General features: G+C 46.0%; 4 protein-coding genes across 5 annotated transcripts in view; 2 read left to right on the top strand and 2 right to left on the bottom strand.

Annotated features, from left to right (window-relative positions):
- The first annotated feature begins 16747 nt into the window (after positions 1-16747).
- Positions 16748-22098, top strand: LOC126506979 (defensin beta 118-like). Its single transcript, XM_050151013.1, has 2 exons — positions 16748-16817; positions 21848-22098. The coding sequence occupies exons 1-2, from the start codon at positions 16760-16762 to the stop codon at positions 22096-22098; spliced, it is 309 nt and encodes a 102-aa protein (XP_050006970.1). The 5' UTR covers positions 16748-16759.
- A 1487-nt stretch (positions 22099-23585) lies between these two features.
- LOC126507126 (beta-defensin 19) lies at positions 23586-30197 on the bottom strand. 2 transcript variants are annotated; one of them, XM_050151310.1, is made up of 2 exons: positions 30065-30197; positions 23586-23821 (listed from the first exon to the last, which is right to left on the bottom strand). In XM_050151310.1, exons 1-2 carry the CDS (start codon positions 30120-30122, stop codon positions 23631-23633), a joined length of 249 nt encoding a protein of 82 aa, XP_050007267.1. In that variant the 5' UTR covers positions 30123-30197; the 3' UTR covers positions 23586-23630. The 2 variants fall into 2 exon arrangements, with proteins under 2 accessions (XP_050007267.1, XP_050007266.1); XM_050151309.1 differs by lacking the exon at positions 23586-23821 and adding an exon at positions 28196-28459 and having other exon boundaries at positions 30065-30183.
- Positions 30198-43196: 12999 nt separating this feature from the next.
- LOC126507125 (beta-defensin 122-like) lies at positions 43197-47239 on the bottom strand. The gene is made up of 2 exons (XM_050151307.1): positions 46981-47239; positions 43197-43436 (listed from the first exon to the last, which is right to left on the bottom strand). The coding sequence occupies exons 1-2, from the start codon at positions 47033-47035 to the stop codon at positions 43291-43293; spliced, it is 201 nt and encodes a 66-aa protein (XP_050007264.1). The 5' UTR covers positions 47036-47239; the 3' UTR covers positions 43197-43290.
- Positions 47240-55635: 8396 nt separating this feature from the next.
- Defb123 (defensin beta 123) overlaps positions 55636-62336 on the top strand; it is a 9716-nt gene continuing 3015 nt past the window's right edge. The window contains exon 1 of the mRNA XM_050151243.1: positions 55636-56555. Coding sequence (XP_050007200.1) covers positions 56273-56555 — 283 coding nt within the window. The 5' untranslated portion in view covers positions 55636-56272. The remainder of the gene's footprint in view (positions 56556-62336) is intronic.

Here is a 62336-nt window from a genome sequence, read left to right as displayed (position 1 = left end):
CTAAGAATACGACCTGGCACAAATCATTCAAGAAGAAGATCTCAGGAAAATTTTGAAGCTGAAAAACTATAACTGAATCATTAGGTTTTTGTGTTTTGCCTCAGAAACACGGAAATAGCACGGACAGGAAAAGATTATTGATTATAAAATTAATGACAGGCCTTGGTACCCTCCTGGAGGTAAAGTAAGAAGATTTAGGAATCTTGACGTTTGTTTACCTTTTGCAGGATTATAATACATTGGCTCAGTTCTAGCCTTCGGTGAGGGGCCCTTAACAGCAAGGAATTCAAACATTAGATGTGTCAAAGACACGGGCAAGAGCTGTGCAGCAAATTCCACCAAGGGCAGTGGAGGGTCAAGTCCAAGTTGCTTGAGCACTGTGATCTCTGTCAAGCCATGCCTGTTCATAACAATAATTTGGCAGAGCAAAAAAGGACACCATAAAACTGCACTCGGAGCTGGCATGTGGCTCACGTATGGAATCAGCACTCAGCAGGTACAATGAGGATAACAGATGCAAACTCAAGGACAGCTGGGGCTGCAGAGCAAGAAAAAAGAGAGAAAAACAAAACTCAACAGAGAAACAATGAGACAGCCTACCTCTACCCAGTGGCATAAATACTCAAATTAATAATGTGCGTATAGATGAAATACTGCCTGCGGGTTATGAGAACCAAGTTCATAAATGCCATATACTGAAATCATGATGCAGTGTACTCAAAGACCCGTTTATGTTTGTATTTATATTCCTATACTCTGATAATTTATTATAACGGACAAAACCCTGTCCGATCTACAAGCCAACTGTGAGGAATCTGGGAATTTACTTCAACCAGTTTGCAAAATGATAAACAACCTAAAGGTCTCTGGCAAAGTGAAAATCTCTTATTTGCATTTCTCTTTCCCACGAGACAAATTCAAAGGGAATAAATATAGACTTCTTTTAACCCACACTTCATCAAACAATAAAAGTAAAAACACTTCCCCTGCTTGGGAGGATTAATGGGAACTCACTATCGCTCTAACGATCTCTCAGCCGTGTATTCTCACAAGGGATATCGTGATGGCATTTCCAGTTACTCATAAACCTAGCCATGGCTCGTCTGTGTTCCTCGTGCCCCCTCAGAGGAACACAGTGAGGTTATTAACTAATATTAGAGTTTTCTCTCTCATCTGAAATCTCTTTCAAGTAGACGCCATTAAAATGGTTGTGAAGATCTTGGAGATTTTGATCAGGTCGGCACTTGTTCGTTATTTATATATTTGCTATTTTACTTCTGAAAGATCATAAAATGTCTTCATTTCTAGCAGAAGAAAGCTCTCCATGAAAAATAAAATTGAATCATTTTTTCCGACCTTTTGTGGTGTCAGTTTAGCCTACCACATCCTCTTTTTCTTTTTCTTTTTTTTTTAAAGCACTTTGGGTTTTACATATATATATATTTAAGGACTGGAGACACGCTCGGCCATTAGGAGCGCTGGCTGCTCTTGTAGAGGCTGGACTCCCAGCGCCCACATGACGGTCACAACCATTTGTAACTCTTACTCCAAGGGATATGACACTCTCTTCCGGCCTCCACAAGCACTAGGCATACTGTGGTACACAGACATACAGGCAAGCAAAACGCTTGTGCATACTAAACAAAGTTTTTATAATTTTATAAAGTGTTTATTTTAGTGCTGTGATGCTTTGATATAGTAAAGGATTATATGATTTTAAACAATTATTCGATTTCTTTACTTGCAAAGAGTTTTCCAAGCAGACACCTGACTGCCTCTGAAGACTTAGTTCTTTCATTGACTTGCTGTATTTGCGTGTTAAAAAGCTTATCTGGTCGCTCAACTCAATTGCTTACCACCGTCCTGGGCAGGAGAATTTTCCCATGAACTTATAACACCAGGAATGCGTTAGTGTGTTTTCTGAGTCAATCAAACCTTTATCCCCTTTCTGGTAACCCAGAGACAGTCTGGAAAGGAAGTTCTGGGCGCGGAGTTATCATTTCTGTGCAGCCGTCAAAGAGAAAAGGCTTCGGCGATGTCCGGTGCCCAGGCAGCCTCGAGGAGACAGAGACCTGGTTAACGTACTCCTCGCGTGTCCTCCATTCTGTCTTTCAATTCTCAGGTTTAAACACAGAGGAAAGCCTCACAGTCAAACAACAGAAGGAAACATAAACTCTCAGAGAAGTTCGAAATCGCATAGCAATTCCTTTCTGAGACCAAGGAGAACTCCAAAAGGCAGCACTTTAACCTGAGTGTCCGGTGATTCCGAAACCGACCTCCAGGGGGCAGCAGCTTCACACATTGGACGAGGCAGCGCACTTGAGGGTTTTGCACACTAACCCTAGACTAAGAGGACTACTCATTTACCTGGGAGCAGATAAAATCCCACCCCAACCATCACCCACACCTAGAGGGGTTACTGCAGGAAGACAAAAGACAGGGCTCCCTTCTGCCACTATGATGCTCAAATATAAACACCCCAGAACATACATCAGACCAAAGCGGTCAAACGACAACAGTCACAGCGTTTTAAAATCCCCAGTTTTAAATCTCCAGGAACTTCATAAGTTCCTGGAGAAAGTGCTCTGTTAGTGTTTTCAGATCCCCAGAGGAATTACTCTTTTTTTTTTTTTTTTTTTTTTTTTTTGGTTTTTCGAGACAGGGTTTCTCTGTGGTTTTGGAGCCTGTCCTGGAACTAGCTCTTGTAGACCAGGCTGGTCTCGAACTCACAGAGATCCTCCTGCCTCTGCCTCCCAAGTGCTTGGATTAAAGGCTTGCGCCACCACCGCCCGGCACTCTTGCCCTCTTTTGGCGACTCCCTGAGCTGACGACTCCCTGAGCTCAGCTCTGTATTGCTCGCCTGTTGAATGTCATCATTTGTTAGGTGGTTAGAAGCTCTCAAAACTTTGTTGGAAAGAAAGGGGGGGGTATTGTGTTTTCTGCATTCATGGAGAAAGTAAGAAAATACCAATCAATAACCACTTTTGAGTATAATGAAGACAAACCACCCTATTCATGATATTGATGAAGCAGAATTGTCACTTTAGATGGAACTTTCTAGAATATATGTGAGTCAGGGTAAATGGAAATAGGGAGCAGATTGAAAGGAATTGCTGTCCCAAGCAATCTGAGCATCACTTTGAGTTCAAATCAAAACAAGTTAAGCATCAAAAAGAACATTGTTGCCTCAAGTATCAATCACTGTGGCTTCTCTCTTCTGCGGGTTAAAATACTTGGCCCTCGACAAGAAGCAACTGTATGAGGAAGCTGAAGGGTTAAAACAGCCGGTGGGAGACTGGGACATGGCTCCACTGGCAAATACTTCCAACTCAAGCCTGAGACCCAAGTTCAGATCCATATCACCCACACAAGAAGCCTGGTGTGGCAGTGCACACTTCCAATCCTGGTGCTAGAGGGACTGAGGAGGATTCCCTGAAGCTCACTGGCCAGCCCGTCTAGCCGAATCAGTGTGCTCTAGGCTCAGTGGGAGACCCGGTGGAGGGCAGCAGATGAAGATCCCACCATGAACTCTGACATCCACATACATTTGCACACATGTAGATGTGTTCCATTTATATACATGCATGCACCTTCTATATGCCCTATAATCTCCCCTGCCAACTCATGTGGCTGCTGGCACTCCAACCCAGGTCCTCTGCAGGAGCAGTCAGTGCTCTTAACCACGTGGCCATCTCTGCGCCCTCGTTTATTAATGTTTGAAGTTAGCCTGCATAATGACTGGGTCCGTTCTGTGTTTATTTGCTTTGTTCTAATTGATTGCCCCCCCACTGCCCTCCCGTGTGTCACCTGCCCCTCTAGCTGGCTCCCTTTCTCCCCATAGTGTCCTCTTCTACTTTGCTGTCACGAGCTTTTCACTACCTCTCATTCCCAACCCTTAAGGTGCTTTTTCCCCCACTCCCATGATTCCCTTTCTAGTTTCATATCTCTCTCTCTTTTCACACACACACACACACACACACACACACACACACACACTGGAGTGGGGGCTGGGTTCCTCAAGTGGTTTATATGTGAGCCTGGCTTGTTTCATTTAACATCATAATTTCCAGTACCACCTGCTTTCCTGTTATTTTTTATGTTTCCTGTGTATGTTATGATTTAACTTTTCTTTATGACAGAGTAATTCTCATGTAGCTCGGGTGGCCTGGAACTCACAATGCACCACCATGCCTGGCTATCATTCGATTTCCTGATCATGGCCATTCTGATTGGGCCAGATGGACTCTCAAAGCAGTCTTAATTTGCATTTGTCTGATGGAGCCAATGGAAGTCCACTCGGTTAAAAAGGAGATAGATATGGATAAAGTATCACTTACCTTTTCAAAACTCTGACCAAAATACCTGGCATGAACCCTTAAAGGAAGATAAGTTTAATCTGAGTCACAACTTCAGAGGGCTCAGTCCATGGTTTCTTGGCCCTAAGTACTCAGGAAGACACTCATGGTATTGGGCGATGGGGAAGAAAGGCTCTCACCTGTCGGGCAGGAAGCAGAGAGGAAGGGGGAAGGCTGGTACATCACTGGATTCTTCTATAGTCTCCTCTTATTACAGCCGGGTCTCCAACCCATGGGACCGTGCTGCCCACATTCAGGTTAGGTCTTCCTGCTCAATTAATCCTCTCTAGAAATGTCCTTGCAGAGACAAGCCTTACAAATCTGCTCGGTGATTTTTAGATCCATTCATGCGGACAAGATTACCCATCTCCTGTCGCTATCCACGCTCCCATCCCTGCAACCCATTAAAATCCCTCCCCATCCCAAAGTCTCTAAAGCTCTTCTCTCCCTGGAAATCTGTTACCTTATTCTCTGGTAGAGAGGAGAGGCCGACCACCAGCAGCCAACACAAATTTATGGTCCACATGAAAGAGCAATTTCCCGTTCCCCCAGAGGTTTAAGGTCACTGTTGCCCTGCTGATTTCTTAACTACAACCTCACGAAAGGCCACAGCCAGAAACACCGTCCCAATCATACCTCACCCTGAGCCGCAGATACTGGGAGAGATGTGTCCACTGCCACCTTCAGTCACTAAGATATGGTATTTGTTGCAAGACTACAGTAGAGAGGACAGGAAGATAGCTCAGTTGGGAAGGTGCTTGTGGTGCATGCGGGAGGGGGGGGGACCTGAGTTGGGTCTCCAGAACACACACAAAAAAAGCCAGATGTCATGGCATACATTTCTAATTCCAGTTCTGGAGAGGCCCTGGGGTACACTGGCCAGCTATGATAGCCAAATTGGTAAGCCCCAGACCAGTGAGAGACACGGTCTCAAAAAGCAAGGCAGATAGTAATCCTGAGAAATGACACCTGAGGTTGGCCTCTGGCACAACACACACACACACACACACACACACACACACACATGATAAAAAATAAGCTAAATGGTTAATTAAATTCAACAAAACAGCAGTAGATGCTCAATATGCTTGCTGCGTCCCAGGTATCAGAAGCCTCAGCTTGGTAAGACATCGCACAGGTGAAGGCACCACCTGGCTATTTACTCGCCTAACTGAGAGAGGAATTCAGCAAAGAGGAGCAATCTCTGGCGTCTCTGCACAAGATGGAGGTCCACTTCTGTGTTTGTGAACTTGCCACCGTGATCTGCTAGATAAGGAGTAGTAGTGTCTTGGGCCACTTGTGCGAACAACACAATAAGACCGTTATTTGGTTAACTGAAGAGGAAGCTAACGCTCATCAAGGATATTATTGAAACCTGTCACAAAGTGCTGAAGGGCACAAGAACTCTGGGCTCCCGAGATGAAGAGCAGAGAAGGGAACCTCCCCGAGAAAGGGAGAGAAACCATAGAGAGAAGCCGAAACGGGAAGGGGGGGGGGGAATGATTCATGATACAAGGGCCTGGGGCTGCTGGGGGGGACATGAGGCCCTGGAAGGGACTGGCATTCTCTTCTAAAAAGTGTGTGTCACAGAAAGTGTGTCAGTGTCCTAAACCTCTGATGGCAAATGGTGTGGGTCTGAATCCTAGCCCTTAGCCCAGGGGAAGTAGTGACGGTCATCTGTTTCAGATGCCCAATTCACCCTGATTTATATCAGAGTGATTATCATATGAGATGAAGAGGGAGACCAAAAACGAGGAGGCTGTAGCTCTGTCTCCCTGTCTCTCTAGGATGAGAGCATGCGACAGGATGCAAATTCCAGGATCAACTCACCCGTCACAATGCCTGAACCTGCCTGGTATTTTCAGAAGCTATCGTCCTGTGATTATCGGCTTCCCAGAGGGTCAGGGAGTGCCGACAAAGTCATTCACTCCTACTGTATCCTCGATGAAGCAAGACTAATAGAATAACCAATGAAAGTTTAGATGTTGGCACGACAATGACTTTGAAGAAAGTACAGGTAGAGCAGACGAAAGATCTTCTAGAACTCAAAACAGTACAGCCAGTTTAAACTCCCAGTGAGTGGAAGGACAAGGGGTGCTAACGATTACCAAACCGTTGATGGATAAAGCAAGTGGGAGAGAAGGCTCACGGTGGCCAGTGGAACTGATTTCCCCAACTGAAGAGAAGTGTCAATGTTTTTATGGCAAGGGTTCACCAAGTCCCAGGTATATGGAAGAAGCACGGATATGACACAAATTCTTTCTTAATAATTTATTTTTATTTTTATGTGCATCGGTGTTTTGCCTGTGTGCATGTCGGTGTGAGGCTGTCAGATCTTGGAGTTATAGATAGGTGTGAATTGCCACAAGGGTGCTAGGAATTGAACCCCGGTCCTCTGAAAAAGCAGTCAGTGCTCTTAACCTCTGAGCCATCTCTCCCCACCCCTCCTTTTTTAAAGTCTCCATCCAATAAGTTACAACCTCAGGATCTTCCACTCATTTAAACCGAAGAGGTAAAAGGTGCGGTTTTAGTCACTTTCCTGTTGTTGTGGTAAGATACCATAACCAAGGCAGTTTATGGAATGAAAGCTTTGTTTGGGGCTTGTGGTTCCGGGAAGACTGACTCCATCACTAGTATGGCAGGGAAGTGGAGCAGCAGGCAAACATGGTGGCCAGAGCTAGAAGCCGAGAGTTCACACCTTGATCCAAAAGATAGGGCAGAGATTGAACTGGAAATGTCGTCGTTTGACTTTAAACCTCACTGCCCCTCCCCAGTGATGCACTTCCTCTGGCAAGACCACACCTCCTAGGCCCACCCAAACAGCTCCAGCAACTAGCACCAAGTATTCAAACCCCCCAGACTATGTGGAGAAATTGGTCTCCAGCCAACTGTGATGGGAAGTGGCATGCAGAGTATAAGAAGCTGACCTCATGGCATGGAGAGCAGGCTAGTCTCCAGAAGTTATGAAGAGCAGGGGCAGGAGGGGCTGGAGAAGGGCTGGCCACAGGAGATTCAGCTACCATTACAGGAAGAGTGCACTCTGGGCTTCTGTAGCCCAACACTATACAAAAATACATTCATTCATGTCGATAAAATATTCTTTCATGAGGTACCTATATTGACATCTCTATCCCAAGAAACATAACAACAGAACAATTTCTGCCCACAAGGAATCTTCAGCTGGCCTCCCACATGTTGATGTACAATGACATGGCAACACATGCAAGGAAGACTTTCTATTGTGCATGGCCTCTCTGTGTATTCGTCCATGATGTTTTTGAACGTCTCTTCCCTTATCTGCCTTCCTTCCAAGTACTTCGAAAACTGTGTGGAGCAGTGAACAACCGCTTACTGCTGTTTGCCAAGAACCAGTGCTCTTAATACTTCTCTCTGCATCATTCATCACTCATGGCTCACCTTCTGGACTCCACCCCATGGAAGTAAATAAAACCCAAGTCCAGAGCCCCATCACAGAATGTTCTGGACTCTTGGATGTGTCACATCCTTCTCAAATATCATGAAATACTTGCTCCTGACTCTTATGGTATTTTTTATCCTGTTCCAGCTGTTTCCAGGTAAACAGAACCAAGGAAAAGGATGAGAGAGTTAGGCTGGCGGAGTTGCTGGTGGGATGTTTGCTATCCTTCCATCCATTGTAGGCATGGTTCTCTGGTGTGGCTGAAATCTGCTGGACTACTTGAGCTGGGAAGATGCTTGGGAGTGTGTCTGACCAGCATCTCTGGAGCTGTGGGATTGGGCAAAGTGTCTTTTAAGAAATCCCTTTCATATCTGGCTCTTTCCCCTGCTACTTTGTTTCAATCAATGTTCCGATGATCCAGCCAGAGGGCTGTCTTACTTCAGCAATTTTCCAGGTTTCCCCTGACAGCAAGCCCTGAAGCCTTCCTTAGATGCCGGATTCTGTTATTACTTCCCATGAAGCTCCCGTTCTGTTCTGGGATGAAAGCGTCCACAGAGCGGTCATGTGGAAGAGAATGTAGACCACACTCATCTTTTCAGCCACAGAAGTCTGATGTTTGGTAATGATTTACAATACAGCTTCATCAGGAAATGGTCAGAGTTTTGGAATTACTGTTTGTACAAGCTAGATGGTTTTTTGGAAAAGAGATGACACCCCTCTTCTCATATATGAAAGCCCATTCTCAGTGTGCACATAAATCCATATAAATATGCATGGGAATGGAGTTCCTTTTGGTAAGAATGTAAGTCCATTGCTTTAAAAATATTTACCTTGGCAATACATACTCAACATTTTGGTTGGCACATGCATATCTGCCTTAATGCTTCTAGAAGTCATATGTTATTCCCTCATGCGGATAACTGGAAGTGTATACATCTATTCCTTATTGTGGGTAAAATTAAGTATTTCCAGATCTTTCATAAAGCAAGCAAAAACTAACAATGAGTTATGCAAACTTGGATGAAATTTTCTAAATAATTCTCTAGAGGTCAACTTGCTAGGTCAAGAGTAACTTTATGATTTAAGGTTTTTTTTAACTTTATTTTATGTGCATTGGTGTGAAGGTATCAGATCTTGTGGAACTGCATTTTCAGACAGTTGTGAGCTGCCATGTGGGTGCTGGGAATTGAACCCAGGTCCTCTGGAAGAGCAGTCAGTGCTCTTAACCACCTCTCCAGCCCCTAATTTAAGTTTTTATGAGTACTTTTTCAGAGTCTCCTTTGAGCCCCACATATCTGGAAGAAGTCATTCCCTCCCTAGTGTTTTAGGCAATCTGAGAAGGTATTCATCATGCATATACAATTCTGGAAGTCTGTTATGCTTCCATTCAAAGTCAAATTCTGGTGATCCAGCCTGCTGCATTCCAAAGTGTAATAAACTATTATAATTTTAATCAGCTTTCAAAGCTCGATACAAATTTTATTTCTTTTTGCTTTGTTTTGTTTTTTCTCTCTTTTCCTCTCTTCCTCCCTCCCTCCCTTTCTCCCCCTTCCTCTGCCCTTCCTTCCTTCCTTTCTTCCTTTCTTTCTTTCTTTCTTTCTTTCTTTCTTTTTTTCTTTCTTTCTTCTTTCTTTCTTTCTATTCCTGAGACAGGGTTTCTCTATGAAGCCCAGGCTGGCCTCACCGAGGTCCATCTGCCTCTGCCTCCTAAATACTGGGGGAAAAGTATGTGGCTCCCCCTGGCACAGGTTCTTGTATCTGCTAATATACATAATTATATACTTAACATAATTATATAGATTTTTCTCTAGCTGCCCCCTTTCACCTATTTTCATCCTAACATTTAAATGACATTTTTAATTAAAATTATATGTTTCCTCTTAGATTACAAAAGGCAGTAAATTTGGAGGGAGGTAATTTTTTATTAGTTCCTCGAGGATTTTCATGGTCTATTTTGATCGCTTTCATTCCCCTTCCCCTAACTTCCCAGATCCCCTTTCCTTGCCTACCCAGCTCTGTGTCCTCCTTTTAAAAACAGCAGATGGGTGTAGCCCAGCAGGCTCATCCCAAGGTCTAAATGCCTCTGTTGTGGCCTTCTGAGTCTGGGATTAGAGGTGCTCACCACCATACCTGCTGATTAAGTACCTGGCTGATTAGAAGCCACTGCTGGTTAAGTACAGCTTTCTAAGAGGTCAGTTTTCTAAACCCTGTATATCCTTAGCCAGAAGGAAAACAAAACAGTCCAGGATTTCATCTCATCTTAGAATAGGACAACAGATAACAACCAGTGTCATAGGGATGTGGGGAGGGGACCATGTACACTGTTGGGAAGATGAGTTGGTGTGATGTTGTGGGGATTTGGGGGAAGGGACCATGTACACTGTTGGGAAGATGAGTTGTTGGGATGTTGTAGGGATGTGGGGAGGGGACCATGTACACTGTTGGGAAGATGAGTTGTTGCTGCCAGTATGGAAATCAATATGAGGGGCCCTCCAAACACTAAAGCCTGACCTAGCACATGGCCCAGCTGCACCACTTCTGGATACATACCTGCAGGACTCTAAAGCAGCACACCAAAGATATCCATACGCAGGTGTTTTAATGCAGCCGCTCAGAGCAGCCAGGTTGCAGGATCAGCTTGGATCTCTGTCAAAAGGTAAGTAAAGTGCAGCAGATATACCCATGGAGCTTTAGTCTACAACCATTACAAGGGATCAAATTACATCGTTTTCCAGAAAATGACTGGAATCTTGTGAAGTCATACACAAAATAGACCAGTATCACACGTTTTGTCCCATTTGTGGGTCTTAGAGGTTTTTACAATTGCATAAACTGTTTCTATCTGTTAGAGGCTATGAAAGCTGAAGGGAGACCAAGAGAAGGGAGGAGACCGTGGGGAGAGCGAAAGGAGGGGGGGAACTAAGGAGCGGGAATAAGGCTGCTAAACTCAGAGTCCATGATCACTGTGAAAGACGTCTCCTGTGCGAAGCCAGCACTTTGTGCAGTGGACAGACATTGATGAGAAACCTCTGTGACTCTGGGAAAACTTTGTGGCTGTGAATGTTTGAGGGTACAACATTCGGGTATTGCAAATGCACAGTGATGTTGGATGTGTTTTCTGATTCATTCATTTCATTTTTCTTAATTAAAATGTGTTTCATTTAAAAATCCATTTAGGTTCACTTGACAATCAACAGCCAGATTTTAATAAGAAAATTTTGATTTATTTTATTTTATTTTATGTAGATGGTTGTTCTGCCTGAGTGTGTGTATGGAAGGCCAGAAGAGGGTGTCAGATCCCCTGGAACTAGATTGATAGTCAGTCGTGAGTCACCACGTGGGTGCTGTGAACTAGTGCTTCTAACTGCTCAGTCATCTCTCCGGGGCAGCAACAGACAGATTTTTGACAGATGGGACGCTGATAACAATGTCCATGAGATCTGGGGGCACTTGGGACCACCCAGGTGTTTCCTGTGAGGTTACCAACAAGCCTTTCACAGACCTGTTTCTATCTGTGGTGATGTTTCAACCTTGGGCTCTTTAAAAAGGGTGCCGTCTATTAAGAATTTACTGTTGGGAAGATAGGCTTCCACAGATGCCAAAGCATCTTTTTCATTTACAGTACACGGATTCTCCCAGCCCCCATCATCTGTGGAATCTCCAGAAGTGCTAATTTGCAAGTCCATTTCTGATTGGCTGAATCCAAAGCTCTCTACAGATGGTCCCAACAATCTATGATTTAGCAAGCCTTAAAGTGGGGATCAATGCATGATTTTCTACAGCTGTATTTCTGGGGTACCCCATGCTGATTTAGTTAGATTGCCATCTCATTTTTGAAGTCACTTTATCAAGCCATGATTGATATGAGGGAGCAATATGTATCTGTGGAAATAACTCAGCCGGCACAGAGTGACGGTACCCTATTGTGCACATAAGTTACAGGATCCCACAGCTTCTTACTGAGTAACCCCAGTTCCCACTAGCTAGTGAGCCCCTTTGGCATTGGTGGTAAGACCGTGGAGACTATGGAGTAACCCACCCTTTCTTTGCGATGCTTGCATGATCTTCTTTAGTGAGTCTAGGGCTGTGGTGGCGATAGCTGAGAGAGTGACCCCTTGGATCTTCTGGATGAGCCCCCGTAGCTTCCGCTAACAGCCTCTCTCCACTCTTGTCAGTCTGCAGGTGCCGCAAAGCTTGCTGGGTCATCAGAGGACACTGCAGGAAGTACTGCAGATCTGGGGAGCAGGTGAAGAAACCATGCATCAACGGGGACTACTGCTGCACGTCAAGCAAGGTGGAGTCTTTGCCACAGGCCCCCGCCAAAACGGTCAGGCAGACTTTCAAGGGCTATCCCAAAACCATGCCGGTCATGGCCTTTATGGACAACGGTGAAATAGGGTTAAGCTGAAAAGAATTTGGTCCTCTGCAGAGCAGGGGTTGCCAGCTCCAGTCTCTCCCATGGGCCCATTAAATGTGTGACCTCCTCTCTGCTGTCTTCCTTCTCTGCTCTCACGGGGCTGGTGGCAGACCTTGAGGTGCCAATGCACACAACAAATCCGTGCTAAACATTCCAAGAGTTAGATGGAAACAGAAAACTTCGGGCACTCTTTCTCAAACATAAATACCAAATTGTTTCACCCAAAACAAACCATTTCTTCTGGGCCTCCTTGTTTGTGCCCCATATCTGTGGCTCCATGTTCCCCATCCGAATGTCTGCTTTTGAAGGGGTGATGTGGAAGCCACTAAGGACACTCTTGTGTTACCCTTGTTTTCTAGTTTGATGTGAGAAACTCCTTGGTGTTTGGTTGTTGTTACCCACAACTACCAGGACACAAAGGATTCTTTACATAACATGGAAAATAGCTATAATCAGTCCATCCCATGCTTCGCTAGATTGTCTTCCACCCGAGACTTCTGTCTTACGTCCTGCCCGAGTGAAACGGGCCTGGGAGTCCTTCTGCCCACTGTGCTGAAGAAAAACGAGCTGGGAATGTCTCCGTGACAGAACTCTTACCTGGCCTGTGTAAGACTTTCTATTCAGTTGTGCGTGTGTGTGTGTGTGTGTGTGTGTGTGTGTGTGTGTGCATTTGTGAGAGAGAGGGAGACAGACAGACAGACAGACAGAGAACATGCTGGAAGCTAATACAAAATGTCCTTCAGTTTCTTTAATAAACGATGCAGGAAAACTGGAGATAGATACAAGTAAATACAGAATGAGATACAGATGATATAGATAGATGCCTAAGAATGAAATCCGATTGCCTCACCATCCCTCACAAAGACATTACAAAATGACTGCAAGAAAGCATGGTAGAAAGAAACACAGCCCCTAGTCTAAGCCACGATGCTTTAAACTTTACTCAAAATATCAGGAAACAGAAGCGGAAATAGACAGAGGGGATTACATCAAACTAAGAGCCTCTGTACAGTCAAGGCAACAACTGGAAGCCTGAGGTGACAAGCTACAGACTGGGAGAAGGTGTTTGCATCTATGTACCAAATAAGAAGAGATTGATTTTCAGACTATAAAAGACTGAACTCTGTATAGAAATGAATGTGGGTTTTAAACTGGAAAGGGGTCTCAACAGACATTCCTCTAAAGAACACACACACTGGCCAACAGGCATATAAAAAATATGCAGAGAAATGAGAGTTAAACCACTCTGAGCTGTCACTGGCACCTGTTGAAATGACTAATGTCATAAATAAGACAAATATAAGCTCAAAAGAACCCGGGGGCTGGCAAATCTTCACGCTGCAGCTGGGAATCTAAATTAGGGTGGCCCTTACAGAAAACAGCCAGACAGATGTTGGGGAAGGAGCAAAAAGCAAAAACTAAGGCTAAAAATCAAACTATGGAGTGATCCAACAGCCCAACTTCTAAGTATTTATCCAGGGATTTAGAGTCTGTGCACTCCACTAAGAGCCTGGCTTTTAGAAAACCGCTAAAAGCAAACTTGACTTTCCCTCCCGAACTGGACCTGCAATAATACAAGGTGGGCACTTCAGGTGGGAAAAGAGGATGTAGCTGGATATCAAGGACCTCTCCCCAGAAGATGCCTGAGAAGGAACATCCCAAAGCGAGCAATAAGTCAGGAGAGAGCAGCTATAGACTCGAGGGAGACAGGCAGGGCTTGAGGAGGGAGTGAACAACGCTGTGAAATCAGCCACTGCGCCACCCTCAAACTGCAAAAGAGGATGCTGGAAAAACACAACCATGAAGGATTTGAAAGTGACCATAGCCATATAGTGACGGGCTGATCATTCAGGCCACATTTTAGTAAGGTGGGCAGAAGAGGAAGGGAGAGGGCTGGAGCTACCCTTTCAAAATCTGTGCACATAAAAATGGGGGTGGGGGGGATGGTGCCATGGGCCGGCATGTAGTCCCCGCCACAGCTGTGCAGTGGCTGGGGGACTTTCAGAGATGAAATGACCTAACAATTGTCAAGTTCGATCCCATCCAGTGCTAAAACTGTCTCCGTGGAAACACCATCGCTCCTGCTGATGAATTCTCTAAGCAGCTACTGAGGTGTGGCAGAACAGAAGCCAGTGACTTCAGGAGGGACGTGTCCACCCAAATACCATGCCAGGCGCCTGAACGGATCCAGTGAGACGTGAACCAGAACGAAGGACAAAGCCTCGATTTATTCTGGGTTTCACTCTTGTGGGTCTTGATTCCAAAGCCCATGTGGTGGTTGTTGTTTAATTGGGGGCAGGTTGGTAACCAGTAGACTCATACTGGTGGGATGGCTCAATGGGTAAAGGTGCTTCCTGGCCAGGCTAAGAATCTGAGTTTGATCCCTGGATCCCAAATAAAGATGGAAAGAGAGAAAGAGAGAATTGACGCCACAAAGTGGACTCAAACCGTCACACGTACACGGAGACACATGTGCCCACACACCCACCTCTCTGTCTCTGCTTCATGCACACACATGCATACACACAATAATAATAATAATGTAAATTAATAAATTTTTAAGCTATACAAAAAATAAATAGACTGCAGACTGTAGAATTTGGCCCCGTACATATTCTGCAAGTTATACTTAAAGAAATTAGCAGTCTCAGCTCTTCTCACACAGAAGTTGATCTTCAGAGGCCAGATCTTGTCACCCACATGGGTAAGCACGCTGAGCTCTGACCCGGCTGTCATGAGGGAAGCTCCCAGACAAACTGACTGGTTTCTAGACCACAAAGATTCCAAATTCTCCATTTCATGTGGCTCCTCCCATCTGTGGCGTGGCAGGGCCTCCTCCTTCATCACAGCTTTGTTTTTCCCATGATAAATCTGAGTTGGGGTGTTAAACTTACACTAAAGTTCTACAAACCACAGAATTAGGAGTCTCACACTTTGTGGAATGAGTTAGCCCCAAGTCCCACCAAGCTGCACAATTAAATCTGAAGTCTGGGGGCTGGAGAGATGGCTCAGCGGTTAGCAGTTACAGCTCTTCAAACAGACTGCAATTCCCAGAACCTGTGTCAGGTGGTCACCCTGCCTGTAATTCCAGCTCTAGACCTGATGCCCTCTTCTGGCTTCCTTGGGCACTGCACCCTTGTGTACAAACCCAAACACCCACAAATACAGGTAGTAAATAAAAATTAAAACAAAAATCTTTTTTTTAAAATTAAATCTGAGTCTGAGTTTTAACAAGGGTGGTCTTCATGATCCTCTGACTACTCCTTCTGGGAGATCCAGGCCTGAGTGTGCCAGGGTTTTCTGGGGGCTATATTGAATTCAAAAACCATCTTACTCCATAATCTCTGTGGTCATTTTTTCTACCACCACTACTGAGCTGGCCAGATTCGGTTTGTACTTGAGGCATTTGCTTCTGTAGTTCAATCTCAAGCCACCCAAGTTCACAGCTGAATCAATTATAATGTCAACGAACTACCCACTTACCACTCTTCCATTGGCAGGAAGTTCAACACCATCTTCAAAACCAAGAGCAACACGAGCCCAGCCTCCACCTCCACAGCCCTGTGGTAAACACAAAGCCATGGTGGAAGTGGCTGTAGGGCTATGGGACTAGGCTACCTTGAAGGCTAGACCAGTCTTCTGTATCCTAAAGGCATATCTAGATGTCGGGGCCTTTGCAGATAATGCCCACACCCCCAGTGCCCCCAGGGTACCCTTGTCAGCAATAACACCTAAAGTTACTATGAGCGCCTTTGACAAGGAGTATTTTTGGCAGCAGTGGGAAACTTTGTATGGTCCTGTTGGAGTCACAGTATACATTGAATTCCCCACCTCTTATTGCAAGCCCACTCTACTACCAAGTGCCTTTCCCCGACAGAATGTAGGTGAGGTGAGCTCTTCAGTTTCTATGTGAACTCGTGTCCATTATCTCTGGTTTCCGTGAACCTCCACTGAGCGTGTGCTTTGTGTATCAGGGGCTTTGTCCCATCCACAACAACCTCCCAGTCTAATGTAGACAGACACTGAGAAGGAGAGTCTTTTGGGGGGAGGAATGAAGAGGGGTTTGAGATGGGTTTCTCTGTGTCGCTTTGGCTGTCCTAGGACTTTCTCTGTAGACTGGGCTGGCCCCTAACTCAGAGATCTGCCTGCCTCTGCCTCTTAAGTGCTAGAACTAAAGATGTGTGCCACCACACCTGGCTGCAGGAGAGAGCTCTTGAGAGCAGACTTAGACTAGAGTGAGGGCCACTGTGGGCTAGGGGTGGGCCACCAAGAGGGCTGGAGATGCTGAGGATAGTCCTAGTGTGAGTTCTCCCTCTCCTGACTCCCGAACAGCTCAAGGCCTGGGACTTATGGGATTTGCACATGCTCTCAGGGCCTGTTACAGATGCTCAGTCCACGTACCAGCCAAGGGGCTGATGTTTTGCTTGGATACGCTTTTACATCTCTCTCTGGCTCAGTGCTCATCCCTCTGCCCCCACTCCAGAGAACCCAATAAAAGTGTTGGTCAGATTCACACTGTACCCAGTGTTCTGGGTGCCTGCATCTCCCACCTACTACTTCCCAAGAACCATGAGACTTCTGCTGTTGGCTCTTCCTGTCCTTGCTCTTCTACCCCAAGTGATCCCAGGTAACATAAGCCAGGGAAGCGACCAAAGTGATGGTCTAATGGGCCCTGGTCTCTGGGGGACAGTGTGTGGCTGCTCTCCCTAACACAGCCAGCACCACACTCCTCGCTGAAACGGTGTCTGGCAAGGGTGGGATGGAGGTTGGTCAGACAATCCTCAGGGCAGCCTCCACAGCCAGAGTTCCTCCACGCATCATGTGCCCACCTAAAGAACAAGGTTAGACTTCCATCCTCCTCTGTTCTCTTCCTGGCCTGTGGAACTCTAGAAAACACCTTCCCAAATCCACAGCCTTATGGCACCTTGGTCTTCTGAAAGTCTTGCTATCGCTTTCCCAGGAGACTCTTTGTCTTCTCATGTTCTTCAAAACGTCTGCAGAGCTGTTACACGGATGGCAGAGTTGGCCTTCTTCTCCCTTGTACCCTGAAAGTCGAGAGCGTGATAACCACTGTTTTTAAAAGGTTACCCAAAGGCATGGCTGGAACCCTGATTCTATTACTCTGGAAAACCCACCCTCTGCTACTGCACAGATCACCCAAGGCAGATTTCAGGACATGGGAAACTCGTTAAAGTGACCACATGTTTGTTTCAAAAAACTAAATATACTGTCCCCATGATATACAACGTTCTTGTTTCATTTCATGTTTTGTGGCTACCTAGAATTCTGCCTCATTCTTTACAAATTTAAAAAAAAAATCTATTGTAATAAAAACCATGGCTGGGCATAGCAGTGCTCGCCTTTACTCCCAGCATTTGGGAGGCAGAGTCAGAGGCAGGTGGATCTCTGTGAGTTCCAGACCAGCCTGGTCTACATCACAGTGAGTTCCATTACAGCCAAAGCTACAGAGTGAGACCTATATCTAAAAACCAACCAATCAATCAAACAAACAAAACAACAAACAAACAAAACCTAAAAATCAAAAAACTCTAAACTTAAATGAAGTCATTTAGAACTTCTTTAGCCCCCCATGAGAAGGAGTGTATGGTGTACTTCCTTGTGTGGGTATATATAAGGATTTACCTAAGATAGGTTCCTAAAAGAGAACCGGTCATGTTGAAGGTAGGTTGACTTTTTCTTTCACTTCACGAATTCTCACTTCCTTACCTGTCAGGACCCACCAGTAGGAGCCGCTGGCTTTCGGAGCCTTGAGTTACTTTCAGCTGCAGCAGAGAACAGAATCAGGGAGAATTCTTTGGGATCTCTAGGAGACTCAGCTGTGTCTGCCCTGCATTCTGATGGGGATAAGGAGAGGAGGGAAGGGGCGTGGAAGAGTCTGGGAAAGCAGCCCATGGCCCCAGAAACTCGGGGCACGCAATAAGAGAAGGAACTTTGTACGACACACTTTGGGATGTCTCTAGCTAGACCCTTGAAGGCAAGAGTTGGGACGAGGAAGGAGTATAAAGTCTTCTTTGTCCTGGACACCCCCCTACTTCCGAAATGAAAAAAAAAAATCAGTCACTGGTGACAGGAGGACCTCCTGAGCCTCTCAAGGACAGGGCGTGAGACCCACCATCAGGACCCATCATCACAATCGCCACCGCACTTGGTGTTATTTCTACCGGTCTGATGGATAAAAGTGTCTCACACTGATTTTTCAACCTGTGTGTATTCCCCAAGGATCAACCCCTGCTAACGGCTTCCTCTCAAGACCTTCAGTCCCCTTGTGATTTCAGCCTTATTACTTCCCCACCTAACTGACTTTGCAATCACCACAGCTTCCTTGCTGATTTTTTGGAAAACTTCAAGGTCAGCCTGCCTCTGGGTCTTTGTATTTGGGGTTCCCTTGCCTTACATGCTCTTCCCCTAGTTACACTCCCTCTCTCACATCCTCTCAAGAGAAGTCTCCCCACTTCCCTGCTAATCACTTATATCCCGCCCCCACAATCTGCTCACCTTCTTTCCACAATGTGTATCTACAGCTAATTATTAAACACGAAGTCTTTTTAACATTCTTCTCCTATTATCATATTTAAGGTCCACAAAACATCCGAACTCCCCACGAGAAGGGCATGTCTGATCTGTTTTGTCTTCAGGAGCTGCCAGCTCTTGCATCTTGAGCAGTGTGCCTGGCACACAGCAGGCACTCAGCAAACAACGGTTCAGTGTTTTACTAGATGTGCAAAGTCAACAAAAGCAGCTTCTCCTCCCTCTAGTAGCCGGCTGCTTAACATGCGTGCCTGGTGCAGGTGCAGGCAGGCGTTCTTTACATATTTGTGATTAAATGCCCTAGGTGTCCCTAGCCACTGGATGTATCGTCTGCAATCGGACGCCTCTCAGTACGTGGACTTTGCCCAGTATAAGTCCTCGACAAGAGAGAAAACCACTCAACTCTGGTCTTACAAGTTCAACCACACAGTGTCTCATGCACAGTGCCTGGGATTTTGTAAAAGGTGCCTCCTGATTCTCACCCAAAGGATCCTGTCATTCTCTAACGGTTTAACTCTTTCCCCACACTTCGACCTTTAGTATCAGATGTGGTGGACAATCTGTTTTATTTTCCCCGAAGACTGGGCTAGCTCTCCCGTCTCTTCACAGCGTGTGGAATAGTTTACACTGTCTCCCTCCCTTCCGGGGACTCCTTACTGCGTGCATCTAAGTGTGCTATTCCGTCTGCTTGGGCTATTTACTCTTTTGGCAATGGTGTGTGTGTCAAATACCCTGCCTTTATCGTGAGTCAGGGTCAAGAGGGGCAAATTTTTGTTTCACTTTAAAGAAAAAAATATAATCTTGGCTGCCAGTGGCCATTATTTTTTAATCATAAATTTGAGGTGAAACACTTGAGCCTCCCAAAACTCCCACTAGAATGGGAACAGAATTCCATTAAACGTGTGGATTATGTTGGGAAGTAATGAGTCCTTGTAACCATTATGTCATTCCATGGGAGAGGGAGGGAGCACGTCTTCATGGTTAGAGTTTTAACAGAAACCCCAGAGAAGTCGTGTGCAATCTTAATTTAAAAGAAAATGCCTCAGAGCCAGGGCTTGGTGTGTACACTTTTAATCCCAGAACTCAGGAGACAGAGGAGGTGGGGGGGGGGGATCTCTGAGAATTCGAGGCCAGTCTCGTTACACAGTGAGTTCCAAGCCAGCCAAGGCTACATATTGAAATTGTGTTGACCACTACCACCAAAATAAATAAATGAATAATAAAAGATAAAGCTATGAAGAGCACCTGCTTCTGTTCGTGCAGAGAAACACTGTTATTTCTTGCAAATTCTTACAAATCAAATTTGTCTGATTTAACTGTTATTAATTACAATTGTCTATTTGTTTTTAAGATATTAGAGCCATGGCTGCTCTGCTGTGTAATAATTTTATCTCTATTTCTAATTCTTACCCACTTTTTTCCTTTCCTCTAAATAGCGCACAGTCCGCTGCTGTTGTTTGGACAATAGAGATAATAGAGCTTGTTTCGTTTTCCACTTCTCGACAGAAAGGGAAGTTTCTCCATCAGATAACACTAAGCTCTGGGATTTGACGTACAAACATCACCAAACTGAGGAAAATGCAGCTGGTTGTGGTTCACGCCTTTAATCCCAGCATTTGGGAAGCAGAGGCAAATGGGATCTCTGTGAGTTTGAGCCCAGTCTGGTCTACTTAGCAAGTTCTAGGCCAGTCAGAACTGCATAGTGAGGGCCTGTCTCAAAAAAAAAAAAAAAAAAAAAAAAAAAAAAAAAAATTAAGAAAAATCTACCTTGTTTTTCCTGCATCTAGATAATTAAGTGACGACCTCCTTCGTTCTACAAAAGTTGTTTCTTTAGTAGATTTCCTAACATTAACATTATTTGCATCTGGGGTTGAATCCTACCTAGTTGATGGTGTTATATTAATTTATTTCATTTAAAAAATTTTAAATCTGTATTAAGAAAGTAGGTCTACACCTTTCTCATTTTAGAACAAAGACGACACAAGCTCATAAAATAAAGCCACGTAGCTTTCTTTTTATATGCGGGTTTGTTTTCTAGTTTCTGGAATATTTTATACAAAGTAGCATGGGAGCCTTCTATGAGGATTTTTATTCCTAATTTTATTACATTTGGCCAGAAAACAGAATTGGGGTGCTGAGTCCTTGGAACTTTTCAAAGTTTGTTTCCAATGCCCTAAGACCTTGCTACAGGCATGGCCAATGGATTAGAAATATTGACACCCTCTAGGGTTTTGTTAGACAAAGAACACATGTGCTCTGCCCCACCTACTGGGTCAGAACCTGCTTTTCAGCAACTACTCTGCCTGCTTGTGGGGTTTGGGCTCGCTTGAGCGCGCATCTCGGAGTTTTAGAGCCCCAGCCTGAGGGTCCCAGGGAGCAAAGCCTCTTGACTAGTCTAATTCTTGCTAGTCAAATCCTTGCGCCGGTCCAAGCTTCCAGTGAATGCTCCGTTTGTCAGTCCCGGTGTAGCTGTGCAGGGATGCTTTGCATCATCTCTAAAAACGCAAACGTTTGCTATGTGCACGTGAGCGTGGTTTCGCAGTGTCTTAATGTGTTCGGAGAAATTAGGCTAGTGCAAATAACTCAATCGTAGTCATGAGGTGAAATTTTTAATGTAATTGGTCATATGTATTTATTTACTTATTTTTACTGGGGGGCGGAGAAGAGCACATGTGTATGTGCCACGGTGTATTCATGGAGCTCAGAGGGAAAAAAAAAAAAAAAACTGTGGGAACCAGTCAGTCCTCTAGGATGGGGTCTGAGGGCCAAACTCAGGGCCACCAGGCTTAGCAGCAAGGGCTGTGACGTCATCTCAGCAACCCCAGGTGAGTTTCTTGATATGGGTAGCTTGACACAGGTCTGGGGAGCTTTGTAATGGCTATCCCCATGGCCTTGTAATCAGCAAGTTTCCTTTCATTGTTGAGTGATAATCGCACTCCGAGGAAAGCTAAACAGGGGCCGGAAACACAGCTCTGCTGAGTTGCGAGTTGCGGGGGGGGGAGGAGCCTAGCCCTGCAGTCCTGCCACAGCCCCATTTGTGGAATGCCAGATCTATAGCCACGAAGCAACAAGAACTTCCAATGACCGGTCTCTCCTTTGATTTTTTAGCCTATAGTGGTGAGAAAAATTGCTTGAACGGATGGGGGAGCTGCAGGACAAAATGCAAAGATGGGGAAATGTTTCGGGACGAGTGTAAACATCACAGAGTCTGCTGCGTTCCAGACACTAGGAAGCGCAAGCAAAAGGTCTCCGTCACTGTCGGTTGGACCACCGGGACCACTGAGGCAACCTCTGCGGCCTATGCAATGGACTTCGATTTTAACTCGGAATTCAAAATACATACAGGGAAAAATTCATAATACTTGGATGTGAGAGACTAGAGGGGGGACAAAACAAAAAAAAAAACAACCCGGAGAGGTGGCTGGAGAGCTCTATCTCTGGAGTCTATAAAACATTGGAGCATCCATGAGCTACCACCCCCTCCTGATTGTGTAATTCTAAAAAAATTAAATAAATAAAAATAAAAAAAAATCCACTGTGTAAAGCATTCAAGTGTTTCCACCGGTAAACAGAGCCTGCTGGGATGAAATTGCAAAGCACAATGCCAGCAGGGATTACTTGCTTTCAGAGGTGAGAGGTTTTAACCCTCTGAAAAGTAATCCCAGAGGACTGCAAGGACCAGCTAAGAGAAAATGAAGCTCCCTAGATAACGGGGTGGGGGGGGTTGGGGGGGAGGCTCTAAACTCAGGAGTAAACAAAGGTAAAAGGGCTATCACAAAGAGCAAGCAAGCTTAGCCTTCCTAGGAAGGCAGCAATGGCAGAAGGGCTACCTAGAGGCACACTTCTGGAACTTTCAAAGAGGCAGTCTAATAGAGGTTGGATCATAGCCAGCTCCCGAAAAGAAGCTATACCAAAGCCAACTGCATATTGGTGTAGGCCACAGTCAGGGAAGTAGAGAAAGATACGGCCTTGGGTGGCTGCTCTCCTATTGACGGTAATTAGAATTAAAGAAAGAGCAACAAGATAATCAGTGGAAAGTAAGACATAAAAAGTAAGTATTATGGCCTGCGAGGTGGTTCAGTGGGTAAAGGGACTTTCACTGCAAGCCTGATGACCCGAGTTCAATCCCTGGGACCCACATGAAGGTGGAAGGAAAGAACCAATTATGCAGACAGTTATACAGAGTTGTCGTCCACCCACTACATGAGTATGACGGGACACCCTTACAAGGACACACATCATGTTCACACACAATAAGAATGAGTTGTTTAGAAATACAGTTTTTTTTTAAAGCCCTCTAGAAATTTAGGAATTAAAAGACCTTAACAATCATGGAAAAGGGCATGTATTGTTCAAATTCCTTCTATAGTAACCACCAAACCCATCCCAGCCTCACAACCTGAGGCCACGACCAGACAGCTTACTCCAAATCCAACAGCTCTGCTTAGACGTTCTTCCAGGCTTAACTGACTGTGTCTGCAAGACTACACACCTAGCCCATCCCGCCTGTGAGGTTTTTTGTTTTTTTTTTTTTGGTTTTTCAAGACAGGGTTTCTCTGTGGCTTTGGAGCCTGTCCTTGAACTAGCTCTTGTAGACCAGGCTGGTCTCGAACTCACAGAGATCTGCCTGCCTCTGCCTCCCCGAGTGCTGGGATTAAAGATGTGCACCACCACCGCCCGGCTCAGGCTCCTCTCTGAAAGTCATTCAGGGACCCGGACCCCTCTCCCACAAGGTTGCTTCCAGGACTGGACAGACTTCTGCCCACACCAAACCCAATCTCTCTCTAGTAGAGGAAAGACAGGCAAGCAACGGCAAGTGCTTGAACTTTAATAAGGAGGGGGAGAGCAGAGAGGGAGTCCCTGGAAGCTTGTGTGTGGCGTTCACCAGCATTCAGGGTATTTTTGGCCAGTGTTTCTCATAGGACCAGTTGGTGTCATCTACACCGGCAAGGCTGATCCGCACGTAGGGCTGGAGGCAGCATGTCTGGTAAGTTCGGCAGTAGAAGTAGGGCTGTTCGTCCTTCTTGCAGGTAGACCTACAGAAGCCTCTGTTACCCATGCATTGAAGGACAGGATTTTTGCCTGGCCAACAAACAAAAAAAAAAAATGATGATAATTAATTTCTGCTCACCTGTGACAAACGGGGCATCAGGAGCACAGAAAAGACCTAAAAGGTGACAGCGAGCGTCACAGTCAAAAGAGACAGCATCAGTGTCCTTTCCTCCGCTTGTCCTGCTACACTCAGGTCGAGGCTCTGGACATTAGAGTGAGGAAGACAGTGCAGAAAGAGATAGGGGCAAGGGGGACAGAACAGAACAGAGGACCCAGGAGAAAACCCACACAGCTAGGCACACCCAGCTTTGGCAAAGAGGCCCCAAACATTCACTGGGAGGAGGAGGCTTGTTCAGTAACTGGTGCTGGTGGCCCTGAGTGTGGAGCTGCACCGATGGAGATTACATCTGAATCCCTCAGTCTGCACCCAAGTCCTTTCCAAGCAGAACAGGGACCTCGATTTAAAGCCAGAGACCCTTAGAAGTGTTAGGAGAAAACGCCTGAGGATATAGACCCAGGAATTCCCTCAGTAGGACCCAAATAGCTCAGGAAATAACCCCAAGAATTGACAAATGGGGTTAAATTAAAAGTCTCTTGTACAACAAAATAAACTGTCAGCAGAGCAGACAACAGAACGGGAGGACCATCTTCGTCAGCTAAACCGTGAATGGAGGAATACTATCTAGAATATATACAGTGGGAAAAACCGCTTCTTGGGAGATGGCTCAGTGGTCAAGAGCACTGGTTGCTCTTCTAGGGGACCCAGGCTTGATTTCCAGCACCCACATGAGGGTTCACAACTGTCTGTAACTCCAGTTCCAGGGGGTCCGACACCCTCTTCTGGCCTCCATGGGCACTGGGCATGTATGTGCTGCACAGATATACATGTGGGCAAAACACCCACAAACCTAAAATAAATCTTAAAATAAAAAAAACCTTCAGGCACCAAAAAGCAAAACTGTCAATCAATAAATAGGCCAATGAACTTTTGAAAACTGACAGTTATCAAAAGAAGAAACATAAATGGCTGAGTCTTTTTGAAAGCATTGGATATCCACAGCCATCAAGGAAATGTGGGAAAAGGGACCCTCGCCCGCTGCTGGTAAGAATGAAATGGGTACAGCCACTGTGGAAACCAGCTGGAGGTTTCTCGAACAGCTAAAAATAGAGCTGTCACGTGACCCAGATATATACCTGGCATATACCCAAAGGGTCATGCAGCACCTTCCAGGGCTACCAGGCCACTCAGTGCCCCTGAAGAACACACAGAAGAGAGAATGCCCCTCCCAGCTAGGCTGGCACCAAAGGACACAGACTTTAGAACTGGAACCTCCAAGCATGCTGTGGCAGTGAGAAGCCACCCCCTGCTCCTGCCTCCATGTCAGGGCATAGCCCAGATCTTATCCTACACAAAATAACCAGGTCTCGATTAAAACTCACTCATCAGAACCAGGATGATCTCATGTCAAATTAGGAAAAAAAAAAAAAAGATAACCAGCCAAACCTGTGATCCCTCCATGTTCAGAGCACCAATGGTTTGTTCCTGTCCATCCTGAACTGCACCCTGCAGAAGCACGTAGCAGTCTCTTTAGTGTGTATATGTCTGTGTGTGTATGAGTGTTTATGTACGTGTAGGTGCATATATGGAAGTCAGACGTCCGCCTCGGGTGTTGTCCTCAGACGCTGTCTACCTTGTGTTTTGGGACAGGGTCTCTCAGCGGAACCTGACCTGGGTGGTTTTGGCTGGAATCCTCCTGTTTCTGGCCTCCTGACGCTGAGACAACAGACTCAGTCCGGCGTGTTCAGCTTTGTGTGCTCCGGGGATCCAAACTCGAGCTTGCACAGCAAGCACTTTGTACACTGAGCCACCTCTCTAACCCGCAAACTGGGGTTATTACAACGCTCTGGTTAAAATATGAGCTCAGAAACTGGAGAGACAGCCCAGTGGTTAGAGCACTTGCTGCTCCTGCAAGGGACCCAGGTTCAAACCCACAATGCTGCCTTACAATCATCTGTTACTTCCAGGGGATCCAATGCCCTCTTCTGATTTCTGAGGATACCTGTCATGTTTGTGGTGCACAGACACGCAAAATAAAATTTAAAAATCTAAAAATAATTTAGCAAAAAAATGTGGACACTGATAGAGGAAGACACCTGACATGTCAACCTCTGGGTGAGTTCACACACATGCACACATGTGCATTCACCATGTGCTCACACACAAATGCACACTCACACACATACACACATGTGCATTCACCACATGCACACACACACAAATGCACACTCACACTTGCACACATCTGAATTCACCACATGCACACACAAATACACTCATGCATCCACATATGTGCACTCACCATGTGTACACACACAAATGTGCACTTACACAATGCACACATCTGAATTCGCCATGTGCACCACACAAAAACACACACATGTACACATGTGCATTCACCATGTGCACACACACAAATTTACATTTCACACAAATGCAGACTCACACACATGCATACATGTGCATTCATCACGCATACACACACAAATGTGCACTCACACACATGTGCACCACACAGAAACACACACACGTACATTCACCACGTGCACATGCACAAATGCACACTTACACAAGCACACTTCTGCATTCACTATGTGCACACAAACACACAAAAACACAAATTCACACATATGCACTCACCATATATACACACACAAATGGACACTCACACATGCACATATATGCATTTGCCATATGCATACACACACACACACACACACACACAAAGATCAGATCAAAATCTTGGAAAAGAATACAAATAAAAGCCCTTATACCATATGTCTGGATACTTAAAAGTGATGAATCAAGTCAGCAAGAGATATATGTAAGTAAATCTATTCTATGTTCTTTAGTGAAACAACCTCTGGGATGACCCATTGAGATTCATAATTCTTGGGCTCCTCAGAGTTTTTGTAGAAACATGGCAGCCTTGGGGCAGCTGCCCACCCTCAACCCAGCGTTCCTCCCCCACATCCTCAGATCTGCATCCCCAAGAAGTAGCTCATGAGAACTTGTGGCCCAAGCTTGGCCATGGCCCCTGAAACAGAATGTAGCTGGCATTTCTCCCCGTGCCTAGCGCCACTTCCCAGAAGGTCCTGTGGATGCACCTAGGGAACAGACCTCACAGCTTCAGGAAGTAGCCTCAGAGTCTTTGGACAGACTGCACCAGGCTCCACTGATCAAAGTGCAAGCCTGAAAGCAGGGTGGGCATCACTGGCCCCATATCTCATCCCCCAGTGGGGAGGAGCTTACAGGAAGCCTAAAGGAAAGGCAGGATGGGGGAGGGGCTATGTTCCTAGAACATTATCGTCCCGTATCAAAGAACTCCTATTGGTCTCAATGGCGGGTGTCATGCTTCAAACCCGCCCCCCATCCTTGACCTCATCAACAGCATAGCTCAGGGGTGACAATTGTGTAAATGAGGCCCCAAGACCAGGATTTGAAGACATCCAGTCCCACAGATTCCCCACCAGGATCTTTAAATTCCCCATTTCTAGTCTCACCCGTGTTAATCCATCCAAATGGTGTAGACTTCTGTCCCTTGCCACCCCCTGCCAGAGCCAAGGAAGACCAACAGTGCCTACTCTGCAAGGGCCTGCAGAAACTGACAAGACTGGCCACAGATGTGTTTACCGAGCCCTTGGACCCTGCCTATTTAATTCTATTTTTCTTTTTCTTTTGTTTTGTTTTGAGACAGGGTTTCTCTGTAGCTTTGGAGCCTGTCCTGGAACTCTCTTTGTAGACCAGGCTGGCCTCGAACTCACAGAGATCCCCCTGCCTCTGCCTCCCGAGTGCTGGGATTAAAGGCTCATGCCGCCACCACCTTGTTTATTATAATCCTAAACTAAATGATGTTGTTGTTCGACTTTCCCAAAAACAAGATGCTGGAGCTCTGACAGGGTTGGAAACAGGATCTGTTAGTGGTAAGGGGCAGAGCCAAGATGAATGAGTGAGAGAATGCTAAGAATGGACACGCTCACCCTGAGTGGACAAGCTGCAGGTGCTGTCTGTATTTGGAATGTGAGTTCTTGAGCATTACAGGGTCTTTCGGGGGAAATCCAAAGATTTAGGTTCCACTCAGCCACGTTTGACCTATTCCCTCCCAAGATGAACCAGTACTCTAGGCATCTAAGGCCCCTTTAAGTCTGTGGTTCCACCCACCCCGTGCTCCCTCAGTTTATATGTGTCTCTGTAGCCGCTCCTGGGGCTGGTAGGTGACACCATCTTCAACACTGTGCTTCTCACCCCATTACCAAGGTCTAGTCCTGATGGTTTCTCTCCACTGCCTCTGAACTCTGTCCTTCCATCTCCCCACCCCAATCCATTATGACTGACAGACACCAAAGTCAATTCTGTGAGTTTTAATGTGGTGTAGAGACTAAAGGATGAGAAGCAACATCCTTTCTACCAATAGTAGGAGCGTCTCTTCTTTCTATGGAGTTTTGAGGACGTCGTAGGAGTGGTCCAGCCAAGGACTCCATCAATGACCATGGTAGGGAGGGTTAGGTAACGCAAAGGGACGCAGCAGCGCTTGCGATTTTGGCAGCGTATGACACTGTCTTCCCCGTCCTTGCACATCACCCGGCAGTGTCCGTCCTTCCAGCATTCATCTTTGGGGCACAGGAACAATTGTTAGGCATGTGTTAGTATTGCTCGAATGACAGACAAGAAGCAGCTGATGACAGGGGAGCAGGGGAGAAATAGAGACGCACAGGTCCAGGAAAGGCGAGCGGGCCTTGAGAGGAAGAGAAAGCTTTCTGGAAAATTCTTTTTTATTTTTGAAACAGGCTCTCAGCTCCTGGCCTGAAACTTGCTCTTGTAGACCAGGCTGGCCTCAAACACAGAGATTCACCTGCCTTTGCCTCTAATGCTTGATGGGGGGAGAGTCTTTTGTTTTGTGTTAATTTCATTGGTTAAATAAAGAGACTGCCTTGGCCCTTTAATAGGACAGAAAATTAGGTAGGCAGAGTAGACCGAACAGAATGCTGGGAGAAAGAAGCCGAGTCAGGCAGTCGCCATGATTCTCCCACTCCAGACAGATGCAGGTTAAGATCTTTCCTGGTAAGCCAGCTCGTGGTGCTACACAGAATATCAAAAATGGGTTAGATCAATATGTAAGAGCTAGCCAATAAGAGGTTAAAACTAATGGGCCAAGCAGCGTTTAAAAGAATACAATTTGTGTGTTATTATTTCAGGTATAAAGCTAGCTGTGCGGGCGGCCGGGTGCCAAGAACGTAGCCCGCCGCTAATATTACAACAAATGCTTGGATTAAAGGGGTGCTCCACCACATCCAGCCAAGGGAAAGCTTTCTTCAAAGTTTCTCCCCATCGATCATCCTGCCCCGCCCCCCCCCAACTTCCTAGTCCTTCCTCCAGAATCAGTGTGTGTGAATGAGGGTTCCACCTAGAGGAACCTGGGAATGATGGGAAAGGGACAATGTCCATCTATGTGCTAGTGGACAGAGGAGACTCAGTTACATCACAACAGAGTCAGCTCCTTAACAGCTGGTGACAGAAGTCAGCAAACCTCAGATCTGACCTCAGCCCAGGGTCCAGTCCCCTTGAGTCATACTCATCTACTTAAAACTCAAGCCCCAGCCAGCTTCCTGCCTTGCCCAGCTCAGTGCTCCCTGAGGCCTCACTCCAAGCCAAACACAAATCTAATCAAGTCACCAGCCAGCTCCCTGCCACCAAGCTACACCCAAGCAGCCAGCACACCAGACAACTACCCCACCCTCAGCCCAAGTCCAGTCCAAGGCCAGCAGCAGCTCCACTGAAGCCAAGCCTCCCCTCTCCATCTTATTCCAGGGCACCTAGAAATCCAGATCCTCACCTCCAGCCCATGCTGACACTCTCTGTCACCCTAGTCCCTGAGTGTTCCCACAGGAGGAATTACCCCTAACCAAGTCTCCAACCTGAACCCAATCCTTCACCCCTTATCCATCTCCTAAGTTCCCACCAGAATTCTACTCTTGCCCTCAAGGTACCAGACCCCGGCAAACATCTCTTATGCAGCTACTTAGTAAAGCAGAATTAGAGAGAGAGAGAGAGAGAGAGAGAGAGAGAGAGAGAGAGAGAGAGCGCAACATGCACAAGCACTTGGGTTACCCTTTGAAGCTATGTGAAACAGGAAAAGACTTAAACGTTGACCCTGTGAGAGTGAAGAGAGAGAAACCCAGAGACAGGACCCCAGACCCTTAAAGAACCCACGTTACCTGACATCACCAGTTCCGTTGCCACAAATATGGCAAGAAGCAGGAGCAACAGCTTCATGGTGGCAGTACCCGGGTGAAGGAGGCAGCTGAGCTGCAGGACAGGAACAGCGTTCCCTGGGGCAAGGATGAACCTCCTTTTATCAAGGGCCGTGGGCAGTGTTGAGAACAGGAGGGATTTGTCCAAGGTCAGCCAGACCAAAGACAGTGTGTAGCAGACGCCTCAGCATAAGAAGAGAGTGTGGGAAAGTGACTGGCACCTATGCCAGACATGACTTCTCTTCTAGGAAGGACGAGAGTGAAGTAAGTTGTTTGGACTTTTGAGACCCACAATTTGTTCATTAATTAACAGATGAACGTGTGTCAAGAAACATTTAAGTTTTAAGAGTTCTTCAGTAGCTGGCCGGGGGTGGCGCACACCTTTAATCCCAGCATTCTGGAGGCAGAGGCAGGTGGAGCTCCGTAAGTTCGAGGCCAGTCTGGTCAACAAAGTTAGTTCTAGGACAGCCAGAGCTACACAGAGAAACCCTGTCTCAAAATACAAAAAAGAAAAAAAAAAGAGTTCTTTATTCTTAGCTTTCTTCTCTTCTCTTCCCTCCACCACAGATTTTTGTCTCATGAAATCTTAAACCTTCCCATATGTTCTATATCAAGGCCTCAGCCTGCATCTCCCTCTGCAGGACTCCAAGCTTCCCCTAATGGCTGCTGTCACTTCCTGTCATTGTGGGTGTCTCTCACAGGTGCTAGGCCTTCCAGACATGGCTGCTCTGAAATGGAATCCATTCTCTTGTCTTGTGGGATTTTCATATTTATTGTACATGTTTCATCTTCGATTCTCTCATGGAACTGCCAGGAACTTGGCTTGAACTGTGCCCTTCAAAAGGTCATGGGCTAGAAATTTCTCAGCATGGGGAGATGGTAGAGCCTGTAACAGGTGGGGCCTCAGTGGGTAAAGTATTTGTTGCAAAAACGTGAAGACTTGAGTTCAGATCTCCAACACTCATATAAAAGCCAGACTCAGTAGCACACATCTGTAATCCTAGAGCTGGGGAAGCCATGGTGCAGTGACCCTAGGGCTGGCTGGCCAGCCAGTCTAGGCAAATCAATGACTCCAGGTTCAGTAAGAGACTAAAAAAAAAAATAAGGTGGAGAACAATTGAGAAAGACCCCTGTCATTGACCTCTTACATACACACACACACACACACACACACACACACACACACACCAAGACAAGGCTTAGTGCAAGGTAATTAGGTCACAGGATTTCACAGCTAGAAGATATGGAGGACTCTGATGTGGGAAGTCCTTCTGTATATATGTTGCTTTTAGGTTAATAAATAAAGAAACTTCTTGGACCTACAGCAGGGCAGAATAGAGTTAGTGGGGAAAACTAAACTGAACGCTGGGAGAAAGTAGGCAGAGTCTGAGATGCTGCAGGAGGAGGCTGACTCTGGAGAACCTTACCAGTAAACCATGAGCCTTATGGTACAATATAAAATAACAGAATGGGTTAATTTAAGATGTAAGAGCTATCTAGAAATATACTTAAGCTATTGGCCAAACAGTATTGTAATTAATGCAGTTTCTGTGTGATTATTTGGGGTCTGGGCAGTGGGGAATGAACAAGCAGCCTCTGTCAACAGATTGGCACCCAACACGGGGCTGAGTACATCCACATAAAATCTGAGAGATCTTGGAAAGGAATTCTAGACACAAAAGAACAGAGTTAAGCAGTTTCTTGGTAGCCATTTTTTGGATGGTCTCTGTTTGTTGGCAGGAGCACCATGGCTCCTTTAAGAGAAGGCTTACTGACTCAACATAAGAAATAATGACTCTGGCTCTTTCAGGAGGCAGAGCACCTAAATGGGGTTTGTGAGCAGAATGCTGCAAGTTACTTGGTGGCAGCATGAGCCAATTGCTTACCAGAGCTGGGGTGGTGAGTGCAGCTGCCTCCCGGTGATCCCAGAGCTGACAGCGAATTACCTCTGCCATGTTAAAAGGCCGAGAGGCAGAGCCAGTATCCAGGGCTGAGACGACCACCCTGCTTACCATTTTAAAATGCATTTTGTCAAAAAAGGATTTTACATACACAATAAAGATAAATTCCAATGGAAAAGATCTCTAAATGGGTCACAGTGTTAAATAAATGTCCACAGGCTTGGGAGAGAGAGGGAAAAGAGTAAAGAGACAGTAAATGTAATATAAAAGAGTACAGACAGTCATAGATCAAAGGAATAAAGATATTAAAATAAATATTAAGCTTGTAGAAAAAGTAATAGAGTAAGAAAATTAAGCCACATAAAGATGGAATATACACAGAGAGTCTGGATTATGTATATTATTATGTCTTCTTTGAATTTCTTAACTGTGAATGAGCTAAGTACAGAGAGACATTTCATTAGACAGCTGGCTAAGTTAAGCCAACATATATATTTTAAAGGTATCTTGACTTCAAAATTTGGGTCTAAGGATATCTTGCTTTGGAAAAAAAGGTTCTGCTTTTGTTTCCACAGAAGATGAGAATCTGTGGGTTCCTTCCAGACTAATGTGATTTGATGGACCAAGAACCCCTGAAAGGTCACCATGAACACTCAAAAACACTTTGCCCAACAAAAGTCAGGAAGCAGTTTGGAAAGAACTATTCCCAAATTCTCAAATATTGTTTATAAATGTTTGTTTACATTTAAAGGGGGAAATGCTATAGAGATGAATGCTTTGCATTGGTATGGATCTTGGTTTATTGATACAAACTTAAGGTCAATTTTGTTATATGTATATTTCTGCTCTTGATTAAGGTATTGTGTTTATGCAGCTCATTTAAAAATGTAATATATAATTTAAAAACACAGGTTTAATAGATAGTCATGTATAATAGTTAATCTTATAGTCATGTTGGTTAGGTTTTCTAGATACATAGAAATATATTTCAATTAGATAGGTATTCTTCAAACTTTTCAAAGACTAACAGAGGGCTGGAGAGATGGCTCAGTGGTTAAGAGCATGGCCTGCTATGCCAGAGGTCCTGAGTTCAATTCCCAGCAACCACATGGTGGCTTACAACCATCTGTAATGAGGTCTGGTGCCCTCTTCTGGCCTGTAGGCACATACACAGAATATTCTATACATAATAAATAAATAAATATTAAAAAAAGACTAACAGAATATGGTATTTAAATTTTTAAAAAAAAAACTTAGAACTTTACATGACAATGAGACACATCTGTTCTTGGCAACACCAATCTACTTCAAGAAGATGATGGGCATCAAAGAGGCTCCTTATGAAGTTGGTCAGCTATTTGGGAAAGAAACTGCTTTGCCTGAGCTTCTTAATGTTTTTCTGTATAAACTGGACATGCAGGACCCACAGAGAAATGACTGCTGGACTTGCCTAAAGGTGAGACAATACTCCGTGGTTCCTGCTTCATGAAAGAGTCTGCTAGGCATTCTGCAGGACACAGAAGAAAGTGACTGACAAACTGTCAATATAGGTGAAACTCTCTTTGAAATTTCCTGCTTCAGGGAAAAGTCTGCCAGATACTATAGGCTTGTAGGCTGAAGATGGGTGCCCCAATGGTACAGAAGAACTTTGGGTAACTTTCCAGGCAGTAAGATGTCTCTGTCAATTCTAGAGTTTTGAAAGTTGCTTACAATGCACTGCCTGCTAACTTAAGTAATATTATATCTTTCTGTGGTCTTTGGTAGAGTTAAAGAATTTATAGTTATAGTTTTCTTTAGTTATGATAAAAGACAAAATAGATATAAATATTATAATCTTAATTCTTGCTTTATACCTGTTTTCATATGTAATTTTACTATGTTAAAGTTAAAACCTTTTTTATTTAGACAGAAAAGGGGAAATGATGTGGGAAGTTTTACTGTATATGTGTTGCTTTTATTGGTTAATGAATAAAGAAGTTGCTTGGGCCTACAGCAGACCAGAATAGACCTAGGTTGGGGGAAAACTAAACTGAATGCTGGGAGAAAGTAGGCAGAGTCTGAGACGCCATGTAGCTGCCAGAGGAGACAAACACCAATGAACCTTACCAGTAAACCACAAATCTCATGGTAAAATATAAAATAATAGAAATTGGTTGATTTAAGATGTAAGAGCAAGCTATTGGCCAAACAGTATTTCAATTAATATAGTTTCTGTGTGATTATTTTGGATCTGGGCAGTGGGGATGAACAAACAGCCCCCATCAACAGGACTATGCTTAGATCCCAAAAGAGTGGGTTATTATAACAAGAATGAACTTGACCACTGGTCATCTCTGGATTCCTGCTTTGCCATGTGATCTTCAGCACTGGGATGTCACCCACCACGAGGCCCTTAGTGAGATGGGACAGGGGTGGCTGCCTAATCAAAGAGTTTCTGTCTCCCAAATGGTAGTTTTAATGAATTTGCTTTCCAGAGTTTGATATTTTGTAAGAGAAGCAGAGAACAGACTTTTACAGTTTCTAACCCTAGCATGGGATTTTACCTGCCATATTCAGATATTAATCCAGCTATTTTAATAGGCATTGCTCCCAAACAATGATTCCAAAACATATACATTGATTTTGTTTTTTCCATTTTTGTGTGCAGTTAAGTGCAGAAGTGTCACAGACAGCAGGGACCTTGAATCCTTCTACATATTCTCAGACAGTTTCACCTGCAGGAGCAGCTCCAGTTCCTACCATCGAGGAGTGTGGTGAAGTGTGATGCTATTTCAGAGTGGCACACGCTGTTTTCAGCCGATTGGCCAGAGCCCATTCCCACCAAAGCCAGCTCTGGGATTCGCTGGGAATATTTTCCTTTAGTCTGGGCATTGAAAGCTTGCTAAAAGTCAGGGTCTGACTTATTAAAAGGACCAACACTGAGGAGAACTAGAGATATTTAGAACCTGGCTTTATATACAGAATAGTATTTAATAAACATTGGCAAGCCTAATAAATATAACTATTACTCCACTGAGTAAATGATCATAGAAAATTAATAGCTTGCATTGGGCGGTGCCATGAATGTGATCGCAGAGCCCTTCCAAGGGCCAAGCAGCTCACTAGATTTGGGGAGAGTAAAGTCTGTCTCCTGGTTTGCTGTGTTCTTTTTAAATTTTTAAATTACATTTTGTCTGCGTGCTTGCACGCATTCTAGTGTGTGTGTGTGTGTGTGCATGTGTGTGTGTGCGCGTGTGTGCTCAAATGGTACATATTTAGGACTATCTTGTGTGTGACCTGTGCGCATTTATGCTGCCAAGTGATTTGTGTGGAGACACATAGCCGGTGACTGAGTAGGTGTTTGCAAACACCTCTGTTCTCAGACCTTTAGACATGGTGTCCACTACCTCGGTCCCCCTATACCCTGTGACTCTGAAACGTGACAGGGGCTTGGGAATTCTCTTACCGAGCAGGAGATGTGGGACAAAGTTAGGAGGAGCAGATAAAATGTGGGGAGCAGGGGCTGCCACCGGATGAAGACCTGGGGCGATAATGGAGGGGGCGAATTTTGGCCAGAGAACAAACTTGATAGTGATTGCTGCATTGTGTCTGTGGGAGACAAGATGAGAACAGAGTGCAGTGTCCAACTTTAAAAGTCTCCCACACAGGAACAGCCTGGCCTGGCTGGCTCTGAATGCCTCCCCTCCCTCTGCCCCTCCAATCCGGGCAGCTATGAGTTCCACGTGGAGGAGGAGAGGGGACACTGGCTATCAAGATCCTACACACGGGCCTGCAAAGGACTTCAACCTGATTTCACGGGCTCCTCTCACTAAAGCCCTTAAGTCAACAACAATGTCAAAGAGATGAGACCCCAACAATTGAAGTCTCTGTGAAGACCCTTCCCCTCTGTGCATTCCCATTCCATCTGTCTGAGGACCTGTGGGGCCTGTGGCCCAGGGGAGGCAACATGGATGGCCAAGGTTTCAGAAAGCATGGTGAGAGTATCATGGAGAGGCCAGGATCTGAACCAACCCTCCATCAGCCCTCTCCATGAGAGACACAGATGCCAGGGCAAAGTATTTTGTCTACAAGTTTGTGTGTGTGTGTGTGTGTGTGTGTGTGTGTGTGTGGTGTTGAGAGTTGAAGCCAGGGTCTGGTACATAGTTTACAGGTGCTCTACCAATCAGGCTACACTTCTAGGCCTGTTTTTTCTGTAATTCTTCAAGACAGTAAGAGAAACACTAAGAGTAACCCATCACCCTCGGTTCTTAGGAAATGCTATATTGATTTTATTTACTTTAACCCGGTAAGATGTTTATCGCCTATTATTATTGGGTTTGTGCCATCCGTTCTCAGTTTGATCTCCCAGGACCTCCCCTGTCTAGAATGAGGATCCCAGTCCTTAGCCATGACCGTGTGTCAGGAAGTCAAGAATGCCTTGAGTGAATGAGGAAAGATGGGATGAAGGCCTGAGTGGATACACATTCCCTATTGGACACGGGCTTGGTCAGAGGACCAAGACCTCTGACCCCCAGAAACTTGGAAAGGTCAAGCCTTTCTCTGGTCCACGCAGAAGTGTTTACAAAATTGACCAGTACATGGCAAGACTGGCAACTGCAGCTTCCTCCTCCTGGAGGTTTATGTTCTGAGACTGCTCACCTACGAGACCTCCCACCAAGCCTCGCTAAGCCTGCCCCCTGTGCTAAGGGTAATGAATGTGCTGAGATTGCAGGTTGCTGAGGTAGCTGATGCCACTCTATCCGAGTGCTCAAGGCCTGCCTGCCCCAGCGATTCCGTACCTGTCTGTGTAGTCGTCCTTTCTCCACTCCTTGCTGCCACCCTTCAGCTTCCAGAACCAAGTCTGTTGGGATGCAGCAACTTTGGTGTTTGTCTCTTTGCTTCTCAGAATCAGGGTATGGCTAAGGCCCTCGGACTGCTCCCTGGGTGGTTCTGAGAGGCTGCAGGATTGCTGTTGCCCATGAAGTTCCACCAAAGCACAGGCTGCTCCCTCTCACCACAGCACCACCGCCCAAGGTCAAACCCATCCCCTCGCTCATCCCAGGGAGACTCAGCCTCCATGTCTTAACTCGGGTGCTCTAGAAACCAAAGAGAAGGGCAAATATGCAAGTTTGTCTTTTAGATGTGGATTTATTATATTGAATTACAAAATACGGTGGCAAGGATCCAACAGTAGTTGCCTTGTAGCTGAGAGGGTGAGAAGCAAGTAGTTGCTTGGCCCACAAGGCTGGGTGACCACTAGTACCAATGGCCTCGTGGGTTTCTGGAGAGTCATTGGTCTTCAGTCCGTGTTGGAGGCAGAAGAAGCTGGCTCCAATGTCAGCAAAGGAGTCAGCAGCAGCAATGGGCAAATTAACTTGGTGGAGAGAGGGAAGGGCCAAGAAAGCAAATAGCAAACAACCTTCCTTCTCCCTTCCTTTTTTCAATCTGGGTTGTTACCAGACCATGCCATCCACATTTGGGATGGGTCTTCCCACATTAGTCAAGGGCATCCCCCACAGATGCAGCCACAGCCCACAGGACAACCTGAAGCAGACAATTCCTCTTTGAGAATCTCTGATGAGGCGGTCATGCCTGAGAGGACACCCACCTGAGTTGGCTTCCTTGTGCTTAGGTCTTCCTAACGAAGACAGTGGGCAGGCAAGGAGCAGTCTTCTTGTCTGCTCCCGGAACATGTGCATGTGCATGCATGCACACATACACATGAACATGCCCATTCACACACATACACACGCACACATACACGCACCACACATGCGCATACGCACACATACACACATTTTCAGTTTTCCATTTAAAAAAGGAAGGCCGCTCAGAACACAAGGTCTGACTTCTCCTTCAGACAGAGCAGGAAAGAATGATGTTTTCACGATGCCCACTCAAACAAAATAGAGAAAAATCCCAGGCAAATGCTACATAACAGTCTTGTAAGGATCTGTTTGTGTTTATTTTATGTGTGTGTTTTGCCTGAATATATGTAAGTGCACTGTGTGCTTGCCTGGCACCAGAAGAGGTCAGAAGAGGGTGTCTGAACCCCTGGAGCTAGAGTTCCAGAGGGTTGTGAACTCGCATGTGAATGCTGGGATTGGAATCCAGGACTTCGGCAAGAGCAGCAAGTGCCGTGAACACCACTAAGCTATCTTCCGCCCCTCTGCTAAATTCTTAGTTTGTCCCTTTTCCGCACTATTTAAAAAAAAAATACAGTAAACACACGTTTATAGTCTTATTAATACACACCAATCTTAAGAGCAGGTTGTGCCCCTCTCGTGTGCCATGTGGTGGCATGGGTGAGGGAAAGACGCCCTCCTCCCCTCACCCCTTGCCACCTGCAGCTCTCGGGAAAGTGGGCCCTGCTGCTCGCCTGGGCAGCATGGTGGAGTTGACCCAGCTGGCAGAGGCTCCAGTGAGCTGGCCTTGAGGGTAGGAGAGTGGAACAGCTGACCACACCCCCTGCTTCTGCCACTTGGTGGAGAGGGCAAGGGAATGACGCCCTACTTCCTTGCCCCTTCCGCCTGTGGTGGGCGAGGGAGTTGACTCTCCCCCTTACCAGCTGCAGCCCTCACCTGGGCAGCACAGCAGAGCTGACGCTATCGACAGGGGTACTGGTGAACCAGCCCTGAGAACGTGAGCGTGGGAAATCCGGCCCCACCCCTCATCTGCCAAGTGGTGGTGTGGGCAGGGGAGAGATGTCCTCCCCCATTCCTATTCTTCGCTGCCTGTGGAGGTGGAAGAGCTGACCCTGAAGTCTTAAGAGCAGCTGCAGCGCTCAGGAGAGTGGCCCCTACACCTCACCTGGGCAACACAGCAGAGCTGACCCTGACAGCCCAGGTGTAGGAGCTAACCCTGAGGGTGTGAAAGCAGGAGAACTAGCCCCACCCCCTGCTTATTGTGGGTAGGGGTGAACTAGCTGGGGCAATGCTGGAGAGCTCACCCTGGTGGTGAGGTCAAGGAAGAGCTGGTGGGACCACCAACCCTGCAGCTACCCAGGACCAGAACCAGGGTTATGAGTTGGCCCACCCCAATATCCACCCCGTCTGTAGCTGCTGAAGCATATGAAGGGACTGGTCCTGGAGATCCAAAGCTGCAGGATCTCCACGACACAGGGCGACAACAGGATACCCAAGAGGAGTCCCAGCTGGCGCCCAGCATCAATAGTGTAGCAGAAACCAGAGGCCTCGAAGCAGATCAGTAACACTTGCAAGTGAAGGCACGGGGACAAAGTGTTTACTGCATGACTCAGTGTGTCACACTGCAGCTTCCATGGCGGGGTTTTTCCTCTTTTCGTTTTTTTTCCTCTTAAATTTTTATTTTATCAGGGAGAGCGGTTGCAAGGGCAGAGGGCAGATGCGAAGGGACAGGGAAATGAATGGGACTGAGATGCATGTTGTGAAAGATACAAAGAAAAGATAAAAAGAAAGAAAAAATACACACCAGTCTTGGTCTAAAGACAAGAACACCTTGTCTTTAGTGAGAGAAGCTGTCATCTGGGGCCCAAATCGTAGTTCACAGTAGGGCCTAGGGTCCTGGGTTTCATACCAAGCATGGCAAAAGTGGGGGTCACCCTTGGCTAGGACTAGGGTGCAATGAGACATGTGGCCAAGGGATGACATTTTAGAAAGCATTAGTCTGAAAGTTCCCCCAAGAGTAACGGTACCCCAATAGTCAGCCTTTGTTGCTGTGTCCACGGCAGCTATGCTAGGCCTAGCTCGGGCAAAGCTGGTAGCACTCTTGGCTCAGTGGCCATGGGCTCCTCTTCAAACTCGGCTTCTGGCGTCCTTTCTGTCTGGGAGTCATCTGCCCTTTGTGTGTTTGTGGAAAGGACAATCGTATCCCACTATAGAAGGTGCTAAAGACTCTGACCTGACTGGCCCCCATTTTAATCCCAGCACACAGGAGGCTGTGGCAGGTGGGTCTTCGTGAGTTCAAGACCAACCTTCAAGGACGGCCAGGGCCCTGGAAGCTAACCACCGCCACCACTAACAATCAGAGCTCACCTTCCTCACTCCTCAGCCTCTCTGCTGCTGGTCCCTCTTCTTTCCTAGTGTCCCCCTGTCTTACCACCCTTGTCAGCATAGTTCAGACCCAGTGTCAGAGACACAGACTCCTAACTGCACATCTTAAAATTCAATTTGGACATTGAAAAGCATTGAAAGTCTAAGGCTCAGATTGCTTACCCAGAATTGAATTCAAGGCCACTCCACCCCTTTTTTGTGTCTGGAGTGGACACAGAGTAATGGTTGGGGCCCTGTGGAAGATGGGAGACAAAGATGGGAGACATTTTATCTGGGCACATTCCGGAGATTATCACTTTCTTACACTCCCTGGCCCTCTGGCCATTCTCCTCTGACTTCCTATCACTACTTCAGCCTCCCCAACCGGAGACTTCACTCCTTAGTACTTCCTTTGTCTTCTTCCCCCAGAAGCAGCCACCGACCTCCCGGGGCAGATAATGCTTTTCCTCTTCTAGGTGTGGACTTTTCTAACTTAGACCCATAAAAACTGCCCAGCCACTGTAAAAGCAAATAGAAAAAAATAGAGAAGCAGACAATCAACTTATATCCAGTTGCCTGTGGGCCGAGGACAAAGATGCTGGGGAGGGGAAGGACTTGAGAGTTCCTGTCCTAAAACAAGCCGTTTCTTGTGTCTGGTTGTTTTGTGACAATGTCTCAATGGCCCTGTTGGCCTCAATTTCCTGATCTTCCTGCCTCTACCTCCCAAGGGCTACCACCACTTCCAGCAAAACAAGCATTTTAAAACAAGCTCCATAACCTTTGAAAAATACTCAAGAAATGGCTGTTAAATAAATACCAACTAGAGATGGCCTCCAGAGTTCTCTCCCGCGTACAGGCATACAGAGCTGGAATTTCAGCCACTCGGGCTTTCGTTATATGGTAATTCTGGGCTCCCAAGCCTAGTGCAGGGTGGCACTCTGGTCCTCTCGTGGTTGGATGTGGCCGTGACACTGTTGTTACTAGTGAGCTGTGGTATCATCAAGGTCAGACCAGGTGGCTGACAGGGGAGCTCTCCAGAGCTCAGAGCTTGCTCTTCTGCCACAGCATCAGCACCAAACAGCAAAACTCGTGGGTCAGGATTTTACAGGCAAGACAACATGGAGCCACAACTCCAGCTGAGCTGCAAATGGATACAGAGCAGGACAGAAAAGTCTGCTCAAAAGTTAATTTACATTTATTTCTTTGTTGTTTGTTTATGTGCATGCCTGGGCTAGGTTTGAGCATGAAAGCCCCAGGTCCACTGGGGGAAGTTGCTCCTTGCCTCCTGTCGTGTGGATCCTGGGGACCAAACACAGGTCAGCAGGCTTGGCAAGCACACCTGGGTTCGGATTCAGGGACTCTGGCAGATAAACTGAACACGGTTTGAGGACCAGAGAAGAACCGTAACGACTAAAAGCTGTGGGTATGGTTGTCAGGTGGATGAGCATACACTGTGAGGGTTAATTTTGAGTGCCAACTTTACTGGATTAAGGAAGCATAGGGCATTGAGGAGGAATAACGGATGCGTCTCTAAGGGAGTCTCCAGAGAGCCTTAACTGAGGAGGAAAGGCTCATCCTGCATGTGAGTGGCGTCATTCCCCGGTGTCCCACTCAAAAAACAAGGCCGCTGCCTTGGGGAGAAGGAAGTGGATATCAACACTCACCTCCCACTGCTTGTGGGCTTTAGCTGCTGTTTGACCAGTGATGTCTTCCTCTTCATGACTGTCTCCTAAACCCTTTTCTTCTTAAGTTGCTTCTTGTCAAGCCCTTGTTCACAGAAGCAAGGAGAAGCTGCTAGCACCGGATGGAGGGGCGTGCTAACCAGTTGTGCTAATCTAATCCTTTACAACGCAGGTGTCTGTCATCACCACACAGCTTAAGTACTCAAGGCTTTACTTGACCTTTCGACCTCATTAACCCTTTAAATACGTGTTAGGGAATGGCTGAGATTAAAAGCTTGTGCTGCCCCTATTATGTAGTAGGTCCAGCTTTCCCGGCTGTATATACGGTCATTTTTACACTACTTATGTGTGTTTCCATTGCATGGGGCCTGACAAGTAACAGAGATGACAAAACACACGAAGGACTTGAGTTTGCACTTCCCTGATGGCTAAAGATGTTGGTCATTTTTTCATGTAATTATTGGTCATTTTTGTTCTTTTTGAGTTATTTATATATTCTGGATACAAATCCTCTGTCAGACGAATAACATGCAGACATCTCTCCATTCTGTGTTAAAAATGGCAATCAGCCAGACGGTGGTGGCGCAATACTCAGGGGGCAGAGGCAGGCAGATCTCTGTGAGTTCAAGGCCAGCCCGCTCTACAGAGTGAGTTCCAGGACAGCTAGGGCTGTTACACAGAGAAACCCTGTCTTGAACACTGCCTCCCCCAAAAGAAAATGCAATCATTGAAGAAAAATAAAATCCTGGAGAGAGTGGAAGGGAAACAGAATTCTTAAATCCTGCTTCTGAGAATATAAATTACATTTTCACTGAAATACATATGAATCTTCTGCAAACAATTATAAATAGAGCTGAAACAACATCCTAGTCCTGAGCAGAGTCCGAAGGAAGATAGATCGGCAAGTGCTCCTGCTACCTGCGCATCTGTGGTTATCACAGTCCTGCACACGGTAGCCCAGCCACGAAGACATCGTGGGAATATGGATGAAGAGCATCTGGACCAGTCAGGTCGAGTGACTCTTACTGCCAATCACAACACCTCAGAGGCTGAAGCGGGAGGCATGCCGTAAGTTCAAGGCACCTTGAATTGCAGAGTGAGTTCCTGGGCAGCCTGAACTCACTTACAGAGTAAGACTTTATGTCAGAAACCAAACATAAGGAAGTGGGGGTGGGCTGTGGACGACATAGACAATAAAGTGTTTGTCAATCGTGAGGGATCAAACCATTTCATTTAAAGGAGAATGGGAAGCAGGAGAGATTGTCTTGTTAAGTGAAAACAAGCCAGGTTTGGGAAGACAAACGTGCTTTCTCTCTTGTGTGGAATCTTGAGAAGAAAATAAAAACGACACATATATTAAAAAGGGAGTATTTGGGAAGTAAAAGGGGTGCGGGGGAAAATGTAAGAAATAAATGAGAGTGAAAACATACTGTATGCCAGGTGAAAATGTCACAATAAAGTCCAGAATCTTGCACAATCAATATACACTAAAGAAACTAAGCGCACAAAGAGGCAAACACGGAAGTCAGACCGCACTGCTTTAATGAAGCTCGGGAAACCGCCGAGGTGAGACTCCGGGTGGGTCCACCTTCATTTTCGTCATCTCGGGCTTTGCAGGGCTAGTCCAAACCCTGGGACAGCTGCGGCACCTTCTGGGGCTTCACACAGCACATTTTGCCACTCCAGCACAAGATGTAGAACTTTTCGTTCTTGGTGCATTCTTCGCGGCAGGCACCCTGAGATTTCCAGCACCTTTCAGGGTTCCCTAATCCAGGGTGAAAACAAGGACACCTGAATCAGACTCACGGTTCCAAGTAGAGACCAGAGAGAAGGCCACGGAAGGAGCTGTCCCCTCTAGGTGTTTAGGAAGGTCCTACCATCTCACATTCTCTACAGGCACTACATCCCAATCTCAGCCTTCATAAACGCTCCCTCGGGGGTGCCATGGACTGCAAGAGTTAACAGCACAGTGGCTTATGAGACTAACATGAACCTCAGAATCTATACCCTGGACTTGAAATCTGTCTCTCAAACCAGTTGGGAGACTCTGAGGTGGTGGCTTCCTTCTTAAGAATCTGTTCCCTCTTTTCTTTTTTTTTTTTTTTTTTTAAGATTTATTTATTTATTATGTATACAGTATTGTGTCTGCCTTCAGGCCAGAAGAGGGCACCAGATCTCATTACAGATGGTTGTGAGCCACCATGTGGTTGCTGGGAATTGAACTCAGGACCTTTGGAAGAGCAGGCAATGCTCTTAACCACTGAGTCATTTCTCCAGCCCCTGTTCCCTCTTTTCTAAAGGAAATGGAGATGCCTCTGCTGTAGCATAGAGCGGGTAGCTCCATTGGGGCTTGCCTAGCATGCTTGAAGCCCTGGGCTCCAGCCCTGGCATAGCATAGACGGGGAATGATGGCCGCATTTGTAATCTCGGCCCTCAAAAGTTGGGGGCAGGAGAATCAGGAGTTCAAGGGCATCTTCAACAACACACAGTGAGTTTTTGAGACCAGCTCCAGCTACATAAGACCCTGTCTCAAAAGAAATGAAAATAAAATGTAAAATAAAACTAATTATTAATTAATGTGTGCAAAACCACTAGTGTTAAATAAATCCAGCTGTGAAATGAGAGGACCTCATCAAAGATCGAGCAGTTTGGGTTATTTTACAAGGAAAAAAAACTGCACTAGAAAGAACACATTAGTCAAAAGTGAATGCTAATGGCGTAAGAGAAATGCAAAGTGGAAAGGATATGGAAATAAAGAAGAAAAGCCCACGACTGGTAAAGCGCAGAGAATTAATGGCCATAGGGAGTCTGGCCCAGTTACTATATCTACAATACCCATCCACCTAAGACTTGGGGGATATTGCAGGAGAGAAGAGGGGAGACAGTAGGAGGCAGAGGACCAGGACACTAGCTGCTACTGTCTTCTAGGCATGCTGAGATGCTATGCCCATGAAACCCTAACAATATGGCTGCATACAAGCCCTGCATGACCTCACTAATAGATATGGCAGTGTGGATGGGGAGAAGCTCACCAGGCTCCACCCTCTAGATGAAGAGCCACAGGCAATCGTTGGCCGCTGAGAGGGGGAGAATTGGCTTTCTCCAGGGATGAGCTCCCTGATAAGTTACCCCAAAAGGTCATCTCTAAATGCGCATACATATGAGCAGTATTGTATGAATGACCACATCCAGTAGAATATATATATATACATATATATACATATGAAGAGGTCATAAATTCAAGATGGAGTGTTGGGGACACAGTGGGAGTTGGGACGAGGAGAAAAGAGGTGGAAATTACATAAAGTATTTGCGCATGAAACTCTCAAAAAGTATAGAGTATTTTAATAAAAAAACAAGGAAGAATGGATCCTAACCACTAGCCCACCAGACACTAGAAAGAAAAGCAAATAAGAAGAATCAGTGGAAAGGGCCAGCTATTGATAAGAGATTCGACATACACAAGTGTGTCGAATTTTACTAAGTAAAATGAAGAAGGAGACACAACAAACACATCAATGTTCAATAACATCTCCTCCAATGGAGAAGTACTTGAGAGGCATGCCAAAAGGGCGTAGAGTGTGCCTGAGAGAGCTGAACCAAATCAGGGTGATTGTTGCAACATCACTGGACATGACACAAAAAGAGAACAAAAATCAGGCTGCACATACAACACACACATGTGTGCACACTCACACACACACACACACACACACACACACACCTGTGCACGCGAGGACGGGGCTAGACTAAAACTTACTGATGATAATGCTTTATGCTAGAATCGAGGTTGGTGTCATGTATTTAAGATACTTGTGCCCTCCAAGGACAAAGGCCAGCAAGGAACTGTTCACATCTGAAGCTGAACAAACATTGCCTTTCCTACAGACTGTGATGGGGCAAGAGTTCCAGACCAGTAAACCACACACAGGATTAACTGTTAAATACGCAGTGCCTTGTAGAAACGCAAACCAAATGACAACTTAAAGTCAGGCCATGGGAGCTCAGTGGCAGAGTGCCTGCCCAACATGAACGACAAAAATATAAAAATAAAATGAGTGCATAAAAGACTCAGGGGCTGTGTGTTCTGATGAAACACATACAGCACGATATGAAGATGGAAGCTTACTGAGAAGTTGTCAATGGCTTGGGGACGTGTTACCGCAGAGGTGTTTGCGGTAAGAGAGAGTGAAATAAGGAAGTAGGGGATAGTCCCTCTTTCCCAGCAGGTCAGGTGCGTGACTCAGTGGCAGCATCATCCACCCACGGGGCCCTGGGTTCCATCCCCACCACTGCTGGGGGGGGGGGAGGAATATAGAGGTAGGTTGTAAATTTGAATCCAAATCTGAAATATCAGTAGGAATTCATGGGTGTTTGTTTTTAATAAATTTCCCCCCATTTATGGACACTGCATAGCTTAGAGACATTGAGCAGCCAGTAGAAATTAGTATCCAATTCTTGGAAATTGGAAGCATGGAAACTAGTGTTGATCAGGAAATTACAAAACAAGCCTGAAGCAAGCATTCTGTGACACCAGAGACAGAAGATGCTATCGAGGACAAGTAGGGCTCTACCAGAAAGATCAGCTCCTCAGATCAAAGACTCTCGCACTGCCCGAGGCTAGGAGCTCAGACTGCGGTAGGGAGGACGGCAGCAACAGATTTAGCATGCGGCTTAGAACCAATCTAATCTCTGTGAGTTCAAGACCAGCCTGGTCTACAAAGTGAATCCCAGGACAGTCAAGGCAATTACACAGAGAAACCTTGCCTTGAAAAACCAAAATAAATAAATAAATAAATACATACATACATACATACATATTTAACTGAGTCTTGATGTATCCACTGTCTCCTGAATCCATCTGCTATTGTGGGCAGAATAAAGGGGGGATTGAAGAAGTCCTGGTGACCTAGTCATTTCTCCAAGGCAGAATTGTATCACAAATCATAAGAAACAGATGAAACTGGCTTCCAGGTTTATATGTAATCCCTGGACGTCTAACTCCCAACTTCTACTAGCAGAATGGAAGTTCCTGGGGACTCTCAGATGAATTACAGAAAACGAAGAAGCTGCTTTTATTGCACACCATAATTTCAGTGTGTCCAGTCTTAACCTTTTAGTCAAATTTATCATGTAAAAAATCAAAAATGAGAAAAGATAAATACAGAGGAGCGACCTGACTCGCAGGTTCTAATCCCAAGATCTGAGACTCTTTCCACTGCCCCAGACATCCGGCCACCCACTCAGGCCCTAAATACCCTGGCCAGACCCACTCTCCAGCTCTGTCCCTCTGAAGAGCTCTAGGTTACCTGGAATGACCTGGGATAGCAGCAACAGAGCCATAGCTAACACTGCAGTCCTCATGGCTTCAGGAATCCCGAGGCGTTGGCTGTCTGGAAAGGTACCGGGCAGTGGGAGAAAGTTCTGGATCCTTGTAACCAGCTGGCACTCGTGTGCACAGTCTGCCCTGAGCCAGCTGTCTTCCCTGTTGCTAGGCCTCTACACCCACAGTACTGACCACACACTCCTACACAGACACTCCCTTTATCCGCTCAGTAACCAGCAAGATTAAATCCTCTGGTCAGGGTATAAGTATATGTCAGTCTCTGTCAGTTCTGCCCAGAATCCTCTGCTCTGGAGGGAAAGGAACGTATGAGCCCCTCCCCCTAGATGAGAAGCTGTTCCCAGCTGAGAGCAGCTGGGGCAGGAGGAAGGGGCAATCATTTGTCTTTCAGAGTGTGGCACCTGCTAGATTGACTGTGTTCCGGTGAACGGCTGCACATCCAGGAGTCTATGGGCGGCACAAATTGGATTCATTGGGTTGTTTTTTAAAAGGTGGGGCTGGAGAGATGGCTCAGTGGTTAAGAACACTGACTGCTCTTCCAGAGGAACCCACTTGGGTTCCTAGAATCCACATCACAGTCCACAACCATCCAGGTGCAGCAGATCCCACGCTTTCTTTTGGCCTCTGTGAGCACTGTATGCACATGGCACACAGACATACATGCAATCAAAACACCCACATACATGCAATAATAAAATGTATATATTTTTTTAAACAAAGAAGGAAGGACATGAAGCTGGAAAAATGGTAGGGAGGTGGGAAATGGATCTGAGAGAAATCAGGGGAAGTAGGGGTGGATACAATCAAATACATCATATGTGTGTGTAAAATTTTTAAATAATTTTAACTAAAATATTATATTTAAAATGTTAATACATTTAAAAATCCTCGACACTCCACACTTCTTGTCATGCTCTACAAAGCCCTACATTGGTAGCTCTTCTGGTAAAGTGCTTGCCATGCAAGCATGAGAGGCCCCGGGTATGATCACCAGAATCTACATAAAAGAGGCAGAAGCGGGGTGTGGTGGTGCACGCCTTTAACCCAAGCACTCAGGAGGCAGAAGCAAGGGGATCTCTGTGAGCTTGAGGCCAGCCTGGCCTACTTAGGGAGCTCCAGAACAGCCAAGGCTTCATAGTGACACAGCTGTCTCAAGGAAAAAAAATTGAAAAAAAGGGATGATACATACTTACAACCCCTGTGCTGGAGAAATAGAGGCAGGCACTCGGGAGCCCTGGTGCTCACTGTCAGTGAGAGCCCCTGTCTCTAAACACAAGGTGGATGGCTTCACACACACAATCACACAAATCCAAACACTTGTAAACACACGCACACTTTGGAGTCCTACATCACCGAGTGTAGCTATCCACGGCTATCGGAATTCTAACATAACGTAGATGAGCTAGTTTAAAACACTTTAAGAGATTTTAGCTGGTCATTTAATCCCTCACAGAGATTGGTCTTCCGAGTGTTCGCCACCACTGTGTGGCAAGATATTCTCTATCAAAGAAATGGGCTCCCGCTGCCTAAAATGCCCAGTTTTCACAAGAACTTTGGCGTTGAAGCCAAGAAAGCTAGAGCTGAAATTATCCAGATCACTGGCCCAGATGTGCCCCTTAGTTGTGTGACCTTAGAATGAATCACATTCTCTCTCTACAATTCAGTCTCATTGGTGAGCAGATTAGAGCCCAGGGCCTGTAAAACTCAACCTGACCCTCAGTAGTCTGGCTCCCTGAACATCCAAAATACACAGAAAATGAAAGACTATAGGAATCTAAGGCTTTGCCACCAGTGTGGAGCAAACTAATTGGGCTTACACCTACAGAGCCTACAGAATCCCACGGCCTTAATCACCAATCTTCAGTCTCTTTACAATCTTCTTAATTACAGACTGCCCCTCATTGCCACTGCTGATAGCAACCTTGGATCTCGTCCTGGAGTTGGTGTCACAGAATCTTAATAATGTCCCCACTCAGCCTTAGAACTTCCTGTTACAAGGTGTGTGTGGCTAAATCGACACAGTTGAGAAGAGAAAACCTCAATTAAGGAATTGCCACCATCTGACTGGTCTTTGAACCTGTCTGGAGGTCATGTTCTTGAATGATTTTTTTCCTTTTCTTTTCTTTTCCTTTTTTTTTTGTTTTTTTGTTTTGTTTTATTTTGTTTGTTTTTTTGAGACAAGGCTTCTCTGTAGCCTTGGTACTTGTCCCTGGACCAGCTCTTGTAGGTAGACCAGGCTGGCCTAGAACTCACAGAGATTCACCTGCCTCTGCCTCCCGAGTGCTGGGATTAAAGGCGTGCACCACCACCGCCCAGTTGTGTTCTTGAATATTAATTGACATAGAAGGACCCAGCCCACAGTGGGCAATACCATCCCTAGGCTGTATAAGTAAGCTAGCTAAGGAGAGAGAGAGACAGGCAGACAGAGAGACAGAGAGACAGAGGGAGAGGGAAGCCAGTAATTAGCATTCTCCATGGTCTCTGCTTTGGTTCCTGCCTCCATATCCCCGCCTTGAATTCCTTCCTTGGTTTTCCTCAATGACGAACTGTAAGGAGTCTTTTTCTGTCCTGCCTGCCTGCTCCTAAATAACCACACAGAGACTTATTATCAATTACGAAAGCTCAGTTGATAAATTATGCTTGCTTTTAGCTAGCTCCTAAAACTTAAACTAACTCATTTCCATCCATCTGTGTGCTGCCTGTCGCCTCATCTTCTACATGACCTGCTTCCTCCGAGTCTCCTAGCAACTCTACCCTTCTTCTTCCCAGCATCCTCTTTGCCTGGAAATTCTGCCTAGCTATTAGTTGTTTAACTTTTTATTAAACCATTCACAGTGACATATCTTTACACAGTATAATCAAATATCTCACAAAATTTCTCCCTTTTGTCTAAATAAAAAGAAAAGGTTTTAACTCTAACATAGTAGAACTCTATACAAAAAGAAAAATTATTAGATAAGAGTTACATTTACATTATCCGATCTATTTGTATCTGACAGATTCAAAGAAAATATTCCATTATTTATCTTGTCTTGGTGAGTCCAAAGTTTTATACCTAATTTATTTTCCATCATAACTAAGAAAATATATAACTATTACTATCTAGTCTTCAACTTTATTAGAGACCCCAGAATAATGAAATATTATTTTAGGAAACAGGAAGTACATTGCAAACAATTTCCAAAAATATAGAAGTAACAGAGATATCTGGATACCTGAACAGTCACCCAAGGTTTCTCTGCAACAGTGGGGCATTCAATCTTTTGGCCTGCAAGCTTAGACTATCTGGCAGACAGATAAAGCAGGAATTTTGAAGGACTGTCCTGCCTAGTCTTGGCAAAGCTTGACAGTTTTTTCCTTTGTGTCATGCTTATTCAGTTTGTACAGCATTCTGTCAGTAATCAAGGCAAGGACAGTTTTTTCCCAAATGAATAGTTTTGTCACAATGAAAGCAAACTCCATTTGGAGGTTCCTCAATGCCCATCATCCTTTCTGAAGTAAATTGGAGCTGCTAGGAGCAGACATGTTTCACTATCATAAAAAGCCTTGGGTTATTAAAAATCCTAAATGCTATATTCTGTAAGTCTTTGAAGTGCTTGAAGGCTATCTATCTATCTGTCTGTTTATCTATTTAAATACCTATCTGTTATACCTTGAAAACATATCTAACATGACTGCAAGTTTGATTATTACAGATTATTAACTACTAACTTGCATTTATTTATTATCCTAAATAGCTTTCAAGGACTAAAACTTTACATTACAATGTTAAATGAACTACATAGATACAATATCTTAAGAATAGAAACATATATACAGTATAACAATACAAAAATTCATACCTATGTAAAATATTTGAAACTAGTGGTTGTTCAAAAGTAGACTCAACAATACACCCTTTTACCCACCATTTTTATACTATATCCCCCCCTTTTTCTCTTCAGAAAGAGATCCCTGAATCTAATCTTTGTTCAGTTTTTTTTCTAATCATAACCAATAACAATTTGTAACCAACCCCCCTAAACAATGACAAACAACCATAACCGACCAAATGACCAAAACCCACCCCACCTCTTGGAAATGTGGGTGTCAAGTTCTCTAGACTGCTTTCTGCTTGTCAGGCACTAGCATCTTTGGGGGACCATGAGAAAATTAGAATAATGGTCAAGTCCTGGCTAGAAGAGTCTGTGAGACTGGACAACCTCAGCCAGCAGCCTTGAAGCTGTTCTGGATGCAGAACTCTGAGGAAACTGCAGCAGAGGCACTCTGAGAGGCTGGATCACCTGAGCCGTCCATTTTCCTTGGTGTCTAATCCCCTTGCTCTGAAAACACATAAACTTTCAAAGGTAACATATATATCTACATTAACACAAATATGGACTGTATGTGGTATCCAAGCCAGCCAAAGATGATTTTTCACTTTATGTTTGAACAAGTGAAATAGCCATCACCTGTCTTGTAGTTAATACAGGTTTATTTCTTTATGTTTTTAGCCATGATTTTCAGGGGGTCTCCCTTGATCAAGCCTGATCCTTTTTAACCTTAAACAAATCCACAGCCTTTTGGTTTTTGTGGAAATGAAGTCATAACCTCTTTTCTAAAGTGATACATTTTTTATTTCCTTTTTGAAGTTGAGACATGTTTAAAATATACAGGTTGGTTTAACTGAGCAGTTTCCATAATCCAGTGTCTCTCAGCAGCCGTTGTTCACTCATCAGTAATCAAAAACTTGAAAGTCAATACAACGCCATACAGGAGCCAGGCTTCCTGTGTATTTCCCACCTCTGTGTGGTTTATGTTTATTGCCTTACTTCTCTCTTTAAAGACTTTATTATTATTTTTAAACTATTTTTATGACTGTCCATATCCTCTTTTTTCTTAAGCCTATACATGCTGTTAAATACACTGTAACCTGTTTAGAGTCTTTTTATTTTTCCATCTGACCCTGCTTTACTCTATATCTGCAACCTTTTCTGTCTGCGTGAGCAAAATCTTAAAGCCACCATGCAGCTTAGCTCATGGTGTGCTAGCGGCTGGCTCTGCTCCCTCAGTTCCCTGAGAACCCAGCTTCATGGAGGAGGTACGTTTATCGCCCCAGCTCTGGAAAGTTCCTGGACCCAGGCTGCTGTCGGCATTTCTATCTAGTTTCTCCCCCCCCTCCCCGCCAAGTCGCCTGCTGCCCACTGCTCATAAGCCCCACCCAAGTGCTGGTGAGCAGGACCTCTTAAAAGAGCCATGCCTCTGTATGCCGCTAGCACTGAGCCTGTCTGAGAGGCTGTAGTCACCAGAAAGCCACATTTGGCTTTGTTTCTGTGTGTTTGGAATCTTTTTTAAAGTTTTCTTGGGTTTTATGTGGAAATATGTAGTTGAACATTGGATGCCATATGTCTTTTTTTTGTCTTGCTTGCCAGTTCCCAAATAACCATACAGAGACTTTTTATCAATTATGAAAGCTCAGCTGATAGCTTAGGCTTGTCTGTAATGAGCTTCTCTAACTTAAGTGAACCCATTTCCATTCATCTATGTACTGACACATGGCTCGTGACTGTCACGTCTCTACCTCGTCCAGCAAGGATGACGCAACACCCAGAGCTCTTCTTACTGCAGTTTATTCCAGGACCTTTTTAACATTTGTATCCTTCTTCCCCTCTCTCTTTGACCTCTCTCTCTACCCTCTCTCCCCGGGCAAACCTCTCCCAGCCCTTAAGTAGGCATGGGCTGCCAATCCCGGATTGCCAGGTGGGCACTGCCCATAGGTTCACGTATATGCAGGCAGTTGATAATCATTGTGTGATCATAGCATAGGTCAGGCCTTAGCCATCTCAGGAGTTGATTATACATCTCCATCAGGTGTGACACTATGCAGCTCGCTACACGTGACTGTCACCTCATCTACATGACTCATCTCCTCTGCATCTCCTGGCATCTCCACCTTTCTTCCCAGCATCCTCTGTGCCTGGAAATCCTGCCTAGCTAACTATTGACTGTTCAGGTTTTAACTAAACCAATCACAGTAATTTATAGTGTAATCAAATATCTTGCAACAATGAACCATAACCTGGAAGCCAAATAAACCCTTCCCAATTTGCTTTTGGTCATTTTTTTATGATAGCAAAGCTATCATAAAACACAGCTAGGACAAGGCAGTCTTTAGTTTTCTCTGCTCTAGACCCCAGAAGCAGTTTTCATTCCTGTTCTCCCGAAAGAGAAGAATTCAGACAGGATACAGCTGTAGAGCAAACAGCTAGGAGTTTCATGAACTCAGCTGAGGAGGCCACAATGCACTCTTTAGGAAAAGAGCCATCTGAGCCAAACAGCAATGGTGCTGGCCCTGGCAGACTCGGGGCTTATGTCTCTCTTTTGTCACCCTCTCCTCTGTGCCTCCTCCAGGGTGGAAACTTCCAGAAGACCAGTGTGCTCTTCCCGGAAGCCCATTTTATCCAAAAATCAGTCTGTTATAAGTAAACACATGATTCAAGAATATGTACAAGACTTAAGGCGTCCCTAAAATTGCAAAGTTCACTAGGGAGAACGGTAACTGCGGTCTGGGCTTGCTCTCCTGGTGAGGCAGTCCCTGGAGCTGGATTGAGCTGGACCAGAAAGAGCCCACCATCTTCAATTGTTCTTTGCAACTTGTCGGGGCCTTGAACCGGCCCAGCTGGAGACCACCACTGCCTGTCTCTACATTTCATTTCATCGGCTACCATTACCTACCTTTCTGGTCCAACTGAAGTAACCAGGGTGGGAGTTGGGGGACTGTTAGTCTTTTCTGACACTAAGCCCTGACTAAGCAACATATTCCCTTCTACGAACTGAGTCCTGAAATCCTTCAGGGAATACACTGTAAGGCTTTTGTCTCCCTAAGTACTGTTTATTCCTGTGGGGAGACTGGATAGATGCTTGGATATTATTAAATTCTTTTACAAGATTTTTCTTTGTCCTACAAAAGCCTGAGATGTTACATCCCAGCAATCTCTGAGCCACACAGGGGCTTCCAATGACCTTGGACAATCAACTCTCTCATGATAAAGGGAGGAGTTTAGCACAGAGCTAAACATCTTTATACGTTAATTCTGAGATTACAGCTTGGGAAACAAGCTGCATCAGCTCCCCCTGAGGAACTATGGGAGATAACAAGTGGTTACATTCTCCTGCCAGTCCAAGGGAAGAAGGAGAAAGGCTACAGTGGTATGGCTGAACCAGAGACTCACTAAGCGCAGGGATGGCAGGTTGAGCCCAGAGCTCTTAACCGCCTTATACTGTGCATGGGTTTGTTCAAATGAACGAGTTGCCACTACCTTCTGCACTGTGCATCAGGAATGGGGATGGATGAGGAAGAGGAAATAGTCTTCTCTCTTCTCAGAGTGATCTTCCCTTTCAGCAAGAAACAAGGAACATTGTAAGAGAGAGAGAACACTAGGCTTTAATGGGCTACCTTCAGACACTTTCAAATTTTAAATTGTCTAATGCTCTTTATTTCTTTTTTGTGGTTTTTTATTGATTTTTATTGATCTCAACATTTTTCTCTGCTCCCCTTCCTGCCTCTCTCCTCCCCCTCCAACCTTCTCCCAAGGTCCCCATACTTCCAATTTACTTGGGCGATCTTGCCTTTTTCTACTTCCCATGTAGATTAGATCTATGTAAGTCTCTCTTAGGGTCCTCATTGTTGTCTACGTTCTCTGGGATTGTGATTTGTAAGCTGGTTTTCTTTGCTTTATGTTTAAAAACCACCTATGAGTGAGTACATGTGATAATTGTCTTTCTGAGTCTGGGTTACCTCACTCAAAATGATGTTTTCTAGTTCTATCCATTTGCCTGCAAAATTCAAGATGTTGTTATTTTTTTCTGCTATGTAGTACTCCATTGTTTTTTTTATCCATTCTTCGGTCAAGGGCATTTAGGTTGTTTTCAGGTTCTGGCTATGACAAACAAAGCTGCTATGAACATAGCTGAGCACATGTCCTTGTGGCACAGTTGAGCATCCTTTGGATATATACCCAAAAGTGGTATTGCTGGGTCTTGAGGAAGGTTGTTTCCTAATTTTCGGAGAAATTGCCATAATGATATCCAGAGGGGCTGTACCAGCTTGCATTCCCACCAGCAATACAGGAGTGTTATGTTTAGTGTTTTGATTATTATGTGGCAAGGGGACTATTTTTTTTTTTAATCCAGTCTGGTATTCTGTAAGCTTCTTGTATCTTCATAGGCATATCTTTATTTAGTTTGGGAAAGTTTTCTTCTATGATTTTGTTAAGTATATTTTCTGTGCTTTTGAGTTGAACTTCGTCTCCTAACTGCTAACCACTTCTCAGTGACTGCCACAAACAGACATCAGTAGTAGGGGAGCCAAGAATCTCCCGAGTCCTGCACCTCCTCATCGTGGTCCTGGGGCGGCTTCAAGTCTTGGCCCCTTACCCTGGAGGTTAACTAACACCCTCTGTTCCTCATCAAGTCCTTGCTTTCCCAGATCCTCGAACGACTAAGCTAAGACTAATTTTACCATAGATTCCTTATTCTGTGAAGCTGATAGTGGCTCTCCTCCAACTGAAACTTCACAGGAAGTAAAAGGCCGCCGGCCACCGTGGTCCTTGTAAGGCTGGTCACTGGGTCCCTTCCCAGACCCTCTCTTATTCTCTTCCTTGTAAACATTCCTGAAAGAACTACTTGACACACGCTTTCTTTTGCCTTTGTGTAAATCTCTGGCAGCCCACCCACTATTTCCTGTCCCTCAGGATGGCTCAGTCACTCTTACGTGTAAGCTCTGTGCGCGCCTTGATTCTCTTGACCTCTATATCAAGAGGGTTCAGTCAAGGAGAATTTGCATAAACAATTGGGAGAGATAGTTAATGGTGGGAATTGTTTGCTTTTGTTGGAAGGTTGGAATACGAGGACCCTGATGAGAGTATTACTAACAGCTGGGGCAGCCACCTTGCTTCAGCTAAGGGAGCTAAAGAAACCAGACCAGGGCACAGAGAACATCTCTTCCTGAATCCCCAGGGAAGGGGCTCAGCCTTGAGCCCAGATCAACCCTGTGCTTGGAGCGGCCTCACATGCTGTCATTGAGTTGGTGTCCCTCCTCCACCCTCCGGTGTTTGTTCCTCTTGTATCAACCTACCCTTGACCAGACTTTGCCCTGCCTGGAACCCCATTTCCTGTTCTCTGCCATTGTCTTTGGTAGCCACTGATGGCATTGGTGTGCGTGGCGCCCCCTTGTGGTGCCTTGGATAAGGTGGTGCAAAGCTGGTTGGGGAAGGCTTATGCTGTGTGGCCTTGGACCTTGGCTGCCCTCACCACCCTCCTGGTCCAAAAGACAAAGGGATGCTGTGGACTCTGTGGGTGTGGCTCCACACTGTAGTCCCGGGGTACAGGGCTGTTCCTGTGGGTTGCTTCTGGCGATCCGAGGGACTTCCACCAGAGAGTCTCGGCCTCCCCGGCTGGCCACTAACTTTGCCACCACTTTGAACTCGAAGCTTTTCAGCACCATGAAGCTCCTGCTGCTGACCTTGGCAACCCTGCTGCTCCTGTCCCAGCTCATTCCAGGTAATGCAGATCTCCTCAGGGAAGGGGCCGGGCAGGGAGACCCTGGCCTTGTCAGCGAACACCCAGGGGCAAGGAGGACTAGCTGCCTAGGGTCTCGGAGGCATCACCATTCCCAGCCCCCTTGCCAGGTGCCGGATCTTAGGTACCAGCGACAACATCCTGAGTATCTATCTCATTCATCACCCACACCATGCTCACTCGGTTCTACCAGGCGGGGCAAAGGGCTAGTGTGGGGGCAGAAGCAGCCAAAGAGAAGGCAACAACTGATCTCTTGTAAAACAGTCCCCCGAATGTTCTAGGCTTAGTAAAAGCCGCTGCCATGGCCAGAAGCTTGTGTGTGCAGCTCCCCCCTCTCTGTGCCATACTTTGTGCCGGAGCCAGGATTATGGAGGAAAAGGGCATGGCTCTCAGACACAGCTAAACAGTATTGTTCCTGAAGCTATGACAAAGGGAAGCCAGGGAACTGGGTACAAGTGAGTAGGGCCTGAGGTCAGCAGAGTCCTGGGAAGTGACTTGAAATTAGGTGAGGAGGGGAAGAGGTGGGGAGGGAAAGGTGTGGGATAAGCAGAAGTAGCATCCCTGGGTGGGGGGAGCATGCGGCCTGTGGGGACCCAGTGCTAAGGCAGGGGTGAGTGATGGGAGCAGGAGAGGAAGCAGCCTGAAGTTGCCTAGAAGGCCAGGTGAGCATCATGGGAGAGTTTAGCTGGAGAAGGTCACCCCTATCCTTCCAACCCCCCCACACACACACACACATACACATGCACCAGCTACCTGCCCCCTCCATTCACTTGTCAGAGCTTCTGTTCACCCCAGGGCTGTCGAACTTTCCAGAATCAGAGCATACTATTTTTCTAAACAAGCTGACCTCAGTTTCCTCCTGTGACCCTGAAACACCCTTCATCTAAGGGAGAAAGAAAAGCCAAGTGCCCAAGTTGGCAAGTGGCTCACCGTTGTCTGCCTGTGACCCTGGCAGCCCTCAGCCCTCACCAGTGTTCAGAGGGCCGTTTGCGTGTTTCTCTAATGACCGTGATGACATTGTGTGTGTAGTCACAGCGGGTGAGATGCCTTGCGTGGAAACCTCGTACTTCGGTCGCCCTTGGCCTTCGTCTCCGATAGCTCACAGTCAGGTGATTTTGTGCAAACCCACCAGGCTTTACCTAGTCCTGGACTTTTCTTGGTAAATTTTGCTTCTTGAAAGTATGACCTTGCTACGACCTGAAACAACTCATTTAAGCTGACAACTAGCATCCTAACCATTGTTCCCCAGTGCCCCACAGGACAGAGATTCTACTCAGTTCCACTTCGTAACAGTCAAAGGGTCTCTGGATGAAAGGGTGCTGAAATGTACATCACTCCAAAGTGTATAAGACAGAGTCAGTGAGATGACTCATCGGGTCAAGGTACTTGCTGCCAAGATTGACAACGAGAGCTTCAGCGCCAAGCCCCTTGCGGTAGGAGAGGACTGGCTCCCGCAAGTTGTCCTCGGTGTGTGTGCCTGCGAGAGAGCAATAAATAAATAAGTGTAATTTTTAAATGTTTAAGGGCTAGAGGGATGCTTCCGTGAGGAAGAACACTTCATGTGCGAGCAAGGGGACCTGAGTTTGAATCCACAGCTCCCACATAAAGAGCCAGACGGGGCTGCACATAGCCCCAGTGCTAGGAGGTAGAGACAGACAGATCCAGGGACTAACTAGCCAGCCAGGCTAGCCAAAGGGGGAATTTACAACTCAGAGAGACCTCACATCAATGTCACGAGGTGGGAAGTGATAGAGAACACCCCACATCCTCCTCCAGCCTCTGCGTTCATGAAACACACGCATGCACGTGCGCGCGCACACAGACACAGACACACAGACACACACACACACACACACACACACACACGGTGGTTCATCTTGACATGCTTGAATTAAAAACTGAGGTCTCGAGGCAGCTCACAGCCATTTGCAGCTCCAGGTCCCGAGGTTCGACACCTCTTCTGGCCGCCGCAGCTGTTGTACAGATGTGGTACACACACATGCAGACAAAAACATTTACATACATAAAATAAAAACAAATCTTTTTTTTTAAAATGAGAGCTCAAATGCTGGGTTTTCCTTATCTTTGTTGTGAAACAAGGCAGAATCACGGATGCAGAAAGCAAACACGCTGCCCAGCAAATGCCACCAAGGACAGGTCCTTGTAGCACTACACAGCTCAGTCAGCTGAGCCCCCCAAGCCCTTCCTGCGCACCCCACCGCAGCTCCCTTCCTCCCCTAAGGGTCCTGACTTGTACAGCTACCAATTTCTTTTTTCATTTCTTCATGAAACACCAAGTTGACATCCCGAGACACCTTTTTGTTTGTTTTTGATTGTTGAGACCGGATCTCGCTGTGTAGCCCCGGCTTGCAGGCATCTATTTTTTAAAATATGCCTTTTAATAGTTCCCTGACCTTCATGGCTCTGTCTTTACGAGTTCTCCTGAAATAGCCAGTCACTGGCCGGTTTCCTCCCACAGTGAAGATTTGCCAATTGCACTCAGGGTAGAATTCACAGTATTCCTCTGTTGTGTAGCCCTGGAATTCACTCTGTAGCCCCAGGCTGCCCTCAGGTTCACAGAGAGCCGCCTGCCTCTGCCTCCTGAGGGCTGCCACCACACTATTCTTAGTGACCTCAAATTGTACCATCCTCAGTGGGGGCAGGGCTCTTTGATTCATGAACTTTATTCTAAATATCCTAGTAACTTGTGTGATGCCTATCCGTCTTTAAGAAGACCCTCCCCCCACAGCCCTGCAATCTCACCACACTACCCTGCTGCAAAGGACACTGCATCCCCAAGGGTCAGTGGGGTTGGCAACACCTTACCCAATGACAAACGTTCTTAACCTGTAGGTCTCGACTCCTTCTGGCCGCACATAGGCACATACATTATTTGTTATGGCAGGAGCAAAATCACAGTTATGAAGTAGCAATGGAACAATCGTGTGGAACAAGCATTTCATGTACAACGTGAAGAACTGTATAAAGGGTGCGGCTGCACTAGGGAGGTTGAGAAATGCTGGGCATGGAGGAAGAGAAGAAGGGTGTGGCTTAAACGTAGCATAAACGATGCTGGGGAGGCTCCCAAGCCAGGCTGGACCACAGGCAAAGAGCTGACATTCAGACCCAGGCTGACACACGCCTTGCAGCACTTGGGAGGTGAGGCAGTACAAGGTCAGCATCCCTCCCAACCCCCCAAAAAAATAAAATAGAGCGTGGGAAAAGGAGAAAGGGAGAGCGAGGGGGAGAATTTGTCTCATCTGCCCCTCGGCACCTCCTCAGCACCTGATGGATATCAACGCTGTTTGTCTGGGCTGGGAAACCTGATTCCTTGGGGGAACTATGGGATGTTCCATCCTCGGGAACAGGATTTCAGATACAAAGTGTCAGTGGGGTCTTTGTTTCAGAAAACCGGGTTTCTCAGCATTCTGACACTTCGTTCAACAAAAGGGTCTGGTGAGTTTATTCCCGTGTGACAGGAAGTTGTAGACTGTCCTTGTCCAGTCCCTGCATCTATCCTGAGTAGGCTCCAAGGTTGACATGAAGGTTGTGCCTTCTTGGTCTGCCTTCTGATGCTAAGTGGCCAATCCACAGAGGGTACAGGAACCTTAAAACAGTGGGCCTTCCCTCCCAGCCCTTACAGCTACACAGGCTACCAACCCACAATGCATTGTTCTCATGTCCCTTTAACTGACTGTCTTACAGCAGCTGCTTTTGCTGCCCGGGGAATCATATCCAGGGCCTCCTATGTCCTCAAGAGTGCTGTCCCTCTGGACAGCAGCTCCAGCCCTTACCAACTACTTTTCTTTTCATTAATTTCTTTCAATTAGAGTACAAAATAAAGGGTTTGTTCTGACATCGTCACACGTGTACATCGGTGCACTTGGCCTGTATTCACCCACTGTGTGAATACTTCCCGAGGAGGTGCAAACAAGGGGCTACTCGCTCCACATGGCACCTGCGACACACCAAAGTTAGATTCCATCCGAGCCCAGCTTAGGGGGCTGAGCAGTTTACTGGGCTTCCGTTATAGGAGCATTGGGGGGAGAACACAGGTGACCCCAAAACAGGTGCACTACCAGTGTCTCAGGCCTGCATGGATAATACATTCCTGTACCTGTATAGATGGAGTCCCTGCCCCATCTAGCCTTCCTGCTCAATCTCAGTGGCTCCTGAGCCAACACGCAGATGGCGCAGAATTATACATAGCTGGGAGAATATGCAGGCGGAAGTGAGAGTCCGGTTTCCTTCCCATTCCCTCCCTCTATGAGGGACTTTCAGTAGGCCCAGCCTGGAGGGTCTCCTGCAGGAAGTCATGGCTGCTCTGACTAAGCTGGCCATGGTAGGGCTGGAGAAAGACTCTGTGGTTAAGAGCACTTGCTACTCTTCCAAAGGGCCTGTGTTGGGTTCCCAGCACCCACATGGTAGCTCTCAATCTTTTGTTACTCCAGTTTCAGGGAATCCTACATCCTCTTCTGGCCTCCTTGAGTACTAAACAAATGTAGTTCACATATGTACGTTCAGGCAAAACTCTCATACACGTAGAATAAAACAAATGCATCGTATGTATGGTGATGGCACAGGTTCACAGTGACGTCACTTACACACACCTGATTTGCCAACGGTCAGTTCCTGGACGTCCCGGGACTCAGTCTGTTTATGCCGCCTGATAGATGGATTGCTGTGATTGGCAGGCCTGTCACATGCTGGCTCTTACTGTGGGGCACGGGTCCATGACCTGAAGAAGAGATCAGGGACATTTCCTGGGAAGATAAAAAGCCAAGCACCCTCTACGTAAGAGGAGAGTGGAGGGGGTCAGGATGCGGCTCTCCTCAGCTGTGATCCTACTGCAACAGCGAACCCCAAAGATTCTAATTTCCTCAGAAACCTCTGGGCTGAAGCCCTGGGGCCAGCAGTGGAGCCCGACTCCCCCAGAAGAGATCCCATGACCCCGCACCCACATCTTTTCATTGTTTTCTTCATCCTTATTGGTTGCCCCCTGGAGAATCCCACGCTGCTCTGACTGCTTATCTCAGAGCACTGGGGATGCCGAGATTCTTGTTTCGCCTTCTCTATGAAATTGTAACATCAAGACAGGAAAGGGAGAGAGGAGGCGTCTTTGCTGGCCCAGTTCAGCCAAACTGTAAATAAATCTGTTTTCCTTAAGGAAGAAAGTAGAGTAATAGCTGTATTTTCAGAGAGCGGCATTCCACAGCACACTCACCCCATATTCTCACATATACGTGCGCGCTCACACACACACACCGCTACCCTCCCTGACCCCACCCCTCCTGGTCTCCTTCCTACTCCCCAGATAATCCCCATCGGCTTCCATGGCTGCATGCATGTACACCAAAGGACAACTTTTGGGAGTCAGATCAGGAAGCAGGGTTCTGGCTACTTGTGATTGTATCACGCTTGAGATTTTCCAGACACTATTTCTTCCTCACACGCTCTTCTTGTCTCTCCCCTCTTATTCCTTTGGTGGTTCAAAACCACGGGCAAGTTGACCTGCTGTTAGCAGTCCACAGTCAGCAAGGCTTTAGTCTTTCTCTATTTCATTTTGAAAAGTTTGTTTTGTGTCTTCAAGTTCACTTATCTTTTTTAAAAAAAAAGACTTTTCTGATTTATTTAGTTAATATTTAGTTAGCCCAGGCTTGTGTAGCCCAGGCTGCCTTAGAACTCACTATAGAGCTGAGACTTGACTCCTAGTCTTCCCGTCTCACCTCCTGGGTGCTGGAATTATACCTGTGTACTGCACCG

This window comes from Alexandromys fortis, unplaced genomic scaffold (genome assembly GCF_014885135.2).
Source record: "Alexandromys fortis isolate MF-2015 unplaced genomic scaffold, M_Fortis_MF-2015_v1.1 scaffold_27, whole genome shotgun sequence".
Taxonomy (NCBI): domain Eukaryota; kingdom Metazoa; phylum Chordata; class Mammalia; order Rodentia; family Cricetidae; genus Alexandromys; species Alexandromys fortis.
The sequence above is the reverse complement of the archived record's forward strand: the minus strand, read 5'-3'. Positions and strand labels throughout refer to the sequence as shown.

What these genes read in the sequence shown, in the direction of transcription:
- LOC126506979 (XM_050151013.1), top strand. Translation starts at nt 16,760, where the DNA reads ATGAGACTTCTGCTGTTGGCTCTTCCTGTCCTTGCTCTTCTACCCCAA. An exon ending in TCTACCCCAAGTGATCCCAG is followed by an intron (nt 16,818 to 21,847) that starts GTAACATAAGCC and finishes TTGATTTTTTAG; the next exon opens with CCTATAGTGGTGAGAAAAAT.
- LOC126507126 (XM_050151309.1), bottom strand. Translation starts at nt 30,122, where the DNA reads ATGAAGCTGTTGCTCCTGCTTCTTGCCATATTTGTGGCAACGGAACTG. An exon ending in AACGGAACTGGTGATGTCAG is followed by an intron (nt 28,460 to 30,064) that starts GTAACGTGGGTT and finishes TGTGCCCCAAAG; the next exon opens with ATGAATGCTGGAAGGACGGA.
- LOC126507125 (XM_050151307.1), bottom strand. Translation starts at nt 47,035, where the DNA reads ATGAGGACTGCAGTGTTAGCTATGGCTCTGTTGCTGCTATCCCAGGTC. An exon ending in GCTATCCCAGGTCATTCCAG is followed by an intron (nt 43,437 to 46,980) that starts GTAACCTAGAGC and finishes ACCCTGGATTAG; the next exon opens with GGAACCCTGAAAGGTGCTGG.